This window comes from Myxine glutinosa, chromosome 14, assembly GCF_964187855.1.
Source record: "Myxine glutinosa chromosome 14, kmMyxGlut1.1, whole genome shotgun sequence".
NCBI lineage: Eukaryota > Metazoa > Chordata > Myxini > Myxiniformes > Myxinidae > Myxine > Myxine glutinosa.
In genome coordinates this window covers 46363761-46435849 of record NC_136274.1, presented here as the reverse complement: position 1 = coordinate 46435849, position 72089 = coordinate 46363761, and the positions used below count along the sequence as shown (strand labels likewise).

The 72089-nt window shown below is 39.8% G+C and overlaps 1 protein-coding gene across 1 annotated transcript; it reads left to right on the top strand.

Moving 5' to 3' along the window:
• The first annotated feature begins 27986 nt into the window (after positions 1–27986).
• Positions 27987–62682, top strand: LOC137439349 (uncharacterized). The gene is made up of 9 exons (XM_078767970.1): positions 27987–28104; positions 34141–34170; positions 34952–35141; positions 35244–35372; positions 35512–35692; positions 35828–36053; positions 61741–61808; positions 61966–62095; positions 62597–62682. The coding sequence occupies exons 1-9, from the start codon at positions 27987–27989 to the stop codon at positions 62680–62682; spliced, it is 1158 nt and encodes a 385-aa protein (XP_078624096.1).
• Positions 62683–72089: the final 9407 nt, after the last annotated feature.

Sequence of the window (72089 nt, the reverse complement as noted above, 5' to 3'; positions counted from 1 at the left end):
CCTTCTTTATAAAATTTAATTGTAAGCAGGTAGTTAAATTCAATGAGGAAAGGTGTATGGTCAGTATAACCAGGTGTTGTGGTTGTAAATTTTACTTGTTTCACAAAACGTGCTGTTTTCTTTAAAGATATATATTGTGATAAATCACTGAATCTAATCAAGTCATTCGCATCTGTAGGGTTTGGATAATTGATTAATTTATAAGTATTCTTCATATTAATATTTTTACTTACACTATATTTTTGTCGTTCAGCCTGTGCCTTTGTATAATAATTTGATAAATCAATATCCTGAGAGGATTTTCCAAAGATAGAACCATCTTTTCCAACATAGGTCATTTATATTAGATAAAAAATGATATCATAAAAATTTTCATTATTGTTGAGTTGAAATAATACATATAAACATAATTGGCCACAACATTTAGAATTAATTTCTTGAACTTGGAATGTTTGATAAACACCATTCTGTAAGAATTGTATTACTTCAACAGGTGGTGGCATACCATAACTATCAAAATAATATTTATCCTGACTATTATGAATACAAACCCAATGAGAACCATTCTGTGTGTCTAAATTCATAATAATATTCTTTGTATTCTTATTTATATGTATTAATTCATCTCTCATACAAATAACCACATTATCAATTTTTAGTGTTTTACAATACTTAGCTAGTTCTATATTTGACGTTGTATTCTTTCCAAATTGTTTAAACCATTTATCCATTTATTTATGAGAAAGATACAATCCATTACCCCGTTTAGTTAGTTTAACACCCGCTTGAGCGATAGAGGAAAGCATATCTCCAACCAACAATCTAGCTTTATCAGGTAGACTTTCAAGTTTTTGAGCAAAATCTACAATTACACCACTTCCACTAATTTGTTTCTCCAACTCCTTGTTATGTCTTTCCAATTCTTTTTGAGCTTTTAGTTGTGCCTTCCTTTCGTTAGCAGTTTTTACCGCTGCTGAAATACCACCAGTCAATGCTCCCGCCGCACTTAAACCAGCAAATAAAGGAATTAGAAACGGGAGAAATCCTCCTCTTGACTCATCTATTGAATATTTCTTTAACATAGGTTTCGTCATTTTAATTTTAAGTGATCCAACATCATTTAGTGTTTTTACTTGTGTGTGTGTGAGTAAAACATCAATTCTTACAGCTCCTTTTCTTTGAATTGTATTAACATTAATAATACAAGGCTTTTGATTTTGAATACAAGATGTTAATTTATTAAGATTGATTTGATTAACATATACCCCAACCATTTATTTATGAGAAAAAACCTATGTGATATTAATCATAACACCATTATCTGTATTAATCTGTAATTCTGTTTCCTCCAAAAGCAAACAATATGCATTAACCTCTTCACTCTCCCCTCTTTCAATGTATAGAGAAGTATCCACTCGATTAGACTTTATAGTTTCCTTTTGAGAACTCAGGTCAATTGCGTAGATTGTATAAAGTTTTTGAAACGCAACCATATCCAAAATAGGATCATTATTACCATTACTTTCACACACCTTTTGGTAGGACTTGTAGGCTTCCGCATAATCATTTTTTTCCCAATCAATTTCCAATCTATCTCGTGGATAAAATGTGCCATCAAGAGAAACCCGAAGTTGTTTCACCTTAGCATTATCACTCAGCGCATTATTCTTATTAGTACCGTCCTCTCCATCTGGTTTTTTAAAAATGAGCCAGAGGTATCGTGGCTTTCCTTGAAGAACACCCAAATTCCAAGTGTAGGTAGTGTGTTCCAGTTTAACGTGTTGACATCTTCTTTTAAGGTATGATACATTTAGCGGTTTCTTTGAGTTAAGTCTTCTATTTAACATCTCCTCCGTTTTAAGATTAGGAGTATATTCATTGATATACCAACACAAATCATTAATAACAAATTTATTATTGTCACCAAAAGCATTTTCAGCCCCAAAAAGCAATCTATTTACATTATCATTCCTTTGTAGTTGAAATCTAATTTTAAGACCATACAAAACTTTATCATAATCACAAAATCCAAATATACCTTTAAGAGGTACTGCTACGGTAAAACTATTCTCAGCTTTTGCGTCATCATTATACATTGACTTCCTTTGACTATAACCAGGGTCTGTGTTTGTTCCCGTTGACATATCAGGAATAAAGCCTTCAACAGCTCCCTTACCCATTCTATCACCAAACGAATATAGTGTAAATTTCATCATTTCAGATGTAGCAGAGACATAATCAACCGCTTCAACCTCTTGTGTTCCAATATACAGGCGAACACTGTCAAACATTTTCCAGAAGAAATCATTTACGAGTGTAGCATTAGTATTATTCGCAGCCTTAGTGAATTTAAATTTACACAGCAAGAAACTATCAGCTATATTCAAGTAAGTTTGTTGATTATTTATTTCAAAACTTTTTGTTCCGTTTGAATTCCAGTCGGTTCCTGTAATAGCATTTACCTTAAAATAGTCTTCCTTTTTAGTAGAGTTTGAAATGATAATCGTATCATCCAAATCATAGATACTATCAATCGCTTCCATACTTGTATTTATATAGTATTAAAATTGTTGAAACCCTGACCCAAGTATTTTAATGATTTTTTGTCGTTCTTGTGAAGATAGTTGAGTTTTACCTTTTTTTATTTCTTTGATTGCTTGTAATTTATGAGACTCCTTTTGAGCATCTTTTATACTCTTTATAGCACCCGCAACGGAGCCCACGGCAGAAGCAGTTGAATCAATTAGGTCTTTATGTTTAAGGATGGTTGAACCAATACCCATTAGAGTATCAATTATCCCATCTCCTTTATTTCGAAATTGATGACCTACACCTCGTTGTCTCTTAGGTTTATAGTATCCTCTACCCACATACCTTGTATAGTCTGGTGAAAGGAACATGCCCTCCCCTGTAATTATTTTATATTTTCCCAACTCGTGTTTTCTCACAATAACCATTATTTATTTATTGAAAAACTTCACGTAGGTGAATTCTGATGGATATAATTTCATCATTAAAGGATATCATACGATTATCTTGGTCGGTTATCCTAAAATTTACTCTGTATATGGTTTTTCCTGACACAGGTAAATAGACAAGATTTTTTGGTTCCATATTAAATTTATAACCAATCGGGGTTGAGTATGCACTGAATGAAAATATTGTATTTGTTCTTATTCCATCGTTATAAGCACCATCAATCAAATCACAATGAATTAATACTGAATTTATACCGGAGGATATTTGGATAACATTATCACTGTAAAACGTCCCGTTATTTTCAATCTTTTTTGAAGAGAAACCCAATAGCTCTCTAAACGAATTTTCAATCGTGAAATCAACTTTATAATTATTTTTAAGTTTAATAGTTGATTTTGAAGTGTGTTTTTGAATATCTATTACAATATTTTTTGGTTCATCACCTTTTTCTTTCATAAGGCGAGAGACTTCTGAAGATATTTGAGAAATCTCGTAAGCTCCAGGTGAAACGGTTATAGTTTTATATCCACTTCCTGGATTATAACTAAACTTGTTGTTTTTCTCTGTGATATTAAACAAGGTATTATAAGTTTCCATTGACAATAAAGATGCCTCATATGAGGTAAGGGGGTCAAGTTGTAGTGGGTAAGGGAATGAAGCTGTGTAATCGCTCGTTGTGAAATTAAAACTAAGAATTGTGCTTCTCATCTTATTTAATATCTAATAAAATATCTTTGTATTGACATTTATTAATTATTTTCATATTCATCAACTGATCTAAAATGGCTGAGGATTCATTAAAACAATTGTTGTTTCCAGCCTTCTTACTACCTAACAACAATAATAGCCTATTAACTAATTGTGATGGGTCATTTGGAAGAAAACTAACACCCGAACCAAGCTTACTTAAAGCATCAATAATATGTTTCTCCTTCTCATTCTTCTTACTTTTACCAGCAACAGAAACTCCATAATCAAGTGCATTTAACAACTCAATATATACCCTATCTTCCTCTCTTTCCATATCAAGTGGTTCCTCAAAATATTTTGAACCGCTGAATCCGGGGTTTGTTAGAAGAAACATTAATCTTGGAGTTAATTTAACATTTGGTTGAGTAGAACTCAAGAACATCAATTCATCATTAAATATCAATACCTTTTCTTCCACAAGATGAAACACTGCTGGTTCTTCTGTTGGAATGAGACCTGCTCTGGTTTTTGAACCCGCCGAATATTCATTGTTTTGAAGAGCTTCCACAACATAATTAGGGGGTTGATTTACCTGCTCAAGTTTCCGAAATAATCCCTCGTCATCATATTCTAATTCACCAAGTTCTTGTTTTGTTATCTGACTAAAATCTTTGAGCATTTGAAGTTTTTTCGGAGTAAATTCTACCGTGGGAACTGTAGGTGATTGTTGAGTTTTCAAAAGTGGTTTAAAGAATTTCTCTTGTTTTCTTTCAAAGGCTTCTTCACCAGTTAGTTTCTGTCTCCGTTTCTTCTTTATCTCTTCCTGTTGTTTAACAACTTTTGAAACTAATTGTTGATAATAATAATAATAATAATAATTCATTTATTTTGTATAGCGCTTTTCCAGAAGCCCAAAGGCGCTTTGACAGAGTGGAAAACATAATGCATAACAATACATGAAAACAACAATTGCAAAAAGACAAGAATCAAGAAAACAAACAGCAGCGATATACGGCATATATATAAGACAAGAATCAAAAAATGTTGATGTTCCTTAAACTTTCTTTCTCTTTCTTTGGTATTCATTTTCTGTATTTATTTATTGAAAAATATCATTTAATGAATTGTAAAGGTCAATGGGAAAATTTTCCTTTTCTTCATCATTATAGTAAATGTGTTGAAATAAATCTTTTTCTTTAAATATTTCATCAAATTCTTTATTGGTATTAATACGAGTTGTTATTTCTTCTTCACTAATACTTGTATCTCTGCTTTTCATACGTTTGCGTTGAATCTCCTCATCGATATCAAAACCGAATGATAAAATCTTAACTCCATCACCACACAATTGTTTAATAATTTGTCTCATTCCTTCAGGATTAGTTTCTAAAATCCCAAGACCATTAGATTTTACTTTATTTAACTCACTCTTACAATGTGAATATTTTGTAGAACCAAGAGAGACCTCCTCAAATATTTGACCTTCGTTCCTCAATCGCATATGTTCCTCCATTGAAATGTAGTAATAATCTTTCCCTTCTACTTCTCCTGGTCGCTTTGCTCTGGTTGTAGTACTCACAAAACGAATCATAGGGTGTTTTTAAAAAAAACTTACAATCTTTTCATTTTTACTATTCAAGAGTTTAGATTTATGAAAGTTCTTTCCAGAAGCAGATTTACCCACAAGGTTAATAATAATTGTTGTCATTTATATATGTAATTATGTTTAAAATAAAAATACATCCTTTAATATCTCATCTTGTTTCACAACAATATATTTATATTTTCCAATCGTGTGTTTCATATAATTTTCAAATTCTTTTTTACTACATAACGTAGAGCAATTATCTCTCCAAAAATTATTTACATCTATTGAATTTAACTTAAATAAAATAAAAGTATTGGCATTGTTTCTTATTGAGCGTCGAGGGAGTTGAAAATATGACTGACTAAGATAAATACAATTACAAGAAGAATGTCTCCCTCTTGTATAGTAGCTGTCCATTACTGTTTGGTTTCTCTCATTAACACAATCATCAAAGATGACGAGGTTCTTTTTTGATTTATCTAAATCTTGAGGTGAAGGTATATCATCCGTATTATCACTGAGAATACAAGTTATGGGTTTTGGTTTCGATTTTGATTTCTGTGTATCACAAAATAATTGTATTATATCTTCAATATTATAATCATTTAGTTTGTTTTGAAGTTTAAATAAACCGATAATGTCTTCCTTTTTAAGACCTGCATTAAAACCCTGTGAGAGTAGTTGATACTCGGGTTGAAAACTAGACTTTGTAAAAATTATTAAATTATCATAATCTAAAAAATTAGGACCAAGGAGCATCTTTAAAAGTAAACAGGTTTTTCCACATCCGCTTGAACCAACTATTAGACATCTCAATGAATTTGGAATGTTTTTATGGTTATTAAATTTTATCTTATTTTCCCAAACGGGTAAAAAATCATTCATTTATATATTTGGAAAACAAGTCATCTAACTTTTTTTGAGCTATTTTAGAAACTCTATATTTTATCCTGAGTTCGGGTTTAATTTCAAAATAATTCATTATTTTATTTATATAGTATCTTGTATTAACATTTCCATTAAAATTATTTTGAATAATAAATATCATTAAACCCTTATACATTTCCTCAATACAAATAGTCTCTTCCCTTGAAAGAAATGGTGTATTATCATCACAATACTTAACATTCATCTCTCTTATTAATCTTGTAAAGTAATTCATTTTTGGTTCTAATTTAAAAGAGTTATATATATTTTTATATTTTTTATTATCATTAATTAAAATTAAATCACAGAAAATACATTGTTTATATGAACCCTCATTATTAAGCCCTATTCTATCACAAGCCGGACAATTCTCTAATTTATCATATGGAGAGTCTGGAAATTCTAAATATCCTTCAGAACTTATCATATTTATATGGTAAATTTTTACTTAAACTAAACGCAAGTTTATTCATTAATAAATACAATGTTTCAAAGCACAAAAGACAAATTTCACTCAATCTCTACTTCAGTGAAAGATATAGAAAAATATGTCAAAGATGTTAAATTGAACAAAGATAAATATGGAAATTTTTGGGTAAAACCAGTTATGGAAAATAACATGAGCCCCTCTATTTCATTTAAAGGAAGAGCTCTAACTATACCTGGAAAGACATCCATTAAAGTAAATCTAACAAAAGTTTCTCCTCTACTCCTGGCAATTTATTCAAAGCTTGAAAAAGTGATTGACCACGATACTTTGAAAAAGAATGATAAGACCATCAACAATACTCGTGGAGAAATTTGTATTTACTTTAATAATCCAAAGGGTGTAGATCTAAGTAAAATGAATGATGTTAATATTTCTGGTGAAATGTCATTTCGTTCTATGATAGTTAGAGATTATTTAAAGATAACTTTTGATATTAAAAATGTAGAGATTGAATCCGTTAATGAAAGAAAGTATATTGGTATAGATGGAAAGGTTTTTTCTGCTAATTAAATATGAGTCATTACAGCAGTGAAGATTTTACTATTTCATTGAACTCGGACGATAGTGATGATAGTATTTCATTGAACTCGGACGATGGTGATGATAGTATTTCATTGAACACAGATGATAGTTATGATACTAATAGTTTGTGCTCAAATGATAGTTATGAGAGTAGCTTTATTGATGACTCTGAGTATGATTCTGAGTATTCATGTGATAGTTATGACTTAGATGATTCTGAGTGAAAAAGTGTTTTAGTTTAAGCACAGTGATATATATAAAACGGAGCTGTAAAGCTCAAAAGTGTTTTATTTTAAGCACAGTGATATATATAAAACACCACGTTTTCTCACGCTATAAATATGGTTTATTGTGATACTTGCGAGAAGGAAGTAAAATATTATAAACAACATATTCTCACCGCAAAACATACATACAACATTCTTAACAAACTTTCCCCTCTTCCACCTAAAACAAAACATTGTAAGGTCTGTAAAACAACCATCCTCAAGAAGGGGTTTAAAGCCCATCTTAAAACTAACAAACACTTGTCAAAATTGTTTACTATTAAAAACTCTGATGGTGCATTCAAAGGACATATTAAAATAAGAGTCTTTAACTTCAAACCTCCTGAACCAGAGTCTATAGTTGATGCTGTAGAAATAGTTAAACCTGCTGTTCAAACGTTGATTGAAAAAACACTAAAAGAAATGAAACCACTTAAATTTTATATGGGAGTAAAATTAGAAATGACAAAGGACGAAGGAGTTATAGATACACCATACATGAGAACTGAGCCACACTTTATATCTTCATATCAAGATTTTAAAACATCAGGAGTCTATGATGAACTTATTAAACAAGAGCAAGATGTGGATAATTCAATCGTAGGAAGTGGATTCAATATAGGAAAAATTATTTACATAGACATTCATATTCTTAAATCAGATCCTCTAAAAGCTTCTTCTTACATTGATTTACCCAGTGTTATCAAAAATAGAAAAGCAGTTATCAATATCAAAAATAAAGACAATAAATGTTTTCTCTGGTCTATTCTAGCACACTTACATCCTCCACATTTTCATGATGAAAGAGTATCTCATTATAAAAAATATGAGAATACATTAAATACGAAAGATCTAAAGTTTCCGATGACTTTAAATGATATTCCTAAATTTGAAAAGTTGAATAATTTATCAGTTAATGTTTATGGTCTAACCGAAACAAACAACATTCAGGTTTTAAAGCTTTCTGACAGTTGTAAACAAACTCATATTAATCTTCTATATTTTAATTCAGACGAAAATTCACATTATACATACATCAAAGATATTACAAAATTAATAAAACCACAAGTATGTAAAAGAACAAATAAAATATATATTTGTATGCGTTGTCTTAACTTCTTCCATACACAAGAAAGATTAGATAAACATTCAAATTATTGTGGTGAACATAAATCAACGGTAATCAACATGCCTAAAAAAGACTCAAAGATCACATTCAAAGATGAAAAGAAAACAATAAAACATCCATTTGTTATATATGCTGATTTTGAAAGTATTTTAGAAAAAATTGATACTGCTTCTCCAGATCCAAAAGAATCATACACAAATAAATATCAAAAACATACTCCTTGTGGTTTTTGTTATTATATCAAATCATCCGTTGGTGATAAATATAACAAGTTAGAGATGTATAGAGGCTCAAATACCCCAGAGGAGTTTGTGAAACGACTAGAAAAAGACTGTGTTCGATTAACCAAGATAATGAGAGAAACCAATAAACCAATGTCCTTAACAAGTAAAGAAAAAAGGGAATTTATAAAAAACAATGTCTGTCATATTTGTGAGGAGAAAATTGGTAAAGGTCTAAAGGTTAGAGACCATTGTCATCTCACTGGTAAATATAGAGGTCCGGCTCATCAAAGTTGTAATATTAATTATCAACTCCCCTCTTTCATTCCTGTCTTTCTTCATAACAACGCTCATTATGATACACATCTATTTATCAAGGAACTCTCAAAGACTTCTGGAAGTATCTCAGCAATTCCAAACACGGATCAGAAATACATTTCATTCACAAAAACAATTCACACATCTCCTATTACTCATATCAGATTTCTTGATACATTTAAATTCATGGCAAGTCCATTGGCTAACTTGGTTCAAAATCTAAAAGAGTTTCCATGTCTTTCAGAGTATTTTTTAGATAAAGATTTTCTAACACAAAAGGGAATTTACCCCTATGACTATATGGACTCATTTGAGAGATTCAATGAAACACAACTTCCTTTAAAAGAAAATTTCTATAACAAATTAAATAATAGTCATATATCTGATAAAGATTATGTACACGCACAAAATGTTTGGAAAAAATATAACATTAAGAATCTTGGTGAGTATCACGATTTGTACCTCAAAACTGATGTGCTTTTGTTGGCCGATGTATTTGAAGCCTTTAGATCTGTTTGTCGCACTGGATATGGATTGGATCCTGCTCACTACTACACAGCACCTGGATTGGCCTGGAGTGCGATGTTGAAAATGACAAAACAAGATTTGGATTTGATAACCGATGTTGATATGCTTTTGATGATTGAAAAGGCAAAAAGAGGTGGAATTTCACAAGTCTGCTCGAGTAGATACGCAAAAGCAAATAACAAATATCTTCCAAATTATGATCCAACGAAAGAGAGTTCTTACTTGATGTACTATGACGCGAACAACCTGTATGGCTGGGCAATGTCTCAGGCTCTTCCTTATGGAAAACTTAGATGGGTAAAGGAAAAAGACTACAAAAACGTTTTACAAGATGTATGTATCTCTACACAAAAAGAATTGGATGAAGAAAAAGTTGGTTATTATTTTGAAATTGATTTAAAATATCCAGAGGAACTCCATAACCTACACAAAGATCTCCCATTTGCTTGTGAGAAAGAAAGTCCAAAGAAAGAATGGTTGAGTGATTATCAACGATCGTTTGATATAGGTGAATCAACAGAAAAATTACTTACTACATTATATAACAAGAAAAATTATGTTCTACACCAAAGAAATTTGCGACAATATTTATCAAAAGGTCTAAGAGTAGAGAAGATCCATAGGGTTCTAAAGTTCAATCAAAGTCATTGGTTAAAGGGGTACATTGATTTTAATACACAAAGAAGAACAGAGTCAAAAACAGATTTTGAGAAAGACTTTTATAAATTGATGAATAATGCGGTCTTTGGTAAGACTATGGAGAATGTGAGGAAAAGACAAAATATCAGACTATCAACATCTTGGGAACAAGCATCAAAATTAATTAATAGACCGAGTTTTACTCGAGCTGAGGTCTTTACTGAGAACTTTTGTGCGATCCATTTGATTAAAGAGAGTATTGAAATGAACAAACCTATTTATATTGGAACAACAATTCTTGATTTATCAAAGTCATTAATGTATGATTACTTTTATAATAACTTGAGGAAGAAATATCAAAATGATGTTAATCTACTTTATATGGATACAGATAGTTTTATTTTGAAAATTAATACCAACGATGTTTATTCAGACATGAAAAGAGACATTAATATCTATGACACGAGTAATTACAGTCCAGAGAGTGAGTTGTTCTCTTCTAAAAATAAAAAGGTGATTGGAAAGTTCAAGGATGAATTAGGAGGAAATGTTATGAGTGAATTTGTGGGATTGAGGTCTAAGGCTTATGCTTATAAATACATTGTGAATAACGTCGAAAAGACTGATAAGAAGTTAAAAGGTGTAAAGAAAAATGTTATTAAAGAAACAATAAACTTTAAGGATTATTATAACTGTTTAACAACAAAGAAAGAAGAGTTTAGAAAGATTAATGGAATAAGAAGTTATAAACATAAATTATATTCAGAAGAGATGAATAAGAAAGCATTGGGGGCTTTTGATGATAAGAGGTTTATTTTAGAAAATGGAATTGATAGTCTCCCTTATGGTTATATAAGTATATAAGTGATAAGTTAAAAAGGGGGTTAGGGATTTTAACGGGCTACCGCCGCCTTTTTACTATTATATAAATGATAGAACCAAGTACCAACCAGACTAAAGAGTGGAGGTGTAATCAACCTTGGTATATAAATGGTAAACATAACGAATGTGAAAAATATCAAATAGGTATAATTGAAAAGACAACTGGTAAAACAATTTACAAAACAAATAAGAGAATTAATTTAAATACCGGTGAATTGGGTAAAAAAGATGGAAATATTTTTGAGTGGACGGAAAACTTTGATGGTTGTCAGGAAAATATATACTTTAATTTAAAAATGGTATGTGGCACTGGAGGCGCTCAAACAAGAACATTGAGGGAGGTTTACCATTTTATCTTAGCTCAGTTAAAATATCTTAATAAAGAACCAAACTCAAACATATTTTTTGTTAATGTATTAGACGGTGAGGAGAGTTGTAGGAGAATTAAATTATTTCCCACACATAAACAAATATTTGTAGGGTCGTTGTTTGAGTGGGTCAAAGATGATTCACCAGATGATATTAAGAGTAAAAGGTTAAAAGGTCCATAAGGTCAGAAGGATCACAGGTTCACACAGAAGGACCATTGTTTAAGTGGTCTAATGAATAAGGATAACATGTCAAAAGGTTAGAAGGTTCGTAAAGAACAGGGTGAGAGAAATAGAGGTGTTTAGGGGCAATGAGGGAGGGGAAAAATTAACATGTAAGTCAATGGGAAAATGAGAGTGTCCCAGAAGCAACATATATACACTACTGACCTCCATCCATTGTTGAGACAGCAGAAGCAGCATGTCCAGAGTAGAGTGACCTGGTCTGAAACCAAATTGATGATCAGAGATCAAGCCATTGGAGAAGAGGAAAGATTTCATATCCGAAGCAATGATGGATTCCATGACTTTGCTGATAATTGGGAGAAGGCTGATTGGTCTGTAGTTGCTAGGATCTGTTTTTGCACCTTTTTTGTGCAAAGCGGTGATGTTGGCTGATTTCCAAGCAGATGGCAGTTGACCTTGAGCAAAAGAGAGGGTGAAGAGAACAGAGAGAGGGTGAGATAGAGCAGCAGAGCAGGATTTTAGGACCCGTGGGCTGATGCCGTCGGGTCCAATTGCAGAATCAGAGACGAGGGTTGACAGAAACTTTTCCACCTTGTCAGGAGGAAAGGACACGGAGTCCAGGAGCAGCAGGGTACGACTGGGTATGGTGGGTACAGAGAGGGATGGGTTTGGGACACAAGATTTAGAGGCAAACACAGAGTTGAGGCATTCAGCTTTTTCACGTGCGGAGTCAGCTGTGTAGCCATTTGAGGTAAGGGAGGGGATGGAGGGGGAACAAACACCAGAAACGGATTTGACCAGACGCCACCAGGATTTGGAAGAGGGAGACAGATAAGAGAGTTCGGTCTTGAGAATGGAGAGATATTGTTTCCTGGCTCTCCTGAGGGTGGACACACACTTGTTTCGGGCTTTGTGAAAGGAAATGAGATTTCCTTCCGTTGGATTTGCTTTCCAGGAGACGAAGGCAAGTTGTTTCTGGGCAACAGCCTCACCACAAGATTCCGTGTACCATGGACGGGAGGAAGGGTATGACAACTGAAGACGAGATGGGATAAATCTGTGCATGAGAGAGAGCAATTTACTTTGGAAGAATTCCCAGGATGAGTTGATGTCAGAGGTGGTAGAGATGGGAGACCAGTCCAGATGATTGATGGCTGCTTGAAGACCGTGCCAGTTGGCCTGAGTGAAATGCCAGACTCGTCGATGCTGAGTAGGCTCCCTGAGGATGGTCAGAGAGATGTCCACTTTAACAAGGACATGATCAGATGATCCGATCGGAGCAGAAGAAGAGCAGCAGACATTTTCAGGGAAGTTAGTCATAACCAAGTCCAGAAGAGAAGATGTTCCATTGACTGAGATCCGGGTCGGGAAATTGACAGATTGTGTCAGTCCCAGTGAGTCGCAGAAGTCCTTTGCTGAGGAGCCATGGCTGGTGAGAGAGGTACCCACACCCAGCCAACTGGCATGATGACAGTTGAAATCACCACATATGAGGAAGAGAGAGTTTGGATGAGTAGATAGAAGTTGGTCCATATCATCAGACAGCGAGATGTAGATGGAGTCATCACTGTTTGGTGGACGGTACAACACACATATGAACAAGAGGTGGGAGCGAAGGGGAAGCCGTAGCCAGAGGTATTCCTAGGGGTGAGGTGGAGAGAGTGCAGTGCAGGGCGAGTGAGGAAGAGAGTTTTTGATAAATATAGCAACCCCGCCTCCAGGACGAGGCTCAGGTCTATCATACCGGAGGAGGGAGTAGCCCGGGAGAGATACTATGGAATCAGAGACATCATAAAGGAGGAAAGTTTCTGTTAAGCAGATCACGTCTGGTTTGACAGAAGCAACCTGTATGGAGAGATCAGTTAAGTTTGAACGAAGGCCCCGGATGTTTGAGGTCCATACCGTTAATGAAGAGGGAGGGGGAGCATCAGATACAGAACAGGGGGGAGGAGGGGTAGGGTAAGATGTGGAAGAGGTGGAAGAGGTAGGGAGAGCTGTTGAAGGTGTGTCAGAGATTTCAGAATAGCTCGGAGAAAGGGAAGGATGGTGCGGACAAAAGGTTTGATGGTGATTGGGTGAGCCACAATGAGGTGTTATTTGAGGAGGGGGAAGAGCGAGGCAGAAGGTTGGGGGAGATGGAGGTGAGAGTTTGAAGGGGGAAGAAGCGGGGAGGACGCTTTGAAGAGGGGGAGTGAGAGGGGGGAAATTGAGAAGCAATGAGGGTGGGGAGATTTGAAGGGGAGGGGTGAGGGGGGAGTTTGGGAGGGAAGGGACAAGGGGAGGGATTTGAAAGGGATGGGATATGGGGGAGATTTGGAGGGGAGGGGTGAGGCAGGAGTCTAGGAGGGGAGGGGCGAGGGGGCGTCTTGGCGGGGAGGGGTGAGGGGGTAGTTTAGGAGGGAGGGGGCAAGGGGGGAGATTTGAAAGGGATGGGTGATGGGGAAGATTTGGAGGGGAGGGGTGATGGGGAAGATTTGGAGGGGAGGGGTTATGGGGAAGATTTGGAGGGGAGGGGTGAGATTGGATTTTTGAAAGTGTACGATTTATGGGAAACGAACATTTATTGCAAAATGAGTTTCTTGTGACCTTCGAGTTAAAAATACGTTTAAGGACGCTGGATGGAGGATGGAGTGCAGGAGAGTTTAGGGAATGTAGAAAAAAGGCACTATAGGAGATGGATATTTTTTTTGGGATGAATTGATTTGGTGAGCAAGTCGAAAGCAGCCTTTTAAAGAAGAAGAAGAAACAGGTGTTATAAAATATGACGGAATACATCACTTGAGGGGAAAGTGTAAACATTGAAGGTTAATGAGTGAAAACTATCTGGGGAAATGGGGGAGAAACACGTGGTCGAAGAACGAACGAACGAATAAGAATGAATAAACGAATGAGAACAGAGAAGGAAATGTTTTTTTTTTTTTTTTTTTTTTTTTTTTTTTTGAGTTGAGATTTACACAAGGAAGTAGGCTATGGGTGAAAAGACTGGGAATACAGAGAACGAAAGTTATTGGATCACAAACGACGGATCGCTGAGAGAAAAACAAAGCCTCAAGGTTGTACAGTGCACACTGTACAAGGCCTCAAGACACGACACGAATTAACACGATTTTCAATACAGGTATGAAAGATTTGCACCGAAAAATCTTCGTCGGGACACAATATACGTACAACACCATAAATAAATACAGTTTTAACGAAAATACAAATGGGAACAATCACTTAACTTCGATTTCAAATCGTTCGCGACGCGGCAAAGGCCTTGCTCGCGACACGGCAAACAGACGATCAATTTATGAAAGATAAACACCGAGAAACAACCAAAGTTGCACACAATAACTTCACACACCGAAAGATAAATACAGTTTCGACAAAATACAATTGTGAACAGACTTAACTTCGAAAAACGTGGAGACCGTGTGGAGCTTCGAAAATCCCTCCCACCGTCTCCGAGATCTCGCGAGACCGAGCAACGAGACCGAGCAGACGCGAGACCGTACGTAGATGACTATATCTTTATTCTCACACTTGCTAGTCGGTACATATATATGTGTGTGGGTAGTGTAAGTGTTAGGTAGAGGGTATAGGTAAATTGTGGTTGGATATTGGCATCTGTGGTGCGAGTGGAAGAATGATGTTTGGATGGGTGCATTAGTGTTGTGGAAATGGCTGGGCGTGTAGCCTGTTAGTGTGTGTAGTTGGTTTGGGCACTCCACCACTGTGAGGATGTCGGCCAGGTGAGGCCGCAGGTGGGCTCTGGGAGCTGGTAGTAGTTGTTGTGGATGGGGCCCGAGGATCCGGAGGACGGACCCGGGTAGCCCAGTGCCAGAGGGCACCGAGTGGGGTGACAGAGCCAGGAGGGGTCTTCCCCAGTTAGTTAGGTTAGGGTGAGGAGCTAGGTAAGCTCGGGTGGCAACTACAGTGGTGGAGGTGTGCAGGTGGGTAGACCTGCTGGGAGAGCTACACGTCACAGCCCAGAAATGGTGCAAGGGCACCGGGAGATGAATCGGGGGAGTGAGACCCCAAATTGAGAAGCACCACAGTTTGGTCAATGGGAATTGGTTTTTAGAACCCATAGTGTAAGTTGGCCAATGGATTGGCAGGGAAAGACCCCGGGTAGTGTAAAGTGTGTTAAAGTCATTTAGAGGATAGTTAGGAAGAAGGATCTCCTCGCACCATCTGCATCCACTCACCTGAGGTGACAGGTACTCCACACCATGCCATGTTTTGATTATTTTTTTTACTGTGCAAATGTTTGGATTGTGAGACGCATCATGACGTGGGTGTGACATTGTGGTTTGTTGTTCCATCTCTTCCTCCTTATGAGGATTGATGATGAATTGGGTGATGGCAAATTTTGGTTAGAGGGATTGTGGTGACGAATTTGGTATTGGAGAAATATGGGGAGACGAGACATTAGCGACGAATTTGTAAATGTGTAGATTTTGTACATATGGGGTAAGGGCAAGGGTAGTGTAGGTGACAGGGGGGTGACGTACGGTAGGGACGAGCTTTCTCACTTCGCTCTCCGTACGCATTTCGCCTTGCATTGCCTTATTGACGTGTACCCTTGTGACCTTACCCCTCGCTCATTTCTCTTGTCCCCCTTTTGTCTCCCACATGACCTGTGTGCCATTGGGCGCCGAGGGGAGCGTGCGTGAGTCGGCCATTGTGCGCCCGGAACTCTCAGAACCAGCTGTCTGCATCGATGCACCACATTATGGACCACATGTCTGTGGCCGAGCACCACTTATGGACCCCATGGGTTGGGGCATGGCCCCTCTGCTGGAACCGGCCATGAGGGCCCGAAATCTTGCTGGCGGACCTTGGCCACAGGGCACCGATGCCCCACAGGTGAACCACACGTAGTCGGCCCTGTGGGCCATAAATAAAGAAAATAAAAAGGACACATGGGGCACACTTTATTGCAAATAGGCTGCCAGTAAGAAAATGAAAGAAAGACAACAACTGGATGACAATAATAATAACCAGCAGAGGGATCCGAAGAGCAAGAGACACCTGCAGGGTTTGGGTTTGTTGGTTTTATTTTATTGGTGAACAATGGTGACTGCACCTATTGGTGCTTGAGGGTGCTTTGGTGCGTTTTTGGGTGCTTTAATGGTGCATTGATGCAGAGCAGACTGTCTCCCCCCCAGAAAGAACAATCACAGGTCCTGGGTTAGTCTTGTAAATAAAGTAGCGTCAATTGTAAATAATGCTCCCTACCGGCTGTATGTTTAGTTTGAGGATTCTTTCCGCGATTCGGTTATCCTGTGGGTGTGTTTCTGTGAGGAGAAGGGTGCAACGTCGCAGGGGTACATATATACTCATTTGTGAACATCTGTAAAACTGTCGCACTCAGGGTAGAGTTAATAGTAGAGGGAACTACATCTGAGTGCCACACTAAAGTAGGTAAAAATTTATCGGGTCGGGACGCCCCGAGGTAGAGAAGGGTGCAATGTTGCGGATATGGGATTTGGCCTCCATCCATATCCGCTTGTAAATATTCCCCTATTTCCCCAATACTCCCCAACTATCCCCAATCCCCCATTCCCTAGTCCCATTGTCTGTAAACAACACTCTGTAGAACCGACCTGCCCCTTTTTCCCCCATTAACTGTCGTGCCCAGGTTCACCGCATCTCACGTAGACAACTATAGGACATCTTGCTAGTTATTCTTAGTCTATGTCATTTAAGGACTCGTTTCCATTAATTCTGACTCTTCGTTGCACCAGAATGTGATTGTATGGCACCAGTAGTGAGTTTAGGACCTCCCAATACCTCCCCACAACCTCATCTCCACATCCTCCCATCATCTCATGGAACTACAACAACAACAACAACTACAACCACAGCGGGGGCGGCGCGGCGGCGGTGCGGGGAGTGGACGTCCTCACTCCGGCTTGGTTAGCCGCCATTGCCCATGTGCTCCGACGGGGTTACCACGAAGGGGCTGACTGTCAGCTCCTCGTCAAGGGCGGAGCCCGGTAACCCCCCCGCACCCAATAAGAAGCGGCGGGCCGATTCCATCTGGGGCGGAGCTAACGAGCCGAGGGCGTGTCACTCCCCGCTGGATATACGCAGCCACTTACCGGAGGTGACGTGAGATGCGCCCCCAGCTTGAGGAGAAACAGACGCCACCTCCAGCGCGACGATACCTCCCCGCATATCTGGACCGGACCGTGTGGATCCTGTTCCTGAGCCAAGGTGCACCTTGAGCCATCGATTCTGCCCTTCCTTGCCATCAATCCCTGTGTGAGTCAGTCTTGTCCCGTTTATCTGTGGTCTGTCGGGGCTAAGATAAGACCGTATTTAAGTGCCCACCTTCCTATGCTGTACCTCTTGTCAGTGTAATCTAAACGTTCTGCATACAAATATTATAACCTCCTCCGGAGGTCTTGAGAACTGTACCCCTGGTGTCGTGTCATTTAATCCCAGCCGTTGTGTCCTTTCCTTAATTGATTTAGCATAGCGTGATTTGGCCAACGTTCGAGTGGAATCGGGTAAACTGTGCAGACACGGTCATACCAAACCGCTCGGTAAACTAACATCCAAAACCGCGTCTGTAACAATATATATACACATCATTTAATATGGAATTTTTTTTTTTCTTGACTTGGGTTTACTTTCTGAACTCAGTATATCAATCTGGTGAGTTTCTTTTACCCTTCGGTGATGTCTTTGTTGAAAGAACCATGTCATTGATTGTCTTTCGCAGCAAGAAGTCAATAACAGGATTATATCACAGGTGGCATGACAAAATGTAAGGACAGGTACATTTGACGATCGGCTTCACAATCGGGTATATAAGGGTTGTTGCGTTCTGTATTAGTGGAAAACAACTGCTGCACGTCTACAAAAGTTATTGCCGCTTCCTCTGGAGATGGTCCGTCAACTTGACAGTGCTGTTTGTCATGGAGTGGTGGCTTTACGAAATTCTGGCATGAAACAGCGTGCTATTGCTCGGCAGTATGGCATCACTCAAGGTCAGGTGTCAAAGATCCTGAAACGAAATGCTCAGAGGGGTGTCCGTACTCCAATACCGAGGCCAGGACGTCCACGCAGAACCACAAGGAGAGATGATCGCCAACTGCACCGGTTAGTCTGCAATGGCCGTACCAAGTCAGCTAATCGGCTTTGGGCTGAGTGGCAGCAACTGACAAATGTGCCTGTATCCAGAAGGCAAGTCAACCAACGACTGGTTCAAGCAGGCTATCGTGCCAGGCATCCCCTGAGAAAGCCACGCCTGACCAGACAACACAGCCAGCGCCGACTGCAGTGGGCCGGAGAGCACCGTCAATGGCAGCCAGGACACTGGAATCATGTGACCTTCAGTGACGAGTCTAGATTTCTGGTCTATCGTCAAGATGGCTGCGTCCGAGTGCGCAGACAAGTGCATGAAGCTCACAACGAAGATTGTATAGTGCCAAGAGTCCAAGCTGGAGGTGGTGGGGTGACCGTTTGGGCTGCTTTTCATGCAGGGGGCAAAACTGACCTGGTTGTTCTGAATGGAAACCTGAACCAGTTCAAGTACAGGGCCATTCTGGAAGAAACATTGCTTCCATTTGCTCGTGCAGCCTTTCGAGGAAACTTTGTCTTCCAAGATGACAATGCACGGCCTCATCGTGCTCGCATGATCCAACACTTTCTTGCTGACCGTGGTGTAGAGCATATGGAGTGGCCTGCCATGTCCCCGGTTATGAATCCGATAGAGAACTTGTGGGCAGAATTAACGCGTCAAATCGACAACTTGGACAGGCAGCCGACCTCTGTGCGTGAATTGCAGCAGACTATTGTCACTGCATGGCAAGCGATTCCTGTCCAAACCTTGGCAAATCTCGTGAACAGCATGCCTCGACGTGTCCGTGCTCTCTTGAATGCTCGTGGGGGTTGCACGAAGTACTGAACTGTAATTTTACTGTCCGTAATCCCAGTCATAATTTAGCTTTTGTTTTTGTTGAAATTTTTTTTGGCTTACGTGCAAAATAAAGAGATACTTCTGGAAAACGTACAGAGGTTTAACACAGTACTGTCTGTGAATTGAGTTCGATATCAGTTTACATCACTTTCAAGGATCAATGTATTTGCTTCGAAATGTCAAATGTGGTTTTTGTTTCTTTTAAAGGTCACATTAACAAAATCTAGAATAATTTCAACATAATTCCAATGAACTTTTGGTTCTAAGTCATCTTGAACAGTAAGTTCACCCCCACAAAAAAAATATTCCATATTAAATGCCAAGTCTGTATATACAGACTTGGCATTTAATATGGAATATTTTTTTTTTCTTGACTTGGATTTACTTTCTGAACTCAGTATATCAATCTGGTGAGTTTCTTTTAACCTTCGGTGATGTCTTTGTTGAAAGAACCATGTCACTGATTGTCTTTTGCAGCAAGAAGTCAATAACAGGATTATATCACAGGTGGTGTGACAAAATGTAAGGACAGGTACATTTGACGATCGGCTTCACAATCGGGTATATAAGGGTTGTTGCGTTCTGTATTAGTGGAAAACAACTGCTGCACGTCTACAAAAGTTATTGCCGCTTCCTCTGGAGATGGTCCGTCAACTTGACAATGCTGTTTGTCATGGAGTGGTGGCTTTACGAAATTTCTGCATGAAACAGCGTGCTATTGCTTGGCAGTATGGCATCACTCAAGGTCAGGTGTCAAAGATCCTGAAACAAAATGCTCAGAGGGGTGTTCCTACTCCAATACCGAGGCCAGGACGTCCACGCAGAACCACAAGGAGAGATGATCACCAGCTGCACCGGTTAGTCTGCAATGGCCGTACCAAGTCAGCTAATCGGCTTAGGGCTGAGTGGCAGCAACTGACAAATGTGCCTGTATCCAGAAGGCTTGTCAACCAACGACTGGTTCAAGCAGGCTATTGTGCCAGGCGTCCCCTGAGAAAGCCACGCCTGACCAGACAACACAGCCAGCGCCGATTGCAGTGGGCCAGAGAGCACCGTCAATGGCAGCCAGGACACTGGAATCACGTGACCTTCAGTGACGAGTCTAGATTTCTGGTCTATCGTCAAGATGGCCGCGTCCGAGTGCGCAGACAAGTGCATGAAGCCCACAACGAAGATTGTATAGTGCCAAGAGTCCAAGCTGGAGGTGGTGGGGTGACCGTTTTGGCTGCTTTTCATGCAGGGGGCAAAACTGACCTGGTTGTTCTGAATGGAAACCTGAACCAGTTCAAGTACAGGGTCATTCTGCAAGAAACATTGCTTCATTTTGATCGTGCAGCCTTTCGAGGAAACTTTGTCTTCCAAGATGACAATGCACGGCCTCATCGTGTTCGCATGATCCAACACTTTCTTGCTGACCGTGGTGTAGAGCATATGGAGTGGCCTGCCATGTGCCCGGATATGAATCCGATAGAGAACTTGTGGGCAGAATTAATGCGTCAAATCGACAAGTTGGACCAGCAGCCTACCTCTGTGCGTGAATTGCAGCAGACTATTGTCACTGCATGGCAAGCGATTCCTGTCCAAACCTTGGCAAATCTTGTGAACAGCATGCCTCGACGTGTTCGTGCTCCCCTGAATGCTCGTGGGGGTTACACGATGTACTGAACTGTAATTTTACTGTCCGTAATCCCAGTCGTAATTTAACTTTGTTTTTGTGAAAAAAAAATTTTGGCTAATGTGCAAAATAAAGAGATACTTCTGGAAAACGCACAGAAGTTTAACACTGTACTGTCCGTGAATTGAGATCGATATCAGTTTTTCAAGGATCAATTTATTTGCTTAGAAATGTCAAATGTGGTGTTTGTTGCTTTTAAAGGTCACATTAACAAAATGTAGAATAATTTCAACATAATTCCTCTGAACTTTTGGTTCTAAGTCATCTTGAAAAGTAAGTTCACCCCCACAAAAAAAATATTCCATATTAAATGCCAAGTCTGTATATATACAGACTTGGCATTTAATATGGAATATATTTTTTTGGGGGTGAACTTACTTTTCAAGATGACTTAGAACCAAAAGCAAAAGTTAATTGGAATTATGTTGAAATTATTCTTGATTTTGTTCATGTGACCTTTAAAAGAAACAAAAACCACATTTGACATTTCAAAGCAAATAAATTAATCCTTGAAAGTGATGTAAATTGATAACGAACTCAATTCATGGACAGTACTGTGTTAAACCTCTGTACGTTTTCCAGAAGTATCTCTTTATTTTGCACATTAGCCAAAATTTTTTTTTAACAAAAACAAAAGTTAAACAAGTACACATACATTCAAAGTACACCGCCCCATGCCAAATAATTAAATATGCTGCAGCGCGGCATTGCCGGGGCGCCTCCGGCGCCCGGCAATACCGCAGTGCAGCTCATTAAGGCTGCATTGGGAGGGAGGGGTGTACACTAATTGATTGATTAATTGTATAATTAAAATCAATAAAAGATTATCACAAAATATTTTCATAATCAATTGGCTAATCGCATAACTAAACCACTAGTGCTTCATCCGAAGATGTATCTTTTAGAAATTTAATTAAATAAGTCATTTATAAAAAATTAAATAATTAATTGATTACTCAATAAATAATTAATCGATTAATCAATAAATAATTAATAGATGAAATGATTAATCAATAAATCAAAAATAAGTCATTTATAAAAAATTAAATAATTAATTGATTACTCAATAAATAATTAATCGATTAATCAATAAATACTTAATAGATGAAATGATTAATCAATAAATCAAAAATATCCTTGATAGCCACATCACTTGGTCACTCATGTCCAAATATTAGCTTCCCAGCTCAAAAGGTGCCTGAGATATTGGCCAAATGAGAAAGAAAATAAATAAATGATTAATAATGAAAATAAATAAATAATAATCATAAAAAAATTAAATTATTAATCAATTTGGTCAGAGAACACATAAACTACCACTATTTCATCAGAATCTGTAACTTTAAAAAAAAAAATTTTTTTGTCATTAATCGAATAATTAAATAATTAATCGATTAATTGATTAATTAATAAATCAAAAATATCCTTTGCAGCCAAATCACCTGGTCATTGGCATGTCCAAATATCAGCTTCCTAACTCAAAAGGTGCCTGAGTTAATAATGGTCAGAAGAGAAATGAAATTTAATTAATTAAATAAGTACTTAATTAAACGCTAATAATTAAATAACTCCTCAATTAATTGATTATTCAAAAAACAAAAAATACCGTATTTGACAAAGGACTTGCTCACTACTGTGCCGAAATTTCAGCTTCCTAGCTCAAAGGATGGCTGAGATATCGTCCGGACAACCAAGAAAGAAAACAAACAAACAAGAAAACAAACAAGTACACATACATTCAAAGTACACCGCCCCATGCCAAATAATTAAATATGCTGCAGCGCGGCATTGCCGGGGCGCCTCCGGCGCCCGGCAATACCGCAGTGCAGCTCATTAAGGCTGCATTGGGAGGGAGAGGTGTACACTAATTGATTGATTAATTGTATAATTAAAATCAATAAAAGATTATCACAAAATATTTTCATAATCAATTGGCTAATCGCATAACTAAACCACTAGTGCTTCATCCGAAGATGTATCTTTTAGAAATTTAATTAAATAAGTCATTTATAAAAAATTAAATAATTAATTGATTACTCAATAAATAATTAATCGATTAATCAATAAATAATTAATAGATGAAATGATTAATCAATAAATCAAAAATATCCTTGATAGCCACATCACTTGGTCACTTATGTCCAAATATTAGCTTCCCAGCTCAAAAGGTGCCTGAGATATTGGCCAAATGAGAAAGAAAATAAATAAATGATTAATAATGAAAATAAATAAATAATAATCATAAAAAAATTAAATTGGTAATCAATTTGGTCAGAGAACACATAAACTACCACTATTTCATCAGAATCTGTAACTTAAAAAAAAAAAATTTTTTGGGTCATTAATCGAATAATTAAATAATTAATCGATTAATTGATTAATTAATAAATCAAAAATATCCTTTGCAGCCAAATCACCTGGTCATTGGCATGTCCAAATATCAGCTTCCTAACTCAAAAGGTGCCTGAGTTAATAATGGTCAGAAGAGAAATGAAATTTAATTAATTAAATAAGTACTTAATTAAACGCTAATAATTAAATAACTCCTCAATTAATTGATTATTCAAAAAACAAAAAATACCGTATTTGACAAAGGACTTGCTCACTACTGTGCCGAAATTTCAGCTTCCTAGCTCAAAGGATGGCTGAGATATCGTCCGGACAACCAAGAAAGAAAACAAACAAACAAGAAAACAAACAAACAAGAAAGAAACCAGAGTGAAAACTGAGTACTCTCTTTCAGCGTGCGTCACTGCCGAGCCCCCTTTGGTGCCCGGCAATGACGATTTGCAATGCCTGGAGATGGCATAGGAAAGGAGCGGTGTACAACAAACAAGAAAGAAACCAGAGTGAAAACTGAGTACTCTCTTTCAGCGTGCGTCACTGCCGAGCCCCCTTTGGTGCCCGGCAATGACGATTTGCAATGCCTGGAGATGGCATAGGAAAGGAGCGGTGTACAATTACGACTGGGATTACGGACAGTGAAATTACAGTTCTGTGCTTCGTGTAACCCCCATGAGCATTCAGGAGAGCACGTTCATGTTGAGGCATGCTGTTCACAAGCTTTGCCAAGGTTTGGACAGGAATCGCTTGCCATGCAGTTACAATAGCCTGCTGCAATTCACGCACAGAGGCAGGCTGCTGGTCCACGTTGTCGATTTGACGCATTAATTCTGCCCACAAGTTCTCTCTCGGATTCATATCCGGGGACATGGCAGGCCACTCCATATGCTCTACACAATGGTCAGCAAGAAAGTGCTGGATCATGCGAGCACGATGAGGCCGTGCATTGTCATCTTGGAAGACAAAGTTTCCTCGAAAGCCTGCATGAACAAATGGAAGCAATGTTTCTTCCAGAATGGCCCTGTTTGAACTGGTTCAGGTTTCCATTGAGAACAACCAGGTCAGTTTTGCCCACTGCATGAAAATCAGCCCAAACAGTCACCCCACCACCTCCAGCTTGGACTCTTGGCACTATACAATCTTCGTTGTAGGCTTCATGCACTTGTCTGTGCACTCGGACGCGGCCATATTGACGATAGACCAGAAATCTAGACTTGTCACTGAAGATCACGTGATTCCAGTGTCCTGGCTGCCATTGACGGTGCTCTCTGGCCCACTGCAATCGGCGCTGGCGGTGTTGTCTGGTTAGACCTGGCTTTCTCAGGGGATGCTTGGCACGATAGCCTGCTTGAACCAGTCATTGGTTGACTAGCCTTCTGGCTACAGGCACATTTGTCAGTTGCTGCCACTCAGCCCTAAGCCGATTAGCTGACTTGGTACGGCCATTGCGGACTAACCGGTGCAGCTGGCGATCATCCCTCCTTGTGGTTCTGCGGGGACGTCCTGACCTCGGTATTGGAGGAGGGACACCCCACTGAGCATTTCGTTTCAGGATCTTTGATACCTGACCTTGAGTGATGCCATACTGCCGAGCAATAGCACACTGTTTCATGCCGGAATTTCGTAAAGCCACCACTAAATGACAAACAGCATTGTCGAGTTGACGGACCATCTCCAGGAGAAGCAGCAATAACTTTTGTAGATGTGCAGCAGTTGTTTTCCACTAATGCAGAACGCAACAACCCTTATATACCTGATTGTGAAGCCAATCGTCAAATGTACCTGCCCGTACATTTTGTCATGCCACCTGTGATATAATCCTGTTATTGACTTCTTGCTGCGACAGACAATCAGTGATATGGTTCTTTTAACAAAGAAATCACCGAAGCGTAAAAGAAACTCACCAGATTGATATACCGAGTTCAGAAAGTAAACCCAAGTCAAGAATTTTTTTTTTCCATATTAAATGCCAAGTCTGTATGTATATATATATATATATATATACACACACAGCACAGGGGGACCACGAGGGAAAGACAGCACAGGGGGACCGTGAGGGAAAGACAGCACAGGGGGACCACGACGGAAAGACAGCACAGGGGGACCACGAGGGAAAGACAGCACAGGGGGACCACGAGGGAAAGACAGCACAGGGGGGCCGCGAGGGAAAGACAGCACAGGGGGACCGCGAGGGAAAGACAGTACAGGGGGACCACGAGGGAAAGACGAAAGACGAAAAAGGGAATATATATATCTATCTATATATATATATATATATATATATATATATATATATATATATATATATATATATATATATATATTGTTACATTTGGAGGGGGTAGGGATACCATAGATCAGGTAGAGTGCATAAATTAGCATGCTCTGTATGTCGGGGTGAAGAAGAAGAACCACCATGTAATAAGGAGGGAATTTGTATTGGCCCGGATGTCGTGTAAGGTGTATCTTCGTCCCCATTATGAGGAGTGGGGTATGTTAATTAGCTCAGAGATTATGTGTAATTTATCCCTCGTATGTCGTTACCTCTGTAATTTATTTCCTATGTCCATTTTGGCACTACACCATAGACACGAGCCAATCACACGCATTTAAACACTCTAATTAAAATCCTACCGGAAGCCAGGACATTGAGCGCTGCCACTGATGACATTGACTTTGGAAGCGCATCGGACGGGCGGGCTGAGGGCCACGCCCAGAAGGGCAGTGATTGGTCAGGGTTTTGATTGGCACAAACCCGTGGTAGGATGGGTCTTGCTGATAGGAGCAGGGAAGGGCCGGTAGGAAGTGACTCGCTGATTGGCGAGGCACCCCAGGTGACGTCAGAGCCTGGGCAATAAAAGAACGTACTCGCGGACATTTTGCTCTCTTCTCCTTGGCTCCTTGCTCTGACCGAATTCCCTCATGCGCTTTTTCTCGCCTGGACATTGTACAAACGGTGGCATTTTTCTCTCGGACTCAAGGGAGCTGTCGTGAATGGCTGTGTTTGGAGATGTCGCTGGTGGTCGTGAGGAGGAAGAGCCACGGCTTTCCAAGCAAGAGTGACGGGTGGACGAGCGCTGCTGGCTCAATGCAGCACGACGAGGCTTGGAGTGAGCGCAACACACAGTGAGGCCTGGTTCCCGCCAACGAACGTGCGGTTCCTAACAAGGCCGCGGACGATTTCCATGATTACTGCCGAGACCCCACGAGTCGATCTGGAGCTAAGTGCCACAAAATAACCACACACATTTATTATCAATAGATCCTTCCCTTTCGTCTGTTTTAAAGTCTGTTGTGGAGATGTCACCAATTTAAGAATTTAGTTTTAGAATTTTGTCATTTTCTTTGTACCAGAATTTATTTAAATAAACCTGTTATTTTTGTACATTTAAAATCCGTTTGCGTTTGAGTTATTTTTTCAGGTGTGGAGATGTCGAGTGGAAGCTGTTCAGGTAAGGCTCTGGTTTCTCCCCCTCCCTCTTACTTCCCCACGCGTATTCTCTGCCATTTGAACTGAATGCCTTGGATTAACAGCTCGTTTAATCATCTGTGCTACCCTAAGGTGTTCACCAAGCTGTATATATATTGTTGCGGATCTCCGACGTCAGCTCTCCCCTTATCAAGGGGGGGGGGGGGGGGGGGGGTTAATCCCCTTGTCCTCTTATCTGGCCGACGCGAGTCCTGGAAGTTATAACGTCCTCGGCGCGGCATTAGGTAGGGTTTGTTAGGCCTAGGGATTCGCTACTACCTAATTACTAACGCCGACCGGAAACGAGGGAATAACTCCCGCTCGAATCACGGATATGGATGGAATATGCCGAGCGGATAGCAATCCGCGATCCGAGCTGTTAACAGGTGACTAGACCCGATTCTAGCGGTTCCTAATCGTGCCACGCTTACCCAATTGGAGAAAAGACTGATGCGATCGGATGGAGAGGAAACCAGGAAAATAGGAAGAACAGATGGGTTTATTAACAAATGTACAAGAAGAAGAGGAAACGAAAGAAATGTACATGAAAGAAAGAGGAAAGAAAAGCACACAGGGCAGTCTTAATTACAGGCTTAACTTATTCCCTGGACAAACGGGCCCGTCTCACATACAGACACTCACACGGGGATTGCAGATGGTAGGTTGATGGTCACCAGCACGTCCAGGCTCCAGTCCGGCTCCGGTCCAGGCGATGAAAAACCCGGCAGGCAACTCTTCGTATAGCGTAACGCGGGCGGACAATTGTAATGACGGGGGGTGGGGGGGGGGGGGGGAGCTGGTAATTTGCGTACGTACTTTGCGCACAACTCGCGCCAAACGCGGCCTCCCCAATGTCCTGTACGCAAGCGCCAATTGTGCAAGTCCTGTCCTCTACACACCGTCCTAAGGTCGACCTTCGCACAGTCCTCCAAATCGCAGCAGTCCTGGACAGTCCTCTCAAAGGGCTTTGTGCGCCGGCTTTTATATCTCAAGCCAGCGATCGCTCCGCCAGCCCCAACCACGCCCTGTCAGGCGATGTCACTCCAGCCCTGGTTGGCTGGTTATCGCTTACCGGCCCTGCCCTGACGGCTGGATGACGTGGCCACACCTCTTCCCTGGCGCTCCGCCCCCTTTTTCTGGGCTTCACCTCGTGGCTTATGGCGGCGTTGAGCGAGCTTACGGGCAGCTAAGGCTGCTGCTGCTGGCCAAGGAGTGTACCAAATTGGAAGAGGCCATGGGGCACAGACTGGGGAGCGCGCTTAATGGCGTCGCTTGGAGGGAGGCTGCAAAATGAACGAAAGGGGCCTACTCTTATTTGATTGACACAACGCAGATTCAACTATTGGAAAATGGCCTTATCTAAACACATACTAAGGAATAACTGATGTCCTATGGGGACCTAGGTGTTGCTTGTGGCCTAACTATGGGGTGCTACCTTTAACCTTTCATGATGCGATATTTACAACAAGTGTGGGTTCTCAAAACCGCAACAATATATATACACAAAGAATTAAGTTAAGCACCCCTACACAACGAATTAAGGTAAGCACCCCCTAATATATATTCTTTGTGTATATGTATACATTGGCATATATTCTAAGGTATGTGAGATCAAATAATGATTGGTATGACATTAGCAATTATCCATTGATGAAATTGAGTGATCAAAGTGAAAAAAGTGATTGGTTGAGTCCAGTGATCCGATCACGTGGGTCCTACACACGTTATTGACGCAAAGATCGCTAGAGGTCTTCTCAGAACAATGACTGTACGTTAGAAAACAAAAACGTCATCCACACTGTCCGTGATGGACCTATAGCTCCATACTTAAATTGAGGTGAAAATATGCGTAAAATTCCCAAAAAATTTCACCTTAAATTATTCAGAATAAAATATTGAAAACGGCATGATTGTTATGTTTTTATGTGACCATAATATCACTTCTCCAGAAAATATAGCAATATCATGGGTATATTACACTGTTTTGACGACAACAAACTTGTAATGTGCGAGGTTGTAAAAAAACGGGGGGGGGGGGTGCTTAACTTAATTCTTTGTGTATATATACAGACTTGGCATTTAATAAGGACTATTTTTTTTGTGGGGGTGAACTTACTTTTCAAGTTGACTTAGAACCAAAAGTTCATTGGAATTATGTTGAAATTATTCTAGATTTTGTTAGTGACCTTTAAAAGAAACAAAAACCACATTTGACATTTCAAAGCGAATAAATTGATCCTTGAAACTGATGTTGAACTCGATTCACGGACAGTACTGTGTTAAACTTCTGTACGTTTTCCAGAAGTATTTCTTTATTTTGCACATTAGCGAAAAATTTTTTAAACAAAAACAAAAGTTAAATTACGACTGGGATTACGGACAGTAAAATTACAATTCAGTACGTCGTGCAACCCCCCACGAGCATTCAGGAGAGCACGTACACGTTGAGGAATGCTGTTCACGAGATTTTCTAAGGTTTGGACAGGAATCTCTGCCTGTCCTCTGCCTGCTGCAATTCACGCACAGAGGTAGGCTGCTGGTCCAAGTTGTCGATTTGACGCGTTAATTCTGCCCACAAGTTCTCTATCGGATTCATATCCGGGGACATGGCAGGCCACTCCATATGCTCTACACCACGGTCAGCAAGAAAGTGTTGGATCATGCGAGCACGATGAGGCCATGCATTGTCATCTTGGAAGACAAAGTTTCCTCGAAAGGCTGCACGAGCAAATGGAAGCAATGTTTCTTCCAGAATGGCCCTGTACTTGAACTTGTTTCAGGTTTCCATTCAGAACAACCAGGTCAGTTTTGCCCCCTGCATGAAAAGCAGCCCAAACGGTCACCCCACCACCTCCAGCTTGGACTCTTGGCAGTATACAATCTTCGTTGTAGGCTTCATGCACTTGTCTGCGCACTCGGACATGGCCATCTTGACGATAGACCAGAAACCAAGACTCGTCACTGAAGATCACGTGATTCCAATGTCCTGGCTGCCATTGACGGTGCTCTCTGGTCCACTGCAATCGGCGCTGGCAGTGTTGTCTTGTCAGGCGTGGCTTTCTCAGGGGACGCCTGGCATGATAGCCTGCTTGAACCAGTCGTTAGTTGACTAGTCTTCTTGATACAGGCACATTTGTCAGTTGCTGCCACTCAGCCCTAAGCCGATTAGCTGACTTGGTACGGCCATTGCGGACTAACCGGTGCAGCTGGCGATCATCCCTCCTTGTGGTTCTGCGGGGACGTCCTGGCCTCGATATTGGAGGAGGGACACCCCTCTGAGCATTTCGTTTCGGGATCTTTGACACCTGACCTTGAGTGATGCCATACTGCCGAGCAATAGCACGCTGTTTCATGCCGGAATTTCGTAAAGGCACCACTCCATGACAAACAGCATTGTCGAGTTGACGGACCATCTCCAGAGGAAGCGGCAATAACTTTTGTAGACGTGCAGCACTTGTTTTCCACTAATACAGAACGCAACAACCCTTATATACCCGATTGTGAAGCCAATCGTCAAATGTACCTGTCCGTACATTTTGTCACGCCACCTGTGATATAATCCTGTTATTGACTTCTTGCTGCGACAAACAGTGACATGGTTTTTTTTAACAAAGAAATCACCGAAGCGTAAAAGAAACTCACCAGATTGATATACCGAGTTCAGAAAGTAAACCCAAGTCAAGAAAAAAAAAATTCCATATTAAATGCCAAGTCTGTATATACATATATATATATATATATATATATATATATATATATATATATATATATATATATATATATATATATATATATATATATATATATATATATATATCTATATATATCTATATATATCTATATATATGTATATATGTATATATATATGTATATCTATATATATATATGTATATATATATATATGTATATCTATATATATATATATGTATATATATATATATGTATATCTATATATATATATGTATATATATGTATATATATATGTATATATATATGTATATGTATATATATACACAAAGAATTAAGTTAAGCACCCCTACACAACGAATTAAGGTAAGCACCCCCTAATATATATTCTTTGTGTATATGTATACATTGGCATATATTCTAAGGTATGTGAGATCAAATAATGATTGGTATGACATTAGCAATTATCCATTGATGAAATGCAGATGAGTGCACTCGTAGGGTTGAGTTGGGTTGAGTAGTGATCCGATCACGTGGGTCCTACACACGTTATTGACGCAAAGATCGCTAGAGGTCTTCTCAGAACAATGACTGTACGTTAGAAAACATAAACGTCATCCACACTGTCCGTGATGGACCTATAGCTCCATACTTAAATTGAGGTGAAAATATGCCTAAAATTCCCAAAAAATTTCACCTTAAATTATTCAGAATAAAATAATGAAAACGGCATGATTGTTATGTTTTTATGTGACCATAATATCACTTCTCCAGAAAATATAGCAATATCATGGGTATATTACACTGTTTTGACGACAACAAACTTGTAATGTGCGAGGTTTTAAAAAACGGGGTTGGGTGCTTAACTTAATTCTTTGTGTATATATATACATAGATATATACATAGATATATATATATATACAGTGGAACCTTGACTTACGAGTGCACCAACTTACGAGTTTTTCGAGATACGAGCCGTCGCTCGGGCGGTTTATTGCTTTGAGATGCGAGCCGAGATCTGAGTTACGAGCTTTCGCCACCCGCCACCAGGTGGGTTCCGGTCACGTGGTTATCTTGCCGTGCAAGTATCTCTGCCGTATATCGCTGCATTTTTGTTTTCGCATGTTGGTTATTTTGAGTTTACGCCAGCCGCCACCAGGTGGGTTCCGGTCACGTGGTTATCTTGCCGTGCAAGTACAGTATCTCTGCCGTATATCGCTGCTGTTTTGTTTTCGCATGTTGGTTATTTTGAGTTTACGCCAGCCGCCACCAGGTGGGTTCCGGTCACGTGGTTATCTTGCCGTGCAAGTACAGTATCTCTGCCGTATATCGCTGCATTTTTGTTTTCGCATGTTGGTTATTTTGAGTTTACGCCAGCCGCCACCAGGTGGGTTCCGGTCACGTGGTTATCTTGCCGTGCAAGTACAGTATCTCTGCCGTATATCGCTGCTGTTTTGTTTTCGCATGTTGGTTATTTTGAGTTTACGCCAGCCGCCACCAGGTGGGTTCCGGTCACGTGGTTATCTTGCCGTGCAAGTACAGTATCTCTGCCGTATATCGCTGCATTTTTGTTTTCGCATGTTGGTTATTTTGAGTTTACGCCAGCCGCCACCAGGTGGGTTCCGGTCACGTGGTTATCTTGCCGTGCAAGTACAGTATCTCTGCCGTATATCGCTGCATTTTTGTTTTCGCATGTTGGTTATTTTGAGTTTACGCCAGCCGCCACCAGGTGGGTTCCGGTCACGTGGTTATCTTGCCGTGCAAGTACAGTATCTCTGCCGTATATCGCTGCATTTTTGTTTTCGCATGTTGGTTATTTTGAGTTTACGCCAGCCGCCACCAGGTGGGTTCCGGTCACGTGGTTATCTTGCCGTGCAAGTACAGTATCTCTGCCGTATATCGCTGCTGCTTTGTTTTCGCATTTTGGTTATTTTGGAAAATTTCTTAGTTTTAACCATGGGTCCTAAGAAAGTGAGTGCTGTGTAACGACACTTGCCTCACTCATTTTCGAAACATTTTGAAAGGGAGGAAGAAACAAACCTCGTTGGACAGGTTTTTCTTGAAACGCCCTGCAAGTGAAAGCGAGGAAAGTGTGGCGAAAAAGGCAAAAGTTATCCCCTCCACCTCCGCCAGCATCTTCGTCTGATCTTCAAGGTAAATACACTTAATAAAACCAGTTTATTTCTTTACATTGTCTTTTATTATGTACAGTATATACGAGGTCGTGCTTGTTTATACATTCTTTGTTATTTATAAAGTACATTTTTCTTATTTAAAAACACGTAACAAAAAAAATTGGTGTGGTTTTTTGGGGGCTGGAACGGATTAATAGCATTTCAATGCATTTTAATGGGGAAATTTGATTTCAGAAACGAGCAATTTGAGTTACGAGCTCGGTCACAGAACGAATTAAACTCGTAAGTCAAGGTTCCACTGTATATATATATACATAGATATATACATAGATATATATATATATGTATGTGTATATATATATATATATATATATATATATATATATATATATATATATATATATGTATATATATATATATATATATATAAATATACATATACATATATATAATCGGGAGATTAAATCAGACGCGGACGTAGCTTCAGGACGGTCGATCTTTAATTCTCGACAAGCTTTCGACCAACAAAGGTCTTCTTCTTAGTCTACAGAAACAACAGGCATGTATATCAGACAAGTATGTATAGTGATATGTGGGTAAGATGTGTAATATGTTTCGAAGATGCATACAAAAGGAAGAGCCACGCTAAAGCTCACTCACCGTCCCCAAGTTCAGCGGAAGTGAAGTGCAGCTTACAGTTGTTCATGTTACAGTTGGTGCACGTGCATATACAAATATAGAGATACATACATACATAAACACACAAGCATATATTCAAATACCATTTATATTCATATAATATATTTATATATTTATTTATATATTTATATAAATGACATATGAAGGTAGAATTAATTAATGAGTGAATGAATGGGTTACGGATCACTCATCCCATCACCATCAAACCTTTCGTCCTCCTCATCCTTCCCTTTCTTGTAACTCTTCTGTAATCTCTGACACACTATCAACTGCTCTCCCTACCGGCTACCGCCCCCTCTCATCCTCCATCTGACCCTACCCCTCCCCTCCCCTGTTCTGCACCCGATGCTCCCCCTCTCTCCTCATTAACGGTATGGACCTCAAACATCCGGGGCCTTCACTCAAACCTGATTGATCTCTCTATTCAGGTTGCATCTGACAATCCAGACTTGATCTGCTTAACAGAAACTTTCCTCCTTCAAGATGTCTATGATTCCTTTATATCTCTTCCAGGTTACTCCATCCTCTGGTATGATAGACCTGAGCCTCGTCCTGGTGGTGGGGTTGCTATCTTTATCAAAAACTCTCTTCCTCACTCTCCTTGCACTGCCCTCTCTCCAACCCACCCCCAGGAGTACCTCTGGCTACGGCTTCCTCTCCGCTCCCACCTTTTGTTCTTATGTGTTCTGTAGTAGTAGTGTAATAATGTTGCTTCTGGGACACCTCCGTTTAACATGGGAAATCCCTATCTAATGTCATTTACCCCCTTGTCTTTTTCAAAAATCATAAACACCTCTATTTCTCCCACCCTCATCTTTATGAACCTTTTGTCTGTAGTACCTATCCTTAATGTTGTTCATTAGACCACTCAAACACTACAAATATTTGTTTTCTCTTATAGACCTATCATCCTTCTTCTACATATCATCTGGCAGATTAATCTTTGACCCATTCACTTCCATATTAATTCTTTCCCTCCCTCATTGACCCTAAACACCTATATTTCTCTCACCCTGTTCTTTACGAACCTTCTAACCTTTTGACATGTTATCCTTATTCATTAGACCACTTAAACACCTGTGATCCTTCTGACCTTATGGACCTTTTAACCTTTTACTCTTAATATCATCTGGTGAATATAACCCACTCAAACATCGACCCGACAAATATTTGTTTATGCGTGGGAAATAATTTAATTCTCCTCCAACTTCCATCACCATACTCAAACCTTTTTAAAATTAATTATTCGCTTTTGAGAAATGACGTTGTTTCACTGACTTGGATAACTTCCCAGAAAGTCTTCATTGTTTCGTTTCCTGTTTTCACACACGCCTTGAGATTCCTCGAAATGCTGTCAGCCAGTTCTCTTCCCTGAATACATTTTACATTATAAAAAGCCGTATTCAGTTCAATTTTAAACATTGTGAATCGACGAAGATGAACGACAACTTGTCTTATTCCAGTGATGAAGAATACTCACAAGGGTAAGTTTGAACTGTTTGAACATTCAGAATTGAACTGTTGGTGAGAGCTTTGTATGTGATTAATTTAAATTTATATAACATGATATATGTTTTTTATTACAGCAATTCAGGTTTTGAAAATGACCTGGTCTTGGCAGAAAATGAAGTTTTTCCGAAAGAGATTTACAACGAGGCGAATGAGTATTTAAACCATTTGCCTGTTTCACCGTTCTTGCAAGATTCATATGCAAGGTAAGATACTAAATATTAATACATTTGTGTTAAACGACGCTGCCTTAGTGTGTGTGTGTTCGTGTGTGTATGTGTTTGTGTGTGTGATGTTTTGTCAAGCTTACTTCAGCATAGTAATTTCTCCTTATTTTGTTTGCAGCCTCGAAGACCAAAGCTTGGAGTGGGACGATTTTGGACTCCATAGGAATGGTTGCAGCCTCGAAGACCAAAGCTTGGAGTGGGATGATTTTGGACTCCATAGGAATGGTTATTTCCTGTCATCCTGTGATATCCTTAATTTTCATCTCGACGATCTGGATGCTAAGCTTGATTTTGTGGAGGTAAGCATGTGTGTGTCAATGTGTGGGTACACCGTTTCGAATAGGTACACCATATCCCTGCGCATTGTGGGAGGTGATTCAGGGTATATCATTCATTTATTTCTCTCCTTGTTTTACCCCTCTTGCCTTTGACAGAAAGAGATTCCAAACGTGAAGATATCTGCTGCTGTTGAAACTACCTTTGACTTATGTTTGGAAGAGATTGATGATTTGTGCTGGGAAGAAGTTAAATGTGTAATACCTCAAGAAAAATGTCTTAAAAATATAAAGATTTTGTTTAAAATATTATTTATATATATATGCTTTGTCCAGAATTATTTAATTATTAATTACAAGAAAAGAATAAAGGTTAGGGGGGAGGGTGCGTTCCCCCACCCTTGATTACCCCCATCCCACCCCTCCCCTCCCCTTGTGTGTGTGGGGAAGGTGGGGGTGGGATGAGGGGGGATCAAGGGTGGGGGAACGCACGGGGGGTGGGAGGTGATGGGTGTGGGCGGGGTCGGTGTGGGCGGGGTCGGTGTGGGCGGGGTCGGTGTGGGCGTGGCTTATGATTTTTTATTTATTTAATTTTTTTTTTTTATTACCACGAATTAAATTAGCTAATCTGGGTGGGGTGAATAGAAATGTTGTTTAATGAATTATTAGCTTTGTTTTTTGTAATTCTTGCGAGTAAAATGAACCCAAGATTTCTTCTCCATTTAAATCATATAATTTGTAGGTCCAAGGGACTGTATCCATTACATCAATGATTTTAAATAATTCATTAGTCCATTTTTGTGTATAACCTTTCTCAAAATGGCTTTTCCATTTGTATATCCTTACAATATCACCAACTTTGAACTTGGGCTTTCTCAAATTAATCTACTTTTCATATTCTAATTTTGTAAATGTTTCTGATGGTTTTGATTTTGTTGATGAATGAACTGTATTATTGTAATTATCTACAATATCCTGAATTAAATACACCCATTTTTGAGAACCGAGTTGTGTGAATTTTTTATATAATTTCTCTTTCAAAGTACGATTAAAACGCTCAATAACAACTGCCTTTCCTTCATTAAAGGTGCTGTATAATTTAATACCCTTCCCCTTAAGAAATTTCATGAATATTTTGTTGTAGAACTCTGTTCCCTCATCGGTCCACAGTTTCTTTGGTTTTCTTTTATCCCTATCAAATATTAGCTTAAAGGCTAACATTAAAGTATCACCCCTTTTATTTTTTAAAGGGACAACCCAGGCAAATCTACTCCTCAAATCAATAACGGTTAAAGCATACCTGTATCCCTTATCATTATTTAGTTCGATTAAATCAGCGGACCATATGTGGTCAGTGTATTTAGAATAAACTTTCCTTCTTTTAAACTTTGTGATTATAGGTTTATGTAATTCATTAGCCAAAAGCTCCTCAGTCTTGATAACATCATTGGAGTTTAATAGTTTTTTGGGAAATAACCAAGACCAAGTTTCAATTTCACACTTATCATTTTTTTCACAATAAACCTATCAACTTTCTCTCTCAATGTCGGATTTTGTATCAAAGACAAATTATACAACATTTCTCTGTCTGCTTCATGTTTTTCATCCAATGTGGTGGTATCCCCATAAGCAATATCATGCTTCATACACACTTCATCAACCCTATTTTTTGGTCTGGACCAAGGTTTAGGATTGTCAGTCTCATCTAATCTTTTATCCAAGTTTGTTCCTGGACCACAGAAAGAATACCCTGGAAGGTGTAATTCCCCTGGAATTCCAGTTGTTGTAAATTTACTTCCTGAGAGAAACTTTTGTATGTCTCCTCCTCTTTTAGGAGAGATGAATTGGCACTTTTTAGAGCCACATACTTGACATATTCCTTTTTGATAAACTCTATTATTTTTAGCTTTAACATAAGAGATATTTTTAGATTTAGTTTTCTTTTTACATTTGAGACAATAACTCATATTTATTTATCAGAAAAATTCCGACAGAGTATCAAAACCTTTTTGGTTTTCAACATATACATTTCAATCTTTATTTTTAAAATATAAAGAATCCTAAGGAATGCCTTCACTCTCTCCTCCATTTATTTACAAATAAAAACTAACTAAAGTCAATGACACCAACATCATCAATCACATAATCTTTTCCTTCTTCTTCTTCTTCTTCTTCTTCACCACTTTCTCGTTTAAATCTCCTCCCTGAAATTGAAGACATTGACGTTGTTATTTTTGAAACCATTATCTTCATAAGAGTTGTTAATTCTTTAATTTCCTCTTCGGTGCGTTGAGATTGATTTATTTGCTGTAATACACTCAATCTTTTACGAATCTCACTGATTTCCATCTTTTTATATTTTTCCTCCCTCTCTCTTTGCTCCCTTTCCTCCCTCTCCTCCTTCTCCTTTTTCTCCCTCTCCTCCTCCTTTTTCTCCCTTTCCTCCTTCTCCTTTTTCTCTCTTTCCTCCTTCTCTTCTTTAACTCCTTCCTCATTTATCTTAGCAATTTTTGATATCAATATTTTCACAGCATTCATTCTTTCTTTATTTTCCTCTTCGGTGAGTTGAGATTGATCTTCTTGCTGTAATACATCCACTCTTTTTTGAATCGCTCTGATTTCCATCTCCCTCTCCTCCCTCTCTCTTTGTTCCCTCTCCTCCTTCTCTCTTTTCTCTCTTTTCTCCTTCTCTTCTTCAACTCCTTCCTCATCCCTTGCTACCCTTGAGTTTAAACCCCAAAGAATATTATACATATACTCATCTGGATTTTGAGATATTCTTGTATCTATAATTCTTTTTCTCATAATAGGATACCAATAAGATTTGTTGACGATTTCTAAAAGAGTTTTATCTATCTATAATTCCAGTAATCTCTGTACGTCTGTCTGTACGTCTGTACGTTTGTTTGTCTGTGACCGCTGTTTCTCGACAACCACGGGTCCGATATACTTTTAACTTGCCAGGTATATTGCTGGGGACCCGAGGATGTGCCTTTTCAAGGTTTCATATTAATCGGACAATTACTTACCGAGCTATGTCCAAAAAACGATTCAACCAATCAGAGAGCAGCGAACGATCGCGTGTGCCGAACGTGGAGGACACACTCTGCCTCGGATGGCACATTTGACAGCGTATTCATTTATTTCACGTTTGCAAACTATGTTGGCGTTAAACTATGTTTTAAAACTAATAAAACCGAATTTGCGATTCATTCGCTTTCCTGCGCGTTTGTGCACGCGATGGCGATTTCTTTACCAAACTCCGGAAGCCGTTCGCTTTGGACCAAACCATTGCATGTAAATAGAGGGGGGGGGATTGTCACCGTACTCGCAAGCCATTCGCTTTGGACCAAACCATTGCATGTAAATAGAGGGGGGGGATTGTCACCGTACTCGCAAGCCGTTCGCTTTGGACCAAACCATTTCATGTAAATAGAGGGGGGGGGATATAATTTTAGATATAGATATAGTACGGGCAATGCCCTAGTCTATCTATAATTCCAGTAATCTCTGTGTGTCTGTGTGTTTGTTTGTCTGTGACCGCTGTTTCTCGACAACCACGGGTCCGATATACTTGAAACTTGCCAGGTATATTGCTGGGGACCCGAGGATGTGCCTTTTCAAGGTTTCATATTAATCGGAGAAGTAGTTACCGAGCTATGTCCAAAAAACGATTCAACCAATCAGAGAGCAGCGAGTTATCACGTGTGCCGAACGTGGCGAACAGACTCTGCCTCGGACGGCACATTTGAGAGCGTATTCATTTATTTCACGTTGGCAAACTATGTTGCCGCTATGTTGGCGTTAAACTATGTTTTAAAACTAATTAAAACTAATTTGCGATTCTTTCGCTTTCCTGCGCGTTTGTGCACGCTATGGCGATTTCTTTACCAAACTCCGCAAGCCGTTCGCTTTGGACCAAACCATTTCATGTAAATAGAGGGGGGGGATTGTCACCGTACTCGCAAGCCGTTCGCTTTGGACCAAACCATTTCATGTAAATAGAGGGGGGGGGGGGGGGGGGATTGTCACCGTACTCGCAAGCCGTTCGCTTTGGACCAAACCATTTCATGTAAATAGAGGGGGGGGGGGGGGGGATTGTCACCGTACTCGCAAGCCGTTCGCTTTGGCTTTGCGAATGGACCAAACCATTTCATGTAAATAGAGGGGGGGGATATAATTTTAGATATATATATAGTACGGTCACGCGGGCCGCACCAAGGAACGGGCACCCACGTACGGGCACGTCCTAGTATTTCATAACTTTGAGAAGTTCATTTTTATTTAATACTTTAAACAAGTCTCTATTTGTGGGTTTAACAATATCAGTATAAGGCCAGTTTTTTATGACAAAATTCCCATGTATATGCTCCAAATCATAAGGTATGTAATACCGAGCACCCTTTTCTTGTAGGTATCCTTGAATACAAAAATTATAATTCTCTTGTAGTCTTCTTCCTGCCATTTATGTATCAGAAATATATGTGAGATTAATATTATGACAGGTAATACCACCCCATCTTCCCACTACCAAATCGGTTTGTATTCCTCGGCTTTCTATCCTTATCTCATTACCTTCCTTCTTTGTCATGCGAAGCATCGCTATACTATCATATATTTTTCTTTTCTTAAAATCACGTATTTGTTGTTTACTAATTGTACTTCCACATAAATCCTTATCTTCACCAAGTGGATAATATTCTTCTTTACGAGACTGATTTAAATCATGTAGGTCTTCTATGTTTATTGAAAAAGACCAATTATACCCTAAATCAGGCATATCATACCCCCATTTATTAATTCGCATATTAACTAAATGTCCTTCTTTATAAAATTCAATTGTAAGCAGGTAGTTAAATTCAATGAGGAAAGGTGTATGGTCAGTATAACCAGGTGTTGTGGTTGTAAATTTTACTTGTTTAACAAAACGTGCTGTTTTCTTTAAAAATATATATTGTGATAAATCACTTTATCTAATTAAGTCATTCGCATCTGTAGGGTTTGGATAATTGATTAATTTATAAGTATTCTTCATATTAATATTTTTACTTACACTATATTTTTGTCGTTCAGCCTGTGCCTTTGTATAATAATTTGATAAATCAATATCCTGAGAGGATTTTCCAAAGATAGAACCATCTTTTCCAACATAAGTCATTTATATTAGATAAAAAATGATATCATAAAAATTTTCATTATTGTTGAGTTGAAATAATACATATAAACATAATTGGCCACAACATTTAGAATTAATTTCTTGAACTTGGAATGTTTGATAAACACCATTCTGTAAGAATTGTATTACTTCAACAGGTGGTGGCATACCATAACTATCAAAATAATATTTATCCTGACTATTATGAATACAAACCCAATGAGAACCATTCTGTGTGTCTAAATTCATAATAATATTCTTTGTATTCTTATTTATATGTATTAATTCATCTCTCATACAAATAACCACATTATCAATTTTTAGTGTTTTACAATACTTAGCTAGTTCTATATTTGACGTTGTATTCTTTCCAAATTGTTTAAACCATTTATCCATTTATTTATGAGAAAGATACAATCCATTACCCCGTTTAGTTAGTTTAACACCCGCTTGAGCGATAGAGGAAAGCATATCTCCAACCAACAATCTAGCTTTATCAGGTAGACTTTCAAGTTTTTGAGCAAAATCTACAATTACACCACTTCCACTAATTTGTTTCTCCAACTCCTTGTTATGTCTTTCCAATTCTTTTTGAGCTTTTAGTTGTGTCTTCCTTTCGTTATCAGTTTTTACCGCTGCTGAAATACCACCAGTCAATGCTCCCGCCGCACTTAAACCAGCAAATAAAGGAATTAGAAACGGGAGAAATCCTCCTCTTGACTCGTCTATTGAATATTTCTTTAACATAGGTTTCGTCATTTTAATTTTAAGTGATCCAACATCATTTAGTGTTTTTACTTGTGTGTGTGTGAGTAAAACATCAATTCTTACAGCTCCTTTTCTTTGAATTGTATTAACATTAATAATACAAGGCTTTTGATTTTGAATACAAGATGTTAATTTATTAAGATTGATTTGATTAACATATACCCCAACCATTTATTTATGAGAAAAAACCTATGTGATATTAATCATAACACCATTATCTGTATTAATCTGTAATTCTGTTTCCTCCAAAAGCAAACAATATGCATTAACCTCTTCACTCTCCCCTCTTTCAATGTATAGAGAAGTATCCACTCGATTAGACTTTATAGTTTCCTTTTGAGAACTCAGGTCAATTGCGTAGATTGTATAAAGTTTTTGAAACGCAACCATATCCAAAATAGGATCATTATTACCATTACTTTCACACACCTTTTGGTAGGACTTGTAGGCTTCCGCATAATCATTTTTTTCCCAATCAATTTCCAATCTATCTCGCGGATAAAATGTGCCATCAAGAGAAACCCGAAGTTGTTTCACCTTTGCATCATCACTCAGGGCATTATTCTTATTAGTACCGTCCTCTCCATCTGGTTTTTAAAAAATGAGCCAGAGGTATCGTGGCTTTCCTTGAAGAACACCTAAATTCCAAGTGTAGGTAGTGTGTTCCAGTTTAACGTGTTGACATCTTCTTTTAAGGTATGATACATTTAGCGGTTTCTTTGAGTTAAGTCTTCTATTTAACATCTCTTCCGTTTTAAGATTAGGAGTATATTCACTGATATACCAACACAAATCATTAATAACAAATTTATTATTTTCTCCAAAAGCATTTTCATCCCCAAAAAGCAATCTATTTACATTATCATTCCTTTGTAGTTGAAATCTAATTTTAAGCCCATACAAAACTTTATCATAATCACAAAATCCAAATATACCTTTCAGAGGTACTGCTACGGTAAAACTATTCTCAGCTTTTGCGTCATCATTATACATTGACTTCCTTTGACTATAACCAGGGTCTGCGTTTGTACCCGTTGACATATCAGGAATAAAACCTTCAACAGCTCCCTTACCCATTCTATCACTAAACGAATATAGTGTAAATTTCATCATTTCAGATGTAGCAGAGACATAATCAACCGCTTCAACCTCTTGTGTTCCAATATGCAGGCGGACACTGTCAAACATTTTCCAGAAGAAATCATTTATGAGTGTAGCATTAGTATTATTCGCAGCCTTAGTGAATTTAAATTTACACAGCAAGAAACTATCAGCTATATTCAAGTAAGTTTGTTGATTATTTATTTCAAAACTTTTTGTTCCGTTTGAATTCCAGTCTGTTCCTGTTATAGCATTTACCTTAAAATAGTCTTCCTTTTTAGTGGAGTTTGAAATGATAATCGTATCATCCAAATCATAGATACTATCAATCGCTTCCATACTTGTATTTATATAGCATTAAAATTGTTGAAACCCTGACCCAAGTATTTTAATGATTTTTTGTCGTTCTTGTGAAGATAGTTGAGTTTTACCTTTTTTTATTTCTTTGATTGCTTGTAATTTATGAGACTCCTTTTGAGCATCTTTTATACTCTTTATAGCACCCGCAACGGAGCCCACGGCAGAAGCAGTTGAACCAATTAGGTCTTTATGTTTAAGGATGGTTGAACCAATACCCATTAGAGTATCAATTATCCCATCTCCTTTATTTCGAAATTGATGACCTACACCTCGTTGTCTCTTAGGTTTATAGTATCCTCTACCCACATACCTTGTATAGTCTGGTGAAAGGAACATGCCCTCCCCTGTAATTATTTTATATTTTCCCAACTCGTGTTTTCTCACAATAACCATTATTTATTTATTGAAAAACTTCACGTAGGTGAATTCTGATGGATATAATTTCATCATTAAAGGATATACGATTATCTTGGTCGGTTATCCTAAAATTTACTCTGTATATGGTTTTTCCTGACACAGGTAAATAGACAAGATTTTTTGGTTCCATATTAAATTTATAACCAATCGGGGTTTAGTATGCACTGAATGAAAATATTGTATTTGTTCTTATTCCATCGTTATAAGCACCATCAATCAAATCACAATGAATTAATACTGAATTTATACCGGAGGATATTTGGATAACATTATCACTGTAAAACGTCCCGTTATTTTCAATCTTTTTTGAAGAGAAACCCAATAGCTCTCTAAACGAATTTTCAATCGTGAAATCAACTTTATAATTATTTTTAAGTTTAATAGTTGATTTTGAAGTGTGTTTTTGAATATCTATTACAATATTTTTTGGTTCATCACCTTTTTCTTTCATAAGGCGAGAGACTTCTGAAGATATTTGAGAAATCTCGTAAGCTCCAGGTGAAATGGTTATAGTTTTATATCCACTTCCTGGATTATAACTAAACTTGTTGTTTTTCTCTGTGATATTAAACAAGGTATTATAAGTTTCCATCGACAATAAAGATGCCTCATATGAGGTAAGGGGGTCAAGTTGTAGTGGGTAAGGGAATGAAGCTGTGTAATCGCTCGTTGTGAAATTAAAACTAAGAATTGTGCTTCTCATCTTATTTAATATCTAATAAAATATCTTTGTATTGACATTTATTAATTATTTTCATATTCATCAACTGATCTAAAATGGCTGAGGATTCATTAAAACAATTGTTGTTTCTAGCCTTCTTACTACCTAACAACAATAATAGCCTATTAACTAATTGTGATGGGTCATTTGGAAGAAAACTAACACCTGAACCAAGTTTACTTAAAGCATCAATTAATATGTTTCTCCTTCTCATTCTTCTTACTTTTACCAGCAACAGAAACTCCATAATCAAGTGCATTTAACAACTCAATATATACCCTATCTTCCTCTCTTTCCATATCAAGTGGTTCCTCAAAATATTTTGAACCGCTGAATCCGGGGTTTGTTAGAAGAAACATTAATCTTGGAGTTAATTTAACATTTGGTTGAGTAGAACTCAAGAACATCAATTCATCATTAAATATCAATACCTTTTCTTCCACAAGATGAAACACTGCTGGTTCTTCTGTTGGAATGAGACCTGCTCTGGTTTTTGAACCCGCCGAATATTCATTGTTTCGAAGAGCTTCCACTACATAATTAGGGGGTTGATTTACCTCCTCAAGTTTCCGAAATAATCCCTCGTCATCATATTCTAATTCACCAAGTTCTTGTTTTGTTATCTGACTAAAATCTTTGAGCATTTGAAGTTTTTTCGGAGTAAATTCTACCGTGGGAACTGTAGGGTGTTGAGTTTTCAAAAGTGGTTTAAAGAATTTCTCTTGTTTTCTTTCAAAGGCTTCTTCACCAGTTAGTTTCTGTCTCCGTTTCTTCTTTATCTCTTCCTGTTGCTTTACAACTTTTGAAACCAACTCTTGATGTTCTTTAAACTTTCTTGCTCTTTCTTCGGTATTCATTTTCTGTATTTATTAATTGAAAAATATCATTTAATGAATTGTAAAGGTCAATGGGAAAATTTTCCTTTTCTTCATCATTATAGTAAATGTGTTGAAATAAATCTTTTTCTTTAAATATTTTATCAAATTATTTATTGGTATTAATACGAGTTGTTATTTCTTCTTCACTAATACTTGTATCTCTGCTTTTCATACGTTTGCGTTGAGTCTCCTCATCGATATCAAAACCGAATGATAAAATCTTAACTCCATCACCACACAATTGTTTAATAATTTGTCTCATTCCTTCAGGATTAGTTTCTAAAATCCCAAGACCATTAGATTTTACTTTATTTAACTCACTCTTACAATGTGAATATTTTGTAGAACCAAGAGAGACCTCCTCAAATATTTGACCTTCGTTCCTCAATCGCATATGTTCCTCCATTGAAATGTAGTAATTATCTTTCCCTTCTACTTCTCCTGGTCGCTTTGCTCTGGTTGTAGTACTCACAAAACGAATCATAGGGTGTTTTTAAAAAAAACTTACAATCTTTTCATTTTTACTATTCAAGAGTTTAGATTTATGAAAGTTCTTTCCAGAAGCAGATTTACCCACAAGGTTAATAATAATTGTTGTCATTTATATATGTAATTATGTTTAAAATAAAAATACATCCTTTAATATCTCATCTTGTTTCACAACAATATATTTATATTTTTCAATCGTGTGTTTCATATAATTTTCAAATTCTTTTTTACTACATAACGTAGAGCAATTATCTCTCCAAAAATTATTTACATCTATTGAATTTAACTTAAATAAAATAAAAGTATTGGCATTGTTTCTTATTGAGCGTCGAGGGAGTTGAAAATATGATTGACTAAGATATATACAATTACAAGAAGAATGTCTCCCTCTTGTATAGTAGCTATCCATTACTGTTTGGTTTCTCTCATTAACACAATCATCAAAGATGACGAGGTTCTTTTTTGATTTATCTAAATCTTGAGGTGAAGGTATATCATCCGTATTATCACTGAGAATACAAGTTATGGGTTTTGGTTTCGATTTTGATTTCTGTGTATCACAAAATAATTGTATTATATCTTCAATATTATAATCATTTAGTTTGTTTTGAAGTTTAAATAAACCGATAATGTCTTCCTTTTTAAGACCTGCTTTAAAACCCTGTGAGAGTAGTTGATACTCGGGTTGAAAACTAGACTTTGTAAAAATTATTAAATTATCATAATCTAAAAAATTAGGACCAAGGAGCATCTTTAAAAGTAAACAGGTTTTTCCACATCCGCTTGAACCAACTATTAGACATCTCAATGAATTTGGAATGTTTTTATGGTTATTAAATTTTATCTTATTTTCCCAAACGGGTAAAAAATCATTCATTTATATATTTGGAAAACAAGTCATCCAACTTTTTTTGAGCTATTTTAGAAACTCTATATTTTATCCTGAGTTCGGGTTTAATTTCAAAATAATTCATTATTTTATTTATGTAGTATCTTGTATTAACATTTCCATTAAAATTATTTTGAATAATAAATATCATTAAACCCTTATACATTTCCTCAATACAAAGAGTCTCTTTCCTTGTAAGAAATGGTGTATTATCACCATAATGCTTAACATTCATCTCTCTTATTAATCTTGTAAAGTAATTCATTTTTGGTTCTAATTTAAAAGAGTTATATGTTTTTTTATATTTCTTATTATCATTAATTAGAATATAATCACAGAATAAACATTGTTTATATGAATCCTCATCATTAAGCCCCACTCTATCACAAGCCGGACAATTCTCTAATTTATCATATGGAGAGTCTGGAAATTCTAAATATCCTTCAGAACTTATCATATTTATGTGGTAAATTTTTACTTAAACTAAATGCAAGTTTATTCATTAATAAATACAATGTTTCAAAGCACAAAAGACAAATTTCAATCAATCTCTACTTCGGTGGAAGATATAGAAAAATATGTCAAAGATGTTAAATTGAACAAAGATAAATATGGAAATTTTTGGGTAAAACCAGTTATGGAAAATAACATGAGCCCCTCTATTTCATTTAAAGGAAGAGCTCTAACTATACCTGGAAAGACATCCATTAAAGTAAATCTAACAAAAGTTTCTCCTCTACTCCTGGCAATTTATTCAAAGCTTGAAAAAGTGATTGACCACGATACTTTGAAAAAGAATGATAAGACCATTAATAATTCTAGAGGAGACATTTGTATTTTCTTTAATAATCCAAAGGGTGTAGATCTAAGTAAAATGAATGATGTTAATATTTCTGGTGAAATGTCATTTCGTTCTATGATAGTTAGAGATTATTTAAAGATAACTTTTGATATAAAAATTGTAGAGATTGAATCTGTTAATGAAAGAAAGTATATAGATATTGATGGGAATATTTTTCTTGCTAATTAAATATGAGTCATTACAGCAGTGAAGATTTTACTATTTCATTGAACTCGGACAATAGTGATGATAGTATTTCATTGAACTCGGACGATGGTGATGATAGTATTTCATTGAACACAAATGATAGTTATGAGAGTAGCTTTATTGATGACTCTGAGTATGATTCTGAGTATTCATGTGATAGTTATGACTTAGATGATTCTGAGTGAAAAAGTGTTTTATTTTAAGCACAGTGATATATATAAAACACCACGTTTTCTCACGCTATAAATATGGTTTATTGTAATACTTGCGAGAAGGAAGTAAAATATTATAAACAACATATTCTCACCGCAAAACATACATACAACATTTTTAACAAACTTTCCCCTCTTCCACCTGAAACAAAACACTGTTCTACATGTAATAAAAATATCCTCAAGAAAGGCTTCAAAATACATCTTAAAACAAATCTACATTTATCAAATTTTATCACAACTAAAAACTCTGATGGAGCATTCAAAGGACATATTAAAATAAGAGTCTTTAACTTCAAACCTCCTGAACCAGAGTCTATAGTTGATGCTGTAGAAATAGTCCTTGAGCCAGACCAAAAGTAATGCTCCGGCGGGGGGAGTAATTCTCATTATGATTTTCCATTAGACCAATGTCTCAAGTGTCAGAAAAGGTGTGATGCACATCTGAGAACGGTAGCTTAGTGCCCGGATGGACGCCATCTTTGAAACCACCCAGCTCGAAAATGCCCATTTGGTGGGGTACATTGTTGCACGTGTATCTGGACTTCTATACTAGCTATCGATGTGCGGTTGACGACTAAATATACGTCCGATGTGTACCGTCTAAATAAAAAATAATATGAAGCATTTTGTTTTAGATTAATTATTATAAAAATCAATTATCGAAAAAAAATCATATATTTTTCAATATTTTATTATTAGACTTGTACTTTTTTTAGTGAAACAACACTGGTATGATTTTCCAAATTATGCATTGTGCTACACCGTTTATCTGTCTATAAAAATAACTCAAAAACTAAAACATATCATCCACCACGAGTTTACAACAAATAAATGTAAAGAGGCATAAAATGACTTAGGCCGCCGCTGGCATTATCTATTCTGACGATAACGCAAGTTAGGAATGTCGTACGGAGAGGATTTTAACACCATACGATATCTAATAAGCAGGCGGAAATTGTTACATAGGAAATCTGCACTTTGGTGGCCATCTTGGATTTCAAAATGGCCGCCAATTATATTAATTATTCATTACTAGAGTTTGGAAAGACGTATGGAGCTGATTTTAACACCATACGATGTATATTCCTAATAAGCAAGCGGAGGTATCATTGAACATGTCATGTTTTAGTTAAATAACACCGGTATGATCTTCCAAATTATACATTTTGCTAAACCGTTTATCTGTCTATAAAGATTTTCAGGCAATTTGGCCTGCATTATAATAGAGAACAACATATGCTATACAATATACAGTGCACACAAAGTTAATCATCAGAGTCGCCATCAGAGTCATTGGCATCCTGAGCCACGATAGCATCATCCTGCACCATGTTGGAGCATCCCTGCAGCTTACAAACAACAGTGCACTTCAACCCATTCAGTATGCAGGAGCAATCTGACGGTCGACACGTCCTTCTGCATGTGCATGAGATGAGATTCAAGACGACATCTGGAGCTGGTAGACCCGCCATCCATCGGATTGTGAGCGAACCGCCATCATCGAGTTCCCAACCATGTCCTGCTGATGGTGTTGGGACGTCTGGTAGGTTTTCAAGGCTGCGTCGCCAGATAGCCGCCTGATAGTTGGCCCTAAGCGTATGCTGCATCAAGGAGTCTTCACAAGGCGGCAATTGTCCAGATTCGATCTGGCCCTTCTTTGCACAGAACATGTGATAACGGAGCGAATTAACACCGACGATCTTCGTGTTCTTGGCGTACAGCTGACACGTGAAGGCCTGAATGCTATTGAAGACGTCTGTTGGTACATTCCACGAAGATCCCAGATCTGTGAATGCTTGAAGATACAGCTCATTCGCTTGCACAAGCTTCAAAGCCTTTATCTTTCCTTGGCTAGCCAGAGCACTCACAGTGTCACACCCGCTCCATGCATGAAGCCCTGGCAATGCACTGCAAACTCCAGACCCCAATACCGCAGCCAACTTTCCAACGTCGATCATTCTGACTCGAACCTTTGTTCCTCGTCTGATGAAGAGCTGACTATCGATGGTTCTGCTGAGATGAAGACTGATGATCAGAACGTCGGTGTCATCTGCCACTAAGATGATCGTCTTGTAGTGGGTAGCGGCGTGCTTTGCGTGGAGAAACATACGCGTGTCTGCTTCCTCGTGGCTACATCCGAGTGCTTGCACCAACTTCCACCTATCGCGGGTCAGTACCAGACATTTTTCACCACAGGTGACATACAGTGTTCTGTTGCCTAGCTTTTCGCGATTTGTTTCATGTTTCCACGACTCCGCCAGAAACACAACCAGTTTCTCCTTTGTCTGGCTGCAAGCAAGGAGACGCCGCCAGTTCATGATTTTGTGTGCGGGTCTGATCTCGCTGAAACTGATGCCTTCATTTGAACCGCGGTTCACACGCTCAGCTGCTTTGATGGATTCTTCTGTGTATGTGTCAAAGACAACATCGATGCGCTCACTGCCTTGACCAGCGTGAAGCGCTGCAGCAAGGATGCGGTCAGATAGTTCTTCGAACGTGTCGTTCTCGCCATGCATCTTTTGTATGAGAGCCATCGCATCAATTATTGTTGCACTTCGCTTGTCAACGTTCTCGGCTGGTTCCACAAAACCTTCCATGTGTTTCGCAAGTGCAGCTTTGTTCGTTTTTTTCATTGACCCATCAACGTTTGCCAAAGACCATGGTAACGGCCCTAGTGGGTGACAAAGGACAAGTTGCATGTCGAGGTTCCTTGTCTTGGCGATGAGTATCATGGTGGCAAACAGTTGTCTGTCAGCTCTCAGGACGATCTCCTTGTTTGTGCCCTTCACAACTTTCTGCTTGATCTTACCAAAGGTCTTCAAGTTTAGCTTGTTCAATGTGTCATGAAAGCCTGTTCCCTCTTCAAGACGTTTCTGGAAGCTTTGATACGCCGCTTCCCCCTTTTGCAGGGTGTTGAGTAGGTCATTAGAAACGTCCTCCCTCGCAGCCGCTCCGATAGATATACTGAGAAGACATGACGGATCATCGGCGAATGGATTGGTCCAGTCATTTTGCAGTAGATCACAGATAGCTGTGACGCCAGACTCATCACGTTTGATGCGAGAAGTAGACAAGTCAGGGTGCTTGGCGTGAGATGTGTCGCTGCCATTCACAAGGATAGTTTCTCGTAGTTGCCTCAGTGCAGTAGTTCGATTTTCTGCAGTTAGATAGTATCGTGACACAGCCCCTTGTCGAAGACTAAAACCTCGTGTTCCTCCAGCTGTTTGCGTATCTTTGTTTACTGTTTCTTCTGTTGTCTGATCAACAGCGATTCTGGCAAATGGATTCCCTGGTCTAAGCTGTACGGAGAAGTAGCCTTGATTGAAATGCCTGTACAACTCGGGGCATGTTTCGTGGAGTTGCGTCATCTGTGCATAGTACACTGGTAGATATCTAGCATAGTTCACCTTGTTCATTGCGAAACACCAAGGGATCACTCTTCGGACACAAGCCAAGTGAAGCATCCAGTCGCCTTCTCTATCCGCACGAATCAACCCCAGCAGGGTCTCTACCATATCAATATACATCATCCAGAAGCGAGCCAGGTCTCCATGTTTGGTTCGCAGAAAATGTAGGTATTTCGCGAACATGTCAAAGCTCTGTACACATGAATCATCATCGAGAGCAGCAGCGAGAGTCTCGTGGCAAACATCCTCCTTGATGCTGCGAATTTTGAGGTCAGTGCTTCGCATCTGGGGTTCCTTGTCAGGATGATTGCTTTCTATCCACACCTGGAAGCCCTTCCAAATGATGCGCATTAGTGCCTCGTACATCAACTTGTGGAGTCGCACAGCACGGTTGTATTGCTTGCCTTCCAGAACCCTGTTGATGGAACCTTCAGCGATTACTCCTGACTCAACAGCTACATCCCGAAGGCCTGCATCTCCAAACATTTTCCCAATGCTCGACATGAAGTTACAGATGGTATGGAAGTTCCCCATCATGAGCACGATTCTTCCATATCGATCGACATCTTTCCATGCTATTTCGGTCGCCTTAGCAAATAGTGCCTGGTCGAGCACCACCGGTATACGCTCAAGCTGAAGTGATGACATGATGTTCAGAGCTTCTCTGAGGATTTCTTGCACTGTTGCCATATCTGTGGCAGGCGCGTTTATAGTCGGCAGGTAGCCAACTACATCTTCCGTCACCTGAACACGATCTCTAGTCATGATGTTGAAACCAGTCCACGAACTGATTGTCTGGTCGCATGGTTCCAGCATGCGAGTCATAATCCATACGTGATTTCGGCGCTGCGCAAGGGATGTTGCGCCTGCAAGAGTGTCAGAAAGATCTGCAGGCTTGATTGCAGGTGGGCCCTCTCGTTTCCCACCGCTGTATATTGGAACTAAATCGCTGGATGACGGGATAGATCGCTTCTTATCTGCTTTGGATACTGCCGATGGAGGTTGGGGCGGCAAACACGACTGCGACTTCGGTTGGACGATGATACCGTTGACGCGATGCGATGTTCCGCCACCACTCAACGATTCCTCTAGCCTGTCGATGTTATCGAATGCTAATACAGTCGGGACCGAAGGGTGCACATGTGACGGAAGTGGTACTGTATCTTTCTCCACACTTGCTATTTTGTCTATGCATAGCGCTGTCTCGATTTCTTCCAGAACTGTGTACGAACATCCGTGCCCGAGTCGATTCAATATTCTGATGACCTCTGTATTACCAGTGAGCGTTTTCATGACCCACGGAAGTAGGACATGCTTCGATGTTCTGATGGTACCCCGGTGTACAGCATTGATGATATCTTGAGCCATCGACCATACCAGTGTGTCGGCACGCGCAGAGCTACCCCCACTCCCTCAAATCAAAGTATGCAGAAATACACGAAGAGAATCTGGTATCTTCACGTAATCTGAAGTGAGTTCTGCTGGCTGAGGCGGCCAACGTTCATTGTAATGAGCATCTTTGATCTGGTGTCGCAGTGAAGTAGCTGCACGCACAATGTTACTTTCACCGTCCGTTCGTTCAAATGCTTTCACTTCTGCTTTCAGGTTTACGCACTCTGCAGCAATCTCTCGCTTTGTCAGATTATCGGGCATCAAGTATACACGGTGTTTCACATTGAAGAAGATGAGCGATTCTCCAAACTCTCTTTGTAATGTGCGCTGCAGATTCTTCTTGATGGAGTCACGAACATCAACTGAAAATGTATCTGAAGACAGGATATCTGTTGCAACATCAACTATTGGAACAATCCTCGGGTTCAAGAACAAGTCAGTGCGAATGAAATTGAATATACATCGTATCATTTCTTTTTTCTCGATATTATCTTCAATGTCAGTTTCTACTTGAGGTTTTTGGGGCCGTGTGTAGTTTCTATAGCAGGCGAAGTGGTAGTGAGCCTCAGCTGCAACCATATCTCGTGTAGTCAATGCCAAAACTCTCTCATCATTGCGAGCTGTCGCAGCATCTCTTATTGTCTTATCTGCTCGAAGTTCAACAGCCAAGACAACTGTTTCACGGGTACGACTGCCTTTTATGAATTTTGAAGCACGCTGGCAAAAAATGCATTTATCATCGTAGACCGTTGAAGTTGATCCTGCCTCTTCCCGTGATGATCGCTGTCGCACCGCATCGCCAGTATCAACTGAAGAACTTCTAGCTCCATTGGTCAAAGTAGCTAGGTGGTTTTTGTGAGTGAAGTCTGATCTACAAGCCCTATGGTATAATATTGGAATATTAGGAAGTTCAACTGCGCCTTCTTGGACTAGCTTTAGAATTGGATAAAAGTTTCTAACTGCGGCTGCGTCACACAATGTCTTCCAAGAACTGTTGCCCGCTGCCTTGCTTAGTTCAGAGAGTGGCGACTTCTTGCTGCACAGGATGCACGTTCCGGACTCAGGTTCAATCTTCGCCCGTTTCGCCTCGACACCGGCCATCTCAGCTGAAAGAACAAAAAGACTGACGTGAGATTACTCCGATATCCGAAAAGCTCGCCAGCTTACATAGACATACTCATCCAAGTCAGTGAACATGTTAGATGGCGCCACAATACAACTCTATAATAGAGTTGTATGTGGCGCCATCTAACATGTTCACTTTTAGTTCTTAAGCCACCCACCCCCCCCCCCCCCCCTCAGAAATTAATCAGGTCACCGCAACAAATCTCAGACTGAGATATAGAATATAGAATATAGATATAGAATAGACTGACGTCACTTTCGGCACTGGGTTCTGTGGGTTGATTAATCGGCGGGAAATTCCAACTGACATAGTTTCGGTTTGTGGAAAGTGCATGCCTTTTCATATATTTTTTGTGTACACTCGTGGTGGATGATATGTTTTAGTTTTTGAGTTATTTTTATAGACAGATAAACGGTGTAGCACAATGCATAATTTGGAAAATCATACCAGTGTTGTTTCACTAAAAAAAGTACAAGTCTAATAATAAAATATTGAAAAATATATGATTTTTTTTCGATAATTGATTTTTATAATAATTAATCTAAAACAAAATGCTTCATATTATTTTTTATTTAGACGGTACACATCGGACGTATATTTAGTCGTCAACCGCACATCGATAGCTAGTATAGAAGTCCAGATACACGTGCAACAATGTACCCCACCAAATGGGCATTTTCGAGCTGGGTGGTTTCAAAGATGGCGTCCATCCGGGCACTAAGCTACCGTTCTCAGATGTCCATCACACCTTTTCTGACACTTGAGACATTGGTCTAATGGAAAATCATAATGAGAATTACTCCCCCCCCCCCCCGGAGCATTCACTTCAAAAAATGGCCGGTTGGCTCAAGGACTAAAATAGTTAAACCTGCTGTTCAAACGTTGATTGAAAAAACACTAAAGGAAATGAAACCACTTAAATTTTATATGGGAGTAAAATTAGAAATGACAAAGGATGAAGGAGTTATAGATGCACCATACATGAGAACTGAGCCACACTTTATATCTTCATATCAAGATTTTAAAACATCAGGAGTCTATGATGAACTTATTAAACAAGAGCAAGATGTGGATAATTCAATCGTAGGAAGTGGATTCAATATAGGAAAAATTATTTACATAGACATTCATATTCTTAAATCAGATCCTCTAAAAGCTTCTTCTTACATTGATTTACCCAGTGTTATCAAAAATAGAAAAGCAGTTATCAATATCAAAAATAAAGACAATAAATGTTTTCTCTGGTCTATTTTAGCACACTTACATCCTCCACATTTTCATGATGAAAGAGTATCTCATTATAAAAAATATGAGAATACATTAAATACGAAAGATCTAAAGTTTCCGATGACTTTAAATGATATTCCTAAATTTGAAAAGATGAATAATTTATCAGTTAATGTTTATGGTCTAACAGAAACAAACAACATTCAGGTTTTAAAGCTTTCTGACAATTGTAAACAAACTCATATTAATCTTCTATATTTTAATTCAGACGAAAATTCACATTATACATACATCAAAGATATTGCTAAATTAATAAAACCACAAGTCTGTAAGAGAACAAATAAAATATATATTTGTTTGCGTTGTCTTAACTTCTTCAATTCACAAGAAAGATTAGATAAACATTCAAATTATTGTGGCGAACATAAATCAACGGTAATCAATATGCCTAAAGAAGGCTCAAAGATCACATTCAAAGATGAAAATAAAAAGATCAAACATCCATTTGTTATATATGCTGATTTTGAAAGTATTTTAGAAAAAATTGATACTGCTTCTCCAGATCCAAAAGAATCATACACAAATAAATATCAAAAACATACTCCTTGTGGTTTTTGTTATTATATCAAATCATCCGTTGGTGATAAATATAACAAGTTAGAGATGTATAGAGGCTCAAATACCCCAGAGGAGTTTGTGAAACGACTAGAAAAAGACTGTGTTCGATTAACCAAGATAATGAGAGAAACCAATAAACCAATGTCCTTAACAAGTAAAGAAAAAAGGGAATTTATAAAAAAACAATGTCTGTCATATTTGTGAGGAGAAAATTGGTAAAGGTCTAAAGGTTAGAGACCATTGTCATCTCACTGGTAAATATAGAGGTCCGGCTCATCAAAGTTGTAATATTAATTATCAACTCCCCTCTTTCATTCCTGTCTTTCTTCATAACAACGCTCATTATGATACACATCTATTTATCAAGGAACTCTCAAAGACTTCTGGAAGTATCTCAGCAATTCCAAACACGGATCAGAAATACATTTCATTCACAAAAACAATTCACACATCTCCTATTACTAATATCAGATTTCTTGATACATTTAAATTCATGGCAAGTCCATGGTTAACTTGGTTCAAAATCTAAAAGAGTTTCCATGTCTTTCAGAGTATTTTTTAGATAAAGATTTTCTAACACAAAAGGGAATTTACCCCTATGACTATATGGACTCATTTGAGAGATTCAATGAAACACAACTTCCTTCAAAAGAAAATTTCGATAACAAATTAAACAACAGTCATATATCTGATAAAGATTATGTACACGCACAAAATGTTTGGGAAAAATATAACATCAAGAATCTTGGCGAGTATCACGATTTGTATCTCAAAACTGATGTGCTTTTATTGGCCGATGTATTTGAAGCCTTTAGATCTGTTTGTCGCACTGGATATGGATTGGATCCTGCTCACTACTACACAGCACCTGGATTGGCCTGGAGTGCGATGTTGAAAATGACAAAACAAGCTTTGGATTTGATAACCGATGTTGATATGCTTTTGATGATTGAAAAGGCAAAAAGAGGTGGAATTTCACAAGTCTGCTCGAGTAGATACGTAAAAGCAAATAACAAATATCTTCCAAATTATGATCCAACGAAAGAGAGTTCTTACTTGATGTACTATGACGCGAACAACCTGTATGGCTGGGCAATGTCTCAGGCTCTTCCTTATGGAAAACTTAGATGGGTAAAGGAAAAAGACTACAAAAACGTTTTACAAGGTGTATGTATCTCTACACAAAAAGAATTGGATGAAGAAAAAGTTGGTTATTATTTTGAAATTGATTTAAAATATCCAGAGGAACTCCATAACCTACACAAAGATCTCCCATTTGCTTGTGAGAAAGAAAGTCCAAAGAAAGAATGGTTGAGTGATTATCAACGATCGTTTGATATAGGTGAATCAACAGAAAAATTACTTACTACATTATATGACAAGAAAAATTATGTTCTACACCAAAGAAATTTGCGACAATATTGTTGCAGATATGGGATTTGGCCTCCATCCATATCCGCTTGTAAATATTCCCCTATTTCCCCAATACTCCCCAACTATCCCCAATCCCCCATTCCCTAGTCCCATTGTCTGTAAACAACACTCTGGAGAACCGACCTTCCCCTTTTTCCCCCATTAAATGTCGTGCCCAGGTCCACCGCATCTCACGTAGACAACTTTCGGACATCTTGCTAGTTATTCTTAGTCTATGTCAGTTAAGGACTCGTTTCCATTAATTCTGACTCTTCGTTGCACCAGAATGTGATTGTATGGCACCAGTAGTGAGTTTAGGACCTCCCAATACCTCCCCACAACCTCATCTCCGCATCCTCCCATCATCTCATGGAACTACAACAACAACAACAACTACAACCACAGCGGGGGGCGGCGCGGCGGCGGTGCGGGGAGTGGGCGTCCTCACTCCGGCTTGGTTAGCCGCCATTGCCCATGTGCTCCGACGGGGTTACCACGAAGGGGCTGACTGTCAGCTCCTCGTCAAGGGCGGAGCCCGGTAATCCCCCTGCACCCAATAAGAAGCGGCGGGCCGATTCCATCTGGGGCGGAGCTAACGAGCCGAGGGCGTGTCACTCCCCGCTGGATATACGCAGCCACTTACCGGAGGTGACGTAAGATGCGCCCCCAGCTGGAGAAAGAACGTCACCTCCTAGCGCTGAGAGAGACCTCCCGCATCTCTGGACCGAACCGGGTCGATTCTGCCCCTGAGCCAAGGTGCACCTTGAGCCATCGATTCTGCCCTTCCTTGCCATCAATCCCTGTGTGAGTCAGTCTTGTCCCGTTTATCTGTGGTCTGTCGGGGCTAAGATAAGACCGTATTTAAGTGCCCACCTTTCTATGCTGTACCTCTTGTCAGTGTAATCTAAACGTTCTGCAAACCAATATTATAACCTCCTCCGGAGGTCTTGAGAACTGTACCCCTGGTGTCGTGTCATTTAACCCAGCCGTTGTGTCCTTTCCTTCATTGATCTAGCGTAGCGCGACTCGGCCAACGTTCGAGTATAATCGGGTAAACTGTGCGAACACGGCGGCCATTCCGCTCGGCCCAGCATAACATCTTAATAAGTCGTGTCCGTAACAATATTTATCAAAAGGTCTAAGAGTAGAGAAGATCCATAGGGTTCTAAAGTTCAAGCAAAGTCATTGGTTAAAGGGGTACATTGATTTTAATACACAAAGAAGAACAGAGTCAAAAACAGATTTTGAGAAAGACTTTTATAAATTGATGAATAATGCGGTCTTTGGTAAGACTATGGAGAATGTGAGGAAAAGACAAAATATCAGACTATCAACATATTGGGAACAAGCATCAAAATTAATTAATAGACCGAGTTTTACTCGAGCTGAGGTCTTTACTGAGAACTTTTGTGCGATCCATTTGATTAAAGAGAGTATTGAAATGAACAAACCTATTTATATTGGAACAACAATTCTTGATTTATCAAAGTCATTAATGTATGATTACTTTTATAATAACTTGAGGAAGAAATATCAAAATGATGTTAATCTACTTTATATGGATACAGATAGTTTTATTTTGAAAATTAATACCAACGATGTTTATTCAGACATGAAAAGAGACATTAATATCTATGACACGAGTAATTACAGTCCAGAGAGTGAGTTGTTCTCTTCTAAAAATAAAAAGGTGATTGGAAAGTTCAAGGATGAATTAGGAGGAAATGTTATGAGTGAATTTGTGGGATTGAGGTCAAAGGCTTATGCTTATAAATACATTGTGAATAACGTTGAAAAGACTGATAAGAAGTTAAAAGGTGTAAAGAAAAATGTTATTAAAGAAACAATAAACTTTAAGGATTATTATAACTGTTTAACAACAAAGAAAGAAGAGTTTAGAAAGATTAATGGAATAAGAAGTTATAAACATCAATTATATTCAGAAGAGATAAATAAGAAAGCATTGGGGGCTTTTGATGATAAGAGGTTTATTTTAGAAAATGGAATTGATAGTCTCCCTTATGGTTATATAAGTATATAAGTGATAAGATATATATAAGTGATAAGATATACATAAGTGATAAGATATATATAAGTGATAAGATATATATAAGTGATAAGTTAAAAAGGGGGGGTTGGGGATTTTAACGGGCTACCGCCGCCTTTTTTACTATTATATAAATGATAGAACCAAGTATCAACCAGACTAAAGAGTGGAGGTGTAATCAACCTTGGTATATAAATGGAAAACATAATGAATGTGAAAAATATCAAATAGGTATAATTGAAAAGGCAACTGGTAAAAAAAGTTCACAAAACAAATAAGAGAATTAATTTAAATACCGGTGAATTGGGTAAAAAAGATGGAAATATTTTTGAGTGGACGGAAAACTTTGATGGTTGCCAGGAAAATATATACTTTAATTTAAAAATGGTATGTGGCACTGGAGGCGCTCAAACAAGAACATTGAGGGAGGTTTACCATTTTATCTTAGCTCAGTTAAAATATCTTAATAAAGAACCAAACTCAAACATATTTTTTGTTAATATATTAGATGGTGAAGAGAGTGGCAAGAGAATTAAATTATTTCCCACGCATAAACAAATATTTGTCGGGTCGTTGTTTGAGTGGGTTATATTCACCAGATGATATTAAGAGTAAAAGGTTAAAAGGTCGATAAGGTCAGAAGGATCACAGGTTCACACAGAAGGACCATTGTTTAAGTGGTCTAATGAATAAGGATAACATGTCAAAAGGTTAGAAGGTTCGTAAAGAACAGGGTGAGAGAAATATAGGTGTTTAGGGTCAATGAGGGAGGGAAAGAATTAATATGGAAGTGAATGGGTCAAAGATTAATCTGCCAGATGATATGTAGAAGAAGGATGATAGGTCTATAAGAGAAAACAAATATTTGTAGTGTTTGAGTGGTCTAATGAACAACATTAAGGATAGGTACTACAGACAAAAGGTTCATAAAGATGAGGGTGGGAGAAATAGAGGGGTTTATGATTTTTGAAAAAGACAAGGGGGTAAATGACATTAGATAGGGATTTCCCATGTTAAACGGAGGTGTCCCAGAAGCAACATTATTACACTACTTGTACCGTCCTCCAAACAGTGATGACTCCATTTACATTTCGCTGTCTGACAACATGGACCAACTTCTATCAACTCATCCAAACTCTCTCTTCCTCATATGTGGCGACTTCAACTGTCATCATGCCAGATGGCTGGGTGTGGGTTCCTCTCTCACCAGCCATGGCACCTCAGCAAAGGACTTCTGCTACTCATTGGGACTGACACAATGTGTCAATTTCCCGACCCGCATCTCAGTCAATGGAGTATCTTCTCTTCTAGACTTCGTTATGACAAACTTCCCTGCAAATGTCTGTTGCTCTTCTTCTGCTCCAATCGGTTCTTCTGATCAACTACTTGTTAAAGTGGACATCTCTCTGGCCATTCTCAGAGAGCCTCCTCAGCGCCGACGAGTCTGGCATTTCACTCAGGCTGAGTGGCACGGTCTGCAAGCAGCCATCAATCATCTGGACTGGTCTCCCATCTCTACTGCCTCTGACATCAATTCTTCCTGGGAATTCTTCGAAAGCAAACTGCTCTCTCTCATGCACTGATTTATCCCATCTCGTCTTCAGTTGTCTCACTCTTCCTCCTGTCCATGGTACACTGAGTCTTGTGGTGAGGCAGTTGCCCTGAAACAACTTGCCTTTGCCTCTTTGAAGGCAAATCCAACTGAAGGCAATCTCAGTTCCTTCCACCAAGCTCGGAACAAGTGTGTGTCTACCCTCAGGAGAGCTAGGAAACAATATCTCTCTACTCTCAAGACTGAACTCTCAAACCTGTCTCCCTCCTCCAAATCTTGGTGGCGTCTGGTCAAATCCGTTTCTGGGGGTTTTTCCCCCCTCCATCCCCTCCCTTACCTCAAACAGCTACACAGCTGACTCCGCAAGTGAAAACAAGTTTGTGTTTGCCTCAAAATTTTGTGTCCCAAACCCCTCTCTCTCTGTATCCACCTTGCCTAGTCGTACCCAGCTGCTCCAGGACTCTGTGTCCTTTTCTCCTGTCAAGGTGGAGAAGTTTCTGTCAAACCTCAACACTGATTCTGAAACTGGACCAGACGGCATCAGCCCATGGGTCCTAAACTCCTGCTCTGCCGCTCTATCTCACCCTCTCTCTGTTCTCTTCACCCTCTCTTTTGCTCAAGGTCATCTGCCATCAGCTTGGAAATCAGCCAACATTACCGCTTTACACAAAAAGGTGCAAAAACATATCCTTGCTACGACAGACCAATCAGCCTGCTCCCAATCATCAGCAAAGACATGGAATCCATCACTGCTTCGGATATCAAATCCTTCCTCTTCTCCAATGGCTTGATCTCGGATCATCAATTTGGATTCAGACCAGGTCACTCTACTCTGGACGTTAAAATGCTTGGCATGGGGGTGGCTTCCGGTTCTGCCGGAACACACTTTCTTTCAGCTCCTGCTGTCTTAACAATGGATGGAGGTCCTCAATGCCAAACAGGAAATCAGAGCTGTCTCCATTGACATATGACGTGCCTTCGATACGGTCTGGAACCCCGCCCTGCTCACCAAACTCTCCTCGTATGGTATCCATGGAAACCTCCACGCATGGCTTGCGGACTTCCTCTCTGGTCGCAGTCAACGTGTGGCCCTGAATGGAATTCTTCCTTCTCCCCTGCCTGTTCAGGCTGGAATTCCTCAAGGCAGTGTTCTGTGCCATGGTTGGGGGGGGGGGGGGGGGGGAGGGAGGGGGGAAATGAATTTGCCACAACCTTCATTTTGTGACCGACCCTTCGTGTTCCTGTTAAGTTTCGCTGAGAGTAAACGACCGAATGTATTGTGGTCAAAAATCGTCAGACAGACGGACACCAAATTGGGTATTTTCGTATGATGATATACTGTATATATATACGTATACATACATACATATATTCTTCTGATATTTTCCCACATCAATGATTTTTCAGTGAAAGGGCATGAGATAAATCATGGGTGATCTTTCAGAAAAAAAAAATCAACATCTTGTATCCACAGAGAATATTCTCGAGTATTAAAAGAGGAACAATCCTTTTTTTGTGGTGTTGGGTTTTTTGCTGTTTTTTTAATGTATATGTCATCGAGGAGCGTGGAAGTGCTTGGACTAGTATACTGATCGGATCAAGACGTAACGGGACAAAAGAAACTGCAAAGAGAGGGAGGGAGAGAGAGACAGGAGCAAAACACTAAAAGCAGAGTTGAAGGACGAGATAGGAGGGAGTCTTGGATAAGCAATGGGTGTGCAGAGGAATGAGGGGCAGGAAAGGACGCATGGGGATTGACAAGATGGATACAGAAGGGAAACTGGATATTTGGAGAGAGGAGGGATTGGGGTGGAGGGGACAGTGTTGATGAGGGTAGAAAATATCATGGTTTTGGATTGGGGACTGACAAGGGGACGAGCAGGTGTCTTTGGAAGGGGACATATCTCAAGGGTGGAATGACATTGAAGAAAATGTGGAAGTTGATTCCACAGCCCAGAAACAAGTGGAACACATGATTGAAGGTGAGCAGTGATCCTGGATAATTTTATTATTTAATTATGCTTCGCAAATCTTATTCCATTGTGAAAGAAATTGTCACTGATGGGAACTATGCACGATTATTGTGAGTTTTAAAATTATCGAAGGTGAATGTGTTGGCACAACAGCAGTGGCTGGGAAGGTGTGCCAGCCAATGATGAAATACAACATATTCCACCTGCATAATCACTAATCAGGTAAGAGTACACTCTATTTCCCACATCGATAAAAAAAAATTGCAGACTCCATTGTGCGAAGCCATCTCCTCTGCATGGATTTTCCATCTTTTAAAGAATCCTGAATAATGGCAATCAAACCCGCACAGATAACCAATAAAATGTTTCTAAAAAGGATAAAACACACAAACGACTCGTATGTTTCTAACAACGTTTTCATCACTGCCGCCTGTGGATAAAATTGGTCTCCATGGTGGAGACTTCTGCTTGTTCACAATCATTGCTGACCCTGCATTCATGTTGCAGCAGAGTTACTTTCACCATTGTCGTGATCACAGAACATGTGCTCCTTGGTGAGTGCTGTACTGCGAACACCAATTACTATCTACCATTCCTGCAAAGATAGCCTTGTTGCCTATTATTAACATAGTTGTAAATATAACGGCGGCACTGCCTGGGCTATAGCTTTGCTCTTGTACATTCAATAATGTGGTAAGGTTGCATGGCCATTTGTATTTATAATGATCGACGAGTACAAGCTAAATTATCCACCCCCCCCCCCCCCCGAACCCACACTCCAAAGCAACCAGAAGGTCGCCCCACTATATACAGTCACGTGAAAAAGTAAGTACACCCCATGTAAAGTTTTGACTTTTTCAACATATTTCAACATACAGCTATTTGATCTTCATTTCAACAATATTGATAGATAAAGGTGATATAATATAACAAATATCATCAAACATTTACATTTTGTAGTCCATTGTATAATTTAAATAAACATAAATGCAAATTTCGCATGTGGAAAAGGTAAGTACACCCTTGGCTCTAATAGGTGGCATTGCCCCCTTTGGCAGAAACAACCTCAAGTAGGCGTTTCGTATAACTGTGTACTAGTCTCTGACATCTACTGGGAGAAATTTTTGCCCATCCTCCATGCAGAATTCTTTCAGCTGTGCGATGCTTGAGGGGTTTCTTGCATGCACAGCTCGTTTCAAATCCCCCCACATCTCGATGGGATTTAGATCCGGGCTTTGACTTGGCCATTCCAGAACCCTCTATTTCTTTCTTTTCAGCCATTCCTTGGTGGATTTACTGGTGTGTTTAGGGTCATTGTCATGTTGCAAGGTCCACCTTTGGTTGAGCTTCAACACTCCGACAGATGGCCTCACATTATCCTCAAGCACCCTCTGGTACAATGAAGAATTCATAGTGGATTCCATGATGGTGAGCTGCCCAGGCCCTGATGCAGCAAAGCTGCCCCAAACCATAATATTTCCACCATCATGCTTTACAGTTGGTATCAGGTTCTTGTGGTCAAATGCTGTCTTTGGTTTTCGCCAAACATGTCTTCTGGTACTGTGGCCAAATAGCTCTACCTTTGACTCATCTGTCCAGAGCACATTGTTCCAGAAGTGCTGGTCTTTGCCTCGGTGTTCATTGGCAAACTTTAGTCTTGCCCTGATGTTCTTTCTGGACAGCAAAGGTTTCCTCCTGGCACACCTCCCATGTAGATCAAATTTGTGCAGACTCTTTCTAATGGTAGACTCGTGCACTTTGACATCAACAGTGGCAAGAGCTACCTGTAGGTTCCGTGATGACATTCTGGGGTTCTTCGAGACTTCTTTCAGCATCTTGCGGTCTGCTCTCGGGCTGAACTTGCTGGGGCAGCCTGGCCTGAACAAGTTGGCAGTTGTTTGGAATCTTCTCCACTTGTAGATGATCTTCCGGACAGTCGAATGATTGATTTCAAATTGTTTGGAGATCTTCTAAAATCCCTTCCCGGACTCGTAGGCATCTATAACCTTCTTTCTGAAGGCCTCAGAGAGCTCTTTTGATCGAGGCATGGTGACGCCGCACACTTCAACAACAAAGAGCATATCAAACGAAATATCTGAGGTTTAAATAAGACAGGTTCCTCCAAGATCCTCTCTAACGATGTTCTAATCATTTGCACCTGAGCTGGTGCACCTGATTCTAATTTTAGATATTTCAAGTAGTGATAAATGTAGTGGTGTACTTACTTTTTCCACATGCGAAATTTGCATTTATGTTTATTTAAATTATACAATGGACTACAAAATGTAAATGTTTCATGATATTTGTTGTATTATATCACCTTTATCTATCAATATTGTTGAAATGAAGATCAAATAGCTGTATGTTGAAATATGTTGAAAAAGTTAAAACTTTACATGGGGTGTCCTTACTTTTTCATGTGACTGTATATATACACGAGTATATATACTGTATATAGATATATATATATATATTGTTATGAATTTTGGAATAGTGATATATAGATTCAGGTAGATCTGCATAGGTAGGTGCTGCGATGATCGTGGATGGAAAGAACCACTTCGATGTACATAAGTCTGGGACCTGTTTAGCCCGAATGTCGGATTAAGGTGTATCTTCGTCCCCATTACGAGCAATGGGGCATGTTAACTAGTTATAGGGATGATGTTAACTACTAACTTGTTTGTCAAACCTCTGTGATCTATCCTTTGTTCCTCATGGCACCACACACAAACACCAGTGAGGAATCCCACCATTAAAAGCATCAGACATACTAATTAAATCCCCCCCACAATAAAACCTCCAAGAAGAAAGACATCAACACAAGGGCTAACAACACCGCCTGGTTGAACACACATCGCACAGGCAGGCCGGGAGCCACGCCCAGAAGGACTCGCTTTTGGGCGGGAGTCGAGCAACCAAAGGCCAGGAGAAGGAGGGAGCAGTGACTGGTCGCCACGAAGCAAGAAGCTACCAGCCGATTGGGGAAAGAAGGAGCAGTAAGCAGCACGCTGGTTGGCCAGATTCCATTGATGACGTCAAAGGGTGGACTGCGCATGATAGGTGGAGAGCGAAGACAGTAGTTGTGGCCTGCGAGCATTGGTAGGGAGAGACAGATGACATCACGAGGGGTTGATAAAAGGTGAAGAGAAACTGACAGAAGACCTGGGTTCTCCGTGCGAGCGACGAGCGTACAAGGGCGGCTTGCCACTGGAGTGTGACGAGCAGGGGCGAGCGAGATGCCCGGTGAGGCCGAGCAGCGCACGAACAAGGGCGAGTCGAGGTTTTCTTGGTGCCAAGCCATTTTGGCGCGCACGGAGCCGTGTCCGGACTGCGCAAACAGGGCCGATGCCATTCCTGACGAGACGCCGAGCTGGTTGAGCAAAGTGCAAGAATTACACATTTATTTTCTCCAACGTTCGTTTATCCCCCCCCCCCCCCCCCCCGTCTGTGTGTAAGTCTTGTGTGAGGGATCCCAATTTAGGACATTTATTTGAGTGTCGCGTATATTTTGTATTACTGGCATTCCGTTTAATAAAGCCGGCATTTATTTTTGTACATAAAACCCAGGTTTTCGTTTGAGTTACTTTTGCAGGGTTGAAGACTGCTCGGCGGAGCGCGACAGGTAAGAGCTTCTTCTTCTTTTCTCTTCTTCCTCCCGCATGTAGATATAAAATCCGCTCTTGAATTGAACGCCTCCATTAACGCTCATTTTGCTATCCGTGACTTCCCAGTCTTCACCGAGGGGAATCACAGGATAATATATATTATTATTATTATTATATATATATATATATATACATATATATATACATATATATATATATATATATATATATATACATTAATATATATATACATATATACATATATATATATATATATATATATATATATATATATATATATATATATATATATATATATATATATATATTGTTGATGTTTTGAGAGTGTAAATATGACATCATTAAAGGTTAAAGGTTTGCCCCCCATGGTTAGTCCACAAGCAACACATAGGCCCATTAGAATTAGTTATGTCATTGTATGTGTCAGAGTAGGCCATTTCCCTCGTGACATCTGCGTTGTGTAAAGAAATAAGCTTAGGTCCCTGTTCATTTTGCGGCCGCCCTTCATTTACATCTTGGGGCAAACTCGATCCCGCGCCCCATTTGGCATCCCTCAAGTTCGTTACGCTTTGGCCGCCAGCAGCGTTAGCTGCCCGTTGCTCGCTCAAATTAGTTGGGTAACCACGAGGTCGGCCTGAAAAGAGGGAGGAGCGCGAGGGTCGCGGTGTGGCCGCTTCAAGCAGCGTGTCAGAGGCGGTGACGGTAAGGGCACCAGCCAACCAGGGCTGAGAGGGCATGGCTTGAGAGGGCATGGTACCGAGCGTCTAAGTGCTGGAAGGTTCTCTGGGCAAGGCTATATAAGTCTTTGCACAAAGCCCTTGAACAGGACTTACTCGCAGAGGACTGATGAGAGGAGAACTCATTTGGTGAATTGCGCATTGTATGAGGACTGGTTGGAAAAGGATTTGTTGGGTGAACGAATTGCACTTTGTGAGAGGACTGGCTGGAAGAGCACTGCAATTGAGAGAACTGACCCGGAGCATTCGTGTGAGAACTGCATTAAGAGGACTGGCGTGCATACGATGGTTTCGAGCCTTGATTTAGAAGCGCATTGCTCGCGTTTATTGAACTATTATGAACTATTCGTTTATTACGTACGTGGCTGAGCCGCAAGTGTAACTGCCAAAGCCAGCCCTACCGTTCGCCCTGTGATAATCCCGTGTGCGCCAAACGACACGTGGAGAGCTCCTGCCGTCTGGTTCATCTGCTTCGCGGTGCGAGTTGGGGGCCGGAGAGCGAGCTGCCTGGACGCCATTCCTGGACGTGCTGACCTGGTCAACTACAAACCCCGTGTGAGTGTCTGAGTGTGACGGGCCCGTTTGTCTTGGGATAAGTTAAGACTGTTTAAGGCTGCACTGTTTATTCTTCTTCTTCTTCTTCTTCTTCTTATTGTACAAAGTGTAAATAAATTCTGTTATTCCTTTCTTCCCAAATTCGACCGTTTCCGTGATATCTCCATTGGGTAAGCGTGGCACGATTAAGAACCGCTCGGATCGGGATCTAGTCCTTGATAACGACTCGGGTCACGGGTGCGCTACCGCTCGGAATATCCACCTACATCCGTGATTCGGGCCGGGCTTATTTCCTCGTTTCCGGTCAGCGTTAGTACTTAGGTCATAGCGAATTCATAGTCCTAAAACCCTCTTTAACGCTGTCCGGGAAGGGCGTCATAGGTCCCGGGTCCCGTCGGCTAGTCAAAGACAAGGGGACTAATCCCCCCATGGTAAGGGGAAAGGCCGGCGCTGAGATCCGCAACAATTGGTAGTCAGGAGTGGGGATTTGGAACCTGGGACTAAATTTTTTAGACCAAATTTTGGACACCAATTTTGCATATTGGCCGCAACAATTGGTGTCAGGGGAGTGGGATTGGACCCGAAGTGCGCTAACGCACTCAAAATTACGAGCGGATGAAATTTAATAGAACATCCAAATTAACATCGTGCCATGGATAACCAAGACGGTCAGATGCCGGTGGGGGTAAATGAGGAGGATGAGGAGTTAGAATGAACCCAGGACCCCCGGGAAGAATTGGGAGAAATGGAGGAGAACATTGATGAGGGTGCAGCAGTAGGGGTAGCAGGGGAAGAAAATGGCTGCGCCTCGCACGTGGCGGCGAGAGCCGAGCCCACGGCGCCAATGGATATGAACATCTTAATGGCGCAAATCAAGGCATGCTTCGTGGTGCAAAGTAATGAAATGAATGCAAAAATGGATGCTCGGAGTTATAAAATTGAAGGGTTAGAAAACAAAATGGGTGGCCAAATGAAAGAAATGAAAGACGGGTTAAAAGGGTTTGGAAACAGAACAGGTGGCGAAATAAAAGAGATGGGGAAAGACATAAGGCACAGGTCGAGCTGGAAAGTCGCATTGGTACACGACGGGGTAACGCGATGTGAGAAACGTGTGGAGAGCGGGGTAGAGCCGAGCACATTTAAAATGACTGGTATCGAAATCGCGACTCGGGGTATGGAAAAGCCGACGGCCGCTGAGTTGGAAAATGAAATTTTATTGTCACCAGCGGTCGTCGAGGAAAAAGAAAAAGAAATAATCATAGTTGAAATTGGGGCTGAAGAGACGGCAGAGATAGGAATTAAATCGGGGAAAGAAATGGAATGCGCACAAAGTCTGTTTTCGTATCGTGATGTCGTGCTGCCTAACCCCAATGAAAGTTTGCAGGTGCGTGAGAAGAGAATCCCGAAGGTGACTAGGAGCGTGTATGGCGCGAAAATGTTTGGCGCGAATGTTTGGCGTTCCCGGTCGATGCACCGTGGTTGTGCATTTTTATTTATTCTGGTGTGTCAGGAAGGAAGATCTCAAGTTTAATTATGGTACACCGAGGACGAAGCAGGAAGACGCAGGTAGCAGCAGCCCAGCCGCAGCCAAGCAGCAAACATTTATTGTGCATTTTGATGATTGTGCATTTTTGTGCATTTTGGTGCATTTATTATGGTGTATTGGTGCAGTGCATTCTGTGTTTCTCTCTTCCAAAATTTCTTTCCCAACAAAAGAACAGGTCCTGGGTTGTAGAACTGTAAATAATTAGGTAGTCTTGAAAATAACATGCTCCCCACCGGATTTATGTGTGGTTTTGAGAATTCTTTCCGCAATTCGGTTAGCCGTGGGTGTGAATCTGTTAGTTAGTACACAACGCAGTAGGTGGGACATATTTAGTGTTGTAAAACTGTCACACACAGGGTGTTAGATTAAATGTAGAGGGGAACCACATCTAAGTGTCACACGTAAGTTAAAAAGTAGTCCTGACCCTTGTGTTACGTGGTCCCCTCGGTGACTACCTGGTCTCGGTGACCCCCGGACCGTGAGAGGACCTTCGCCAGCAAGTAGTATTATATATATGAGCTTTCGTAACGCAATCAATAGGAATTCCAATCAAAAGGAAACCCCACACCAAGGATCCGGAATAATCAATGATATATTCCCCGAGCAATCAACCATCAACAATCAGCAATCAATATCACAAAGATGTAAACTCGTCTACACTAACTCTAAGATGGCCATCTTATACATTCCTCACGTGAGCCCCACTCCTGACTCCCTCCGTGGTCAATGTCTCTCCCAATGTCTCTCTTCTCCGCACACGGGCGGTTGAACGAACCCCGGGCGGACATGCTCCAAACGTGCCGTCTCATACCGGGGACAGCTGCTGCAGCGCACACCTCCTTGCCAAGCAACGGGGCAAAACCCAGCGCGGCTTCCAACGCGCGCGAGGCCCCAAAGTGCGACCCGTACGCGTCCTTGTAGACGGGGCAAAACCAAGCGCGGTTTGCAACGCGCGCGAGGCCCAACGTGCGACCCGTACGCGTCCTTGTAGACGGGGCAAAACCAAGCGCGGTTTGCAACGCGCGCGAGGCCCAACGTGCGACCCGTACGCGTCCTTGTAGACGGGGCAAACTGTGCCGGACGCTTGGTTCCGTGTACGAACTCACGGTGACTTGACGTGTCAAAAGGTAGTTACACGTCCAGGTAACTCCTCTCGCCAGACGGGTTTCGGAACGCCGCTTTGTCCACGCAGCGCAAGGTCGCTTCCACCTTTTTTCGGAGCGGGGCGAGGAAGACGAAACCTCCTCCTTTTACCTCGTGTCTTTTTCTCTTCCCTTTTCGGTCACTTCCGTTTCCGGCCACTTCCGTTTCCGGCCACTCTTTCAGAAGGGCTCCTGACCCTCCAACCACAACAACTACACAACAACTTAATATACTACACACGGATAAGCAAAGACCTGAATGGTAATTCACATACATTCACATAAATATGTAACACTCCCCCCCTTCAAGAAAGAAAGTTTGAACCCAGCGAAAACTTTCTTTGCCGGCCAATTTGGAGAAACAACCCAGATAACTCAACCCCCCCCCCCCCCCAGATTAACTCAATCTGGACAAAGCGTCCGCCACGACATTGTCCCGGCCCCGTACATGTTCAATTTCCAAGTTGAACCCCTGCAAAGCCAAACTCCATCTCATCAACCTCTGATTTTTATTTTTCATTCTTTGAATGAAGGTTAAGGGGTTGTGATCCGTAAAGACCTTTATGGGAAAGGACGTGCTTCCTAAATACACCTCATAATGTTGAAGCCCTAGCAGGAGAGCCAGGGTCTCTTTCTCTACGGTGGCATAATTTGCCTGATGTTTATTGAACTTTTTGGAGTAGTAGCACACGGGGTGGTCCACCCCATCCTCATCTTCCTGTAACAAGACCGCTCCAGCCCCCACATCGCTTGCATCTACGGCCAACTTGAAAGGTGCCTGAAAGTCCGGAGCGGTTAGGACCGGAGAGCTCATTAGTATCGCTTTGACATGGGCAAAGGCCGCCTGACATTTGCCATCCCAAACGAATGGGGTCTCCTTTCTCAACAAACTCGTTAAAGGGGCTACCACATCCGAAAAATTCTTACAGAACCGCCGGTACCACCCGCCATACCTAAGAATCTCATCAGCTCTTTCTTCCCCTTTGGGACTTGGAAGCGATCGATAGCCTCTACCTTGGCGGTCACTGGTTGTACTTGACCCTGCCCTACTACATGGCCGAGGAACACTACCTGTGCTCTTACAAATTCACTCTTGGCTAAGTTGATGGTCAGACCTGCCTCGGACATCGTCTGAAAAAATGCGTGGATTTGCTTAATGTGGTCTTCCATGGTCATGGTGTGGATGATTACATCATCCAGATATGCCTCCACCCCCTCCAAGTCTGCAATGAGCCTATTAATCAGTCGTTGAAATGTAGCCGGCCCGTTCTTCAACCCAAAAGGGAGGACCTTGTACTGATATAACCCATTCGGAGTGACCAAAGCTGAGATTTCTTTGGCTCTATCGGTAAGAGGGATCTGCCAATACCCTTTCAGCAAGTCAAATTTGGTAACAAATTTAGCTGGGCCTATTCGATCAATACAGTCGTCAATCCTCGGGAGCGGATAGGAGTCGGTCTTGGTCACTGCATTCACCCGTTTTAAATCTGTACAACACCGGAAGCTGCCATCGGGTTTCGGCACCAACACACATGGGGAGCTCCATTCACTGTTGCTTGGTTCGATTATGTCATTGTCCAACATATATTGCATCTCCTTCCGAAGGTACTCCATCTTCACCGGGTTCATCCGATAGGGGTGTTGTTTCACTGGAGTGGCCTCCCCCACCTCGATATCATGATATACTAAGTCCGTACGACCAGGTACATCTGTGAACAAATGTTTAAATTCGAACATTAGGCTGGACAGTTGTCCTTGCTGTTCCCTTGTTAAATGACCTAACTTCTCATCCAAATGACTCAACACTTCGGTGTTCGTCAATTTGGGGCAGGCCTGGTCATCCAAGTTATCAAACTTCACACCGGCGTTTCCGTCCATCGTCACCGGTACGACCGGTGAGACAGGAACTACGTCTTCCACCGGTTTCCTCTCATGATATTTCTTCAGTCGGTTGACATGACACAACTGTCGCTTTTTTCGTCGGTCGGGAGTGGTCACCACATAGTCGGTCTCATT

Excerpts from the sequence above, each read along its gene's own strand:
- LOC137439349 (XM_078767970.1), top strand. The coding sequence starts at position 27,987 with ATGTCCTGTACGCAAGCGCCAATTGTGCAAGTCCTGTCCTCTACACAC. Across the intron at positions 28,105-34,140 it reads CAGTCCTCTCAAAGGGCTTT|ATGTCTATGATTCCTTTATA; the intron begins GTGCGCCGGCTT and ends TCCTCCTTCAAG. Across the intron at positions 61,809-61,965 it reads ACAGACGGACACCAAATTGG|AGAATATTCTCGAGTATTAA; the intron begins GTATTTTCGTAT and ends TTGTATCCACAG.